Below are 71,139 nucleotides of genomic sequence, written 5' to 3'. Positions count from 1 at the left end.
GAATGTTTTAAGAACTGAAGCTCCTATTTCACCCTTTCTTCTTTAGGAAGGTTCGTACTAGAAGACTTTGGATGATACAAGTAGTTTGCAAGATCCCGATTCAGTTTGGTCTTAAACACTGCCAAACTGAAACTCTTAGTACCTCAAATTGATTAATAGATGGTCTACAAACTACTATACACAAGTAATACAAAATGATACTAACTTAGCACGAAATAATCCTTAAAAGATCAGATACAATTCTTTTAAGGTTGTGCTAAACTGATTCAGTTTTTCTCAGGTATATCTATGACTTTGAATACTAAGTCTTATCAGGGAATGGTTAATTTTTTCTAAAGTCAACTCATCATATATTTATACTCTCAAAAATAGATTCGTTCAATAAAAAGTGTATATTGGCTGTTTAGTCCATGTCAACGCTTTTCTGAAAGTTCGTACATTGTTACGATCAGTCTAGACTTGTACATTATTGTGATCAGTTTGTTCAGACTTCTTGATGTAGACATCAGTTTAGAGTTATGTCGTAGACTGATTATGATATTTGGTAAATTGAAATTCTTTAGACTTATTTATCTAGTTTTAGAGCGATATCAGTTTTGTTAATTGTACCAGCCGTATCAGTTTCTCTTAAGTTAGTTTTGTCATAGTATTATTTGTTAACCACCAAAATGTACCAAATTCTTGATCCAACCATTTTTCCTTTTTTGGTGTTTGACAAAATAATGCAAAAATCTAATGTAGGCAACTGAAATTGAGGAGCAGGTGGTGAAAATTTATTGTCTGAAACCGATATATAAAATTCAATCTTGTTCTAAATTCCTGTTCTCAAATACTGATCCAGACCGGTCAGCAAAATTTTTTGTTTCTTCTTCCCTCTTTTTGTCAACACCAGGAGTAGCTACATGACATCGTAGAATATACACAACTGAACCAATCTGGCTGACATCTTGTCGATTTTGAAGGAAAGTTGGGTGTGAACTTAATCAATTTTGGATGATAGGTTGTTGTGAACCAAATCCATCTTCTGTGAAAGTGTATCATGAGAGATGGATAGTTGAGAAGTGGATGCGTAGTTCTTTTAGAATACAGCTGAGTGGACAACTAATGGACATCTTTGGATAAATTCTTAAGATCTTTGGTCACTTTGTCTTTCAGATTTGAAATGTCAGTATCAGTCAGTGTCTGTCCAGTCTTGATTTGAGAGATAAGAGAAGATATACCAGTGATACTCGTAAGGATGTCATCCAATTTAAATTATTCTCCTATTTCTATCTCTGGTGATTCGGTAGGGATGTTTTCTTTAGGAGCAGAAAATAAGATCAACTGTTTGCTTGGTTCAACATTATCCACTGATTCAACCAATTGAGCAAGTTCAGTTTATGGCTCTGTACAAGTGGAAAGAGCGACTGTAATGGCTGATTCTTTTTCAACTGGAGATATTGGAGCGAGATGAGGAAGCAGAGATTCAGCCACAAAAATTGTCTCGAAAATCATGACACTAGTAGGAGGAATTGATTTTATAATGATTGCTTCTTTGATTGTTCTTGTGTCTTCATCAGTTGACTTAGATAGTGTGATGTTGTCTGTCACAGTTTGAATGATCTGATCAGCATTAAACAGTGGGGTTTCCATGACTGTGTCAGTTAACACTAGCACAACTGATAAGAGTTCAACTGGGACTTCAGATGAGATATGAGCTTTGTCAATGGAGCTGGATGAAGGGGTTGGGAGCCTTGTGCTGCGGATGGTTGGTCCGTCGCAAATTCTGAGGATTTCTTGGAGTACTTGCTGCTCTTGGTGTCAATGTTGCTCTTAGTGTCAACTGGAATGAATAATTGTTGGTCCATTTCCCAGAATTTGACTTGCATTTAAAGAGAGCTCAAATCTGCATCTAACTGAGTGAAAGTAGCTTTGTCATCACGGATGGTTGGGCAAGTAGGATCGTAATTCTTTTTCGATTCCTCACAAATCATGGTAAGTTTCTTAATGCACATAAGGTTGAAGATTTAGTCTCGCCTTTTCATTGCAAGAGAGATTGATACAGCCTTCATAGCTTTCATCACCATTTTTCTCAATACCAGTGAATATTTTGAGCGTTTCTTTATACTTCGGTTTCCTGGTAGGAGTGGCTGTTCGAAACTGATATCATTCATCATAGAATTCGGTTTTGCTCTCAGCATATCATTGATCTCATCCATTAAGAGATCTATCTCAGTTTTAACGGTAGATTGGGGCAGCAACTGCTCAGCTTCTTCCATTTTCCCTTTCTCTTTCCCTTCAAATTGTTTGGATGAGTAAGAAAAAGTTAACCCAAATCTTGTACATTCTATAAGATCTCGAATAACCACTCATCTTGTCTAGCTGCTGGTAGAATGGTGGGTGGAGCAACTGTTTGAAGGGAAGCAACCAATCCAACTAATTTTATTTTTTCTTTGGGTAGACTGGATGCGTCTTTTTCAATTGGTTCAGCAGCAGTTATCTGAGAGTCAGTCAAGCTCTTCATTGGCATTTATTTTTCAAAAATTGCTGATACCAGTTTACCGGGTGAAGAAATCGGTTTGGTCTTTGTGGTTCTGACTTTCTTGACTACTGGAGGAGGTGTGATGTCAGTATCACTATGAGATAAGATCAGTTTCCTTTTGGGCTTAGGGACAACACCTGATTTGAATGATGGTTGCACTTTCTTTTTCACTTTAACCAGCGTTGTCGTGTGATCCTTAAATGATAAGATACAATTCTTTCAAGGTTATGCTGAACCGATTCAGTTTCGCTCAGGTATATCAAGGACTTCGAATACTTAGTCTTATCAGGGAATGATTAATTCTTTCTGAAGTCGACTCCTCCTCTGTTTATACTCTAAAAAATAGATTCGTTCAATTAAAAATGTATGTTGGTTGTTTAGTCCATGTCAATGATTTTCACTGTTATGATCAGTCTTGACTCGTACACTGTTGTGATCAGTTTTTTCATACTGCTTGATGTGGACATCAGTTTAGAGTTCTGTCGTAGATTGATTCTGATGTTTGGTAAACTAAAATTTCTTTAAACTTATTTATCAAGTTTTAGAGCGATATTAGTTTTGTTTAACTGTATAAATTTCTCTTAAGTTAGTTTTGCCACAATATTATTTGTTAAATACCAAAATGTATCAAATTCTTGATCCAACAACGAGTATACTAAATATGTTTTAAGATTGTTAACCAATAATCATATGATTAACAAAATGCAGGGAATAAATGTGATTATTTGCAAACCAAAATTTACAATTTGATTAGAATATAAAATCAGCCTTAAACACAAGAGGTTTAGTATTGAAATAAAACAAAATAAATCGATAAAAAAATTAACCAAGTTTCTCTTGGAATTGATGAATCTTACACTCTAAAGAGAGCTTGCCTGTCAAAACTGCAGCATCAATATATAGAAAAGCAAAAAACTAACAGAAAATATGTTGCAATGTATAATAGAATAACACTAGAAATATCATCCAGCAAAACTAAATTGTGTGAGGAAAATAATTAAACAAACAAACTGAGACTTGCAACAAAGTTCAATTTTACAAAGTTCAATTTTCTCAAAACATATATGTCCTCTCCATGAGGAGCTTGAAGATAAATACAAACATATGATTCTCAAGAAATAACGGTTGAACCAATTACGAATTAAGCATCAATTCACTACTCATGTGAACCCAAACCATACATTTATCACCAAAACTCAATGGAGGTCAAACGAAAAGGAAGCAATATGAAATGCAAGAGAATGCTTTAGTGAGATCTTGAATGTCTGTGTATGTGTGTTGGACACACTTATTTATAGGATAAAAAAAGACACACCAAAAATCATTCAAGAGTGTAGAATATGGAGAACTACAAGAGACTCTCACATGATACAATTTTTATTCAAACTTTAATTTTAATTCTATTTTACAACGATGTGTCCATGAGTTTGTACAGGTTTTAACAAGAGCAATGTCTATCTGAAAGAACAACATGACTCAGGGTAATCACAACTCTGAAATTCTAAATTCACCTTCAGTATGAGACCTACAATACAACATCATTGTCACCTCAAAATTTTTAAAAACGTAATTTTTATAAACTTCTCTACACAATTATGAACCCAAAAATACAACTTTTTTACGGTTTTCACTTGTCATCTCCACGCATTATCCTGCAACTTTTATTTACTAGCTATATTAAAATCTTAATTTATATAATGTGATAAATATATTTATTTTAAATAATTGTTAATTATATAAATTACATTTATTAATCATTTTATTTTGATGTCATCTAGGACTTGGAATAAACTTGAGCTAGTAAAAGGAGGCATTTAAGTCTTGAAATAATAATTAATATAAGGTTCATTTATGGAACTTTTACAAAACATAAAAAGATTTGTTGGGATCGGGAAAGAGTGTAGAGGAGGGGACTTGGTGAATGAACTCTTTCAAATTTTTTCTTTTAAAACTTTGATTTCAACCGTTTTTGAGGCGGTTGAAAACTCTTCTCAAACGGTTGGAAATGTGAGCCGCTATTAAGTGCGAAAAACGGTTCACAATTTCCAATGACAGCATAAAAACGTTGAAAAGCTTTACAACAAAATGAAGCTGGAAAAGTATGTGCTTGCGAAAAATAAACGACACAAGGTTTTTATGGATGTTCGGAGATTGAATACTCCTACGTCACCCCTTCTTCCTCTTCAGGAAGGATTCCACTAAAAGACTTTGACTTTACAAATTTTTGCCACAGCCCACTCCAATCAGGACTTATCACACTGCATGTTTTGGAACTCTTAGTGATCACTTTACACGTCTGGATTTTGAGAACACTTAGTTCACCAGACATCATAACTTAACAAAATAACCAAAAGGTTACTGATATGAATAATCTGTTTTAAGTAGCACGAAAATGATCCTTGAATGATCGAGTATCTTTCTGTTCAATGCGTGCTAATTGAGCGATGAATCAAGTAAGCTTTGAGTGCACTCTGAATCTTCAAAGTATGCAAGCGGATGATAATTTTACAGCTCTGAAATTGAGAGAGTTTCTCTCTTGCTAATTCTCTGTTAATATATCCGGTTGTTCCAACGGTCGGGAAGGACAAGCAACGTTAACCTAAGCCCCATGAACAGATGTGTCGCTGTCATCTTTAATGCATTAATTGTTCATAAATCGATGCATTTAATGTTCTTTTTCCTCAGCATAGTTCTGAATCACATCTCTTGAGGAATTCCCTTTTATGGGAAATGTTTTCAGCATGAGAACTTTGTATTCTATACTTGATCTCCTTTTTCTGGGATTTTGAAATAAATGCAGATCATTCTTGGGACTGGTGTAGAGATAAGTTGATTTTTGAGGCGGTGTAATACTTTGAATGTCTAGAACTTGTCAGCGAATGTCTTTCAATAATTGAGCAATAAATAGCTCTCTTTAATGATCCGGTTTTGAGAAAGATCATTCAAGTCCACACTTCTTTTTATCCAAACGGTTGAATTTGTAGACGGTCTGAAATTCAAGCGGTTAGTGTTCTTGTGCCTCTTGTGCTTTGGTCGATTGAAATATATTCCTATTGCTGAGTTGGACGGTTGAACTGATCCCTGTTATATACGAAAAATAGCTGTTTCCTGAAACAATGAAGTGTTGTCTTGATTTTGTCATACACTAAAATTCTTGGGTAATAATGATTTCTTAACAATTTTTCATTTTTTTGATGACAAAACCCAGCTGCAAAACTATTTAATACAGTGATATTTAAAGAAATAAGTAAGAACAAAACATTGTATTTCATTAAGTAAATGAAATTACAATATAAATCAAAATAACTTACTAAATGGATACAACAATTAATATTTCTTTTGACCTGAAATTCTTTCTGCTTTGGCCAACTTTCCTGGATAAATTTTCTGGGCAACTTTTCCAAATATATCAGGTGTTTCAATGAACTCATATATAATAAACAATTCTGAATGATGTGTATTAGATAGATCATATGAAATTTGATATGTAATAGAATATAGTCTATTACCCTCTTTCATCGGCCTTTTTTCTTTGAAATTTTGATGTAATGTCAAAGCTCGGCTGAAATCTCGATCTGCCAGGTTGTAGGCTATTCTTGGATAAATTACTCCTACAATTTTTCTTGCACATAGATTTCCTGAGATTGTTCCCAGTATTGAATCTTGAAAGTTTCCCATTCGTTTATCACATATAGCAATATCAATGGGTGAATCTATTCCTTCTTTGAAAGTAGCTTTCATAATCTGGATTGCTCCAATATAAATTGAGGACATGGTTCATGCTACTTCTATATTGAATTTTTGTAATTTCTCCTTAATCTCTTCGGAAGGAATTAGTTGCATCTCCATTCTATTCCCTGTAAGTTCCATTAGAATTGTCATTTCCCTTCTGGAAACTTTATAGATTAAACGAAGCTTTCTATTTCTTAGGCCAAGACTTCCTAAGAACTTTTCTACATGTCCTGCAGAGAATCTTTGATATCTCTGTAGACTGATATTTTCTCTCATGATCTTTTGGATCATGTTATGAGATATTGTTGTCTGACTAAAGAAACCAGATAAATCTTCATGCGTTTCTTGTCAAAACACCTCGTCTTCAGTCATATTCCGATTCATTTCCATCAGATTCTCCCTGACTTATGACTTCTTCTTCTTCATATATACTTTCGTCTGAGGCAATATCCTCAAATCGATATACCTGAATGAGATATTGATAATTAACTGCTTCTTCAATATCCGGAGTTGGATCGAAGCGTTTAATACCTCGTTTCTCATTTTTTGGACAGTTGGTTGAGATATGACCTCTTGCTCCATATGTCCAGCAATTACAATCTTTAAAACTCTCATTAGCTCGAGTATGAGTTCTTCTGAAAGTTTTTTTTGTAGGTGTTCGTCATGTGTTTCGAGATTTACTCGACGCTTGGGATGATATCCTACTTCTTAATGGTCCACTTCTTTATCCAGATTTATAAGATCTGGCCTTTTTTCTAGACCAAACTGTTCTTGGTTTCCAAGAACTTCTCCCACTTTTAGCATAAGGATGAGTCCGAAAACTTCTCCTCATATGCCTCTGTGGTTCACTTCCAATAATTGTTGGAAGATCATTTTCTTTATAACACAAAGGTGTACGTTTGTTAATACCCCTTAATCATTTATAATTCTTTTGTAATACTGTCAAATGACACCATTCTGTCAATTTTCCTTTGAGAAAAGAGTCTCTTCGTGCCAATGTATCTGGATTGCCAGGAACATATTCCCTTATGAGCATTTCTCTCCAGGGACTTGGAATTTTGGCAAAGAAAAGTAGCATTGCTATATCTTCTTCGATTCCTGAATTTCATCTATATTCAGTGAATAATATAATATATTCATCTACTAAACATATATCATGTAATTCAAGACTATACAGAGCTTGAGTGTATTTCTTTTTCTTCTCTGTATCTCGATTGTTAAAATAGTCTACCCCTATAAATTGTGCTTTAAAAAGGGTAGACATTCTTTCGGTTATCTCGTTAAAAGATTCTCTGGCTAGGACTTATTCTTTGGTTTCCACCGAAGTCATGTCCCAAGCAATTTTAACTGATCCCATGAGACTCATTTCCAGAAGTTTATTCTCTGTTGAGATCAAGTGTTCCTACTGCGATTCTCATAGCAGATGTCCAATCATCTATGAGATCTCTGTTTTTGAAATCTAATACATCTAGGTTAAGAATAACCCCATAAGGATGTATAGGTTCTAAAACAGATTTTCTATAGGGTGTTTGGTGCAAAAGAATTTGATTTTTCCTTGACCTTGTTCCTGCTGAGTGCGATTCTCCACCAATATAAAAATCTGGTTGGGATTCTCTCATATTTATATTTTGAGATCCCACACTTTTTCTTGGTGGTTCCTGAGAAGATGACCAGGTTATGGTAGGTTGTTCACCCCCAGTTGTGTTCATCTTTAGATCTACAACTTTGAGATTTGCAAAAGATTCTGCAAGCTCTTGTAGATCCTCTAGACCAATCCTTTCTAAATTTGTCGTCAAATTATTTTCTTCTCGGAGACTGTTTTGATTAGATTGATAATATTTTCTTCTTCAGGTAAAAGGTTTTGATAACACTTTGGCCTTCCCTTTTTGATGTAATAAGGGTTCAGTACCAAATAATGGTGGTAACCTTCCTTCTGAAGTCCTTTTACTAGAACATGGTTGTTGTTCTAGGTTTTGAAGTCTTGTTCGAATATCCTTTAATATTTCGAGAATTTCTTCTTGATTTTCAAGGATTTTCTCCACATTTTGTGGTACTTAATACAACATATTGTCATAATTATGTAACGTCTTTTGAATTTCTCTAAGATCTCCGAAGATTTTAGAGGAATCTGGTACTATTTTTAAAAACATGTTATTTTGAATCATAAGTTTACCTTAGGACTCTGATAAGTTCCTTCTTAATATCTAACTTTAGTTAGATCTTCCTGTTGTCGATATTCCAGAGTTCTGGAATAATTCATGTAAATAATTAATCTCGAACCTAGGTTCGGATTCATGTTATTTGAGAAAATTCTCCTCCTCAAACATTTAATTACTTTATAATAATAAGTTTGTATGTTTGAAATAATTTTACCTCGACTATGATACCATTTTTGCTAAGTACCCAACCCAGAGCTCCATGCTAAAGAAGATGGGCGATCATGTGATCATTCGGAGGGTGACACACAAAAAGGTACATATCAGTTTGCTAACCTCGAACTCTTTTTAAGAGCTTAGGTCATCCCCTACGGAGAGTCGCTGTTGGAACTTTTCAAGTTCGCAATCTTGATTTTGATGTTAACAAAACTTGTTATTGTGTTTCTAACATATTTAGTCAAGTGTGAAGTTGCAAACACAAGAAGCAAGCTGAAACTGAATTTTGCACAAATTAAATTTCTGGCGAGTTTCGGTATTTTGATGATATCTCTCAACTGGATTATCCAAATGACAATCTGCCAACTGGACTGATTAGAAAACTCAATTTGGAACAAATCATATTTCACGTCAGTTGGGCAAAATCGGATGTTATCATGGTCTAACTGATCACTCAATTACCGAACTGATCACACGAAAACAGCAATCAGTTGAGTTTGAGCAGCTGCGGTATTTTGGTCATATCTCTCAGCTCGGTTATCGAAATGAAGCGATTCAGTATGCGTTGGAAAGATAAGACGATGATCTACAAATCATATTCAGAAGTCAAAGTCTGAATCAAAGCTTAAGATGCTGATAAATGACGATAAAGTTACTGGTTCTGCACAAACTGAAATCAGCTAGGCTGATTTCAGCACACCAGCTGAAACTGAACCAACTGTTGACCAGTTGACCAACCAACTGAACTGAACCAGCTGCTGACCAACTGAAACTGAACCAGACCAGCTGAAGACCAGTTGAACCAGACCAGCTGAACTGAACCAGACCAGCTGAAGACCAGTTGAACCAGCCCAACTGAACCAGTTAAACTGAACCAGACCAACTGAACCAGTTGAACTGATTGAACAGTTGACCAGAGTTGACCAGTCGAGAAAATGTCCAGCAAGACGAATTTGACCGTTGCAATTCCAGAAACAGTACAGAAACTTTCCAACGGTCATATTCTTGTGTCTAACGTATATATCAGTGTTGGAGCCTATAAATACAACATATTGAAGATCAAACAACAGCTTTTGAAGTGGATTCAAAGCATGGGCAGTTAGCATGAAGATATCAGCTAGTTGAGAGCACAAGCCCTTGTGTGAGGATACATTTGAGATATACACTGTAAATGATAAATTCCTCACACACAATCACTCACACATAAACAAGAGAGTTGAACTTCAAAGATTAGTTGAGTGAGTCTTGCACAAAGACAATAAACTTGTGTATGTAGTCTTTGCATATGAGACATTAAACAATATGCTGATTGTGAGGTGCTGCCTACAATCTTGAGTGCTAGGAGTTCTAGTTGGGTGCTGCCCTTCCGGAATGGGTTTGTACAAATAGTTGTATAAATCAAAGTCTTCTAGTGGATCATTCCCAAGGGGAAGAATGTGTGACGTATGAGTGTTTGAAATCTCCGAACATCCATAAACAAATTCGTGTCTATTTGTTTATTGCATTTGCTTATCATTTTCACTGTTTTTAAAGATACATTGTTGAAGCATTTTATGTGTTCTTCAAATATCAAAATATTGTATACCAAGTGTTTGATAAAATGCTTCAACTGAATATTTTTACTCATTCAACTTGCATATATTTTAAATGGTTTACAAAATATTTAATCGGTTTCTACGAAGGATTATTTCGAGTATCTTCCGCTTGGTTTTTAACCAAACTCAATTTAATTCATCGGTGTTCAATATTTCAAGAACCGAGCTATTGTAGCTCAACGATTACCCCCTAATCGATCCCAACAGTCGCGCTGCGTGTCAGATTACACAATAGACGCTCGGGGCTATTTATAAGCTCTGATATCATTTTCTCCCAAGAAAATCAATCATTTTAAATATAAGAGTATTTTTGTTAATTTTATCTTTTTAGGGAGTTTGGGCAAATTTTTTTAAGTGTAAGGAATTAGGTTAAATAAAAATTTGGGTTTGAGGATTTAAAACCAATTTACCCAAAAATCAATATAAATTTTAAAAAACATAAATGTATACAAGTGACAAAAAATTAAATTTTAATTTTAAAAACATAAACGTTAATTAATTGATAATAAAAATAAATTAATTTATTATCCATGCACAAATTTCAATTCATCTTTCCATGTATTTTTTTTAAAAAAAAATAAATTGCACGTGGGCCTGCTCGTTACACAAATTTTTAATTTTTTTAATATAAAAATAAATTGTATCTAGAGTCCAAAATGCCAGCTGCATGTGTTAATGTTACATTTGCTGGTAGTCCTCTGTATTTATGTGTCCCTGTGTTACCTACACAATGGAGAAAAATTTGTAATTTTCATCTGACTTTTTAAAGTGATACTCACGGAAAATTTAGGGTCCGTTTCCAGCAAGTGTCACTAGTCCAGACGCGGGCTTTGAAATTTCCTGAGCCTGAAATTACAAATAAGATCGTTAGGAGGGGGCCAGGAGGGTGTCCTGGCGTAGCCCCTCCGATGCTCAAGTCAGAGACTGAGGATATATGGGAGGAGCAGCTAAGGGTGCTGCTGAAAATTAATATATTGAATGCATAATCATACGCTCAAACCTGGTATTTATAGGAGAATACCTGGGCTTATCATGGGCCATTCACCTATGGGCCTTAGAGATGGGCCAGGAGTTTGGGCCGGATCTTGATGGTTTCATCCCTGGGGTATCACCAGTCTCCCCCTCCCGAGTCGAACTGAATCGTAGGTTCAAAGTTCGATTAATTGCGTTGTCCTCGGGTTACCGGGTGAAAGTTGTGCATTTTTTTCCTGCCGCTCGTCAGTCTCCAAAAATTCGGAAACAAATAAAATAGCAATCTCGTCCTGAATGGCGAGATTTGGTTTGGACATTGCAAATAAGAGTCGTTTCTTCACTGCATTTCACTTTTCTCCTGCATAATTTCCTCTGCAACTCACATACGCCCCACCATCGCAGCTCACCCGCCCACTCGAGCCCTGGCCCCAGCGTGCACACTTGAGCCCTCACCTGCACGCCAATGTCGAGCCCTCGTCCTGCTCGCCCAGCCGAGCTCTCGCCCAAGCTTACACACTCAAGCCCTCGCACGCCCAGACACCCTCACGCTCGCCCCTCGCCCTGCTACATGCTCGTCCAAGCTCCTGGCCGTCTGCTCGCCCCTCCCAAGCCCCGGAGCCTTCAAGCTCGCCGATTGCCCATCCATCTGCACGCTCGCCCGCGCGAGATTGCCCAACCCCTGCACGCTCGCCCGCGCGAGATTGCCCCTGCCCTTCTCGCCTCGCTCGCCATGCTCGCCCCTCGCCCTTCGTCCGCCAACTCGCCCCTCACCCTTCGCCCAGCGCCCAGAGCTCGCCCAGCCACCCGCAGCTCGCCCCTCGCCCTTCGTCCGCCAACTCGCCCCTTGCCTTTCGCCCAGCGCCCCGAGCTCGCCCAGCCACCTGGGGACGATCCAACTCGCCCCTTCGCCCAACGCCCGAGCTCGCCACGCTCGCCCCTCGCCTTTCGTCCGCCAGCTCGCCCCGACGCCCAAACATGCCTTCGCCCAAGCACGCCCCTTGCGAATGATTGTCTGGTTTCTGAAGAGCTTTTGGGGGCGTTTCCCCCAAACCTTCACGACCTGACCGGGCAGATCGATCCCCGTAATTTTCGCACCGGCAAACATCGTTCGTCAACGACAAACCAAATAAATTTTTCTAACACGGTATGTCCTCCAAGCCTCCATCCTCAAGGTCGTCTACTAAGCTTTTGAAGGAAAATAATTTCCACTTCTCCGCGCCCTTAACTCCTCTGCTAAAATAGTCCTTAGCAAAAAAAGATAAAAACTTCAACCTCCTCACCATCACCCTCTAACTCCTCTGCTAGGCGACGCCTTAGCAGAAAAATAAAGATTCTCCACCCTAATCCTCTAACTTCTCTGCTAGGCGACGACTTAGCAGGAAAATAAAAATTTCACCTCGTCACCCTCTGACTCCTCTGCTAAGGCGACGCCTTAGCAGGAAAATAAAGATTCTCCACCCTCACCCTCTAACTCCTCTGCTAGGCAACGCCTTTGCAGGAAAATAAAGATTCTCCACCCTCACCCTCTGACTCCTCTGCTAAGCGACGCCTTAGCAGGAAAATAAAGATTCTCCACCCTCACCCTATAACTCCTCTGCTAGGCGATGCCTTAGCAGTAAAATAAAAATTTCACCTCGTTACCCTCTGACTCCTCTGCTAGGCGACGCCTTAGCAGGAAAATAAAGATTCTCCAACCTCACCCTCTCACTCCACTGCTAGGCGACGCCTTAGAAGGAAAATAAAAATTTCACCTCGTCACCCTCTGACTCCTCTGCTAAGGCGTCTCCACTCTCACCCTCTAACTCCTCTGCCAGACGATGTCTTAGCAGGAAAATAAAAATTTCACCTCGTCACCCTCTGACTCCTCTGCCAGGCGACACCTTAGCAGGAACATAAAGACTCTCCACCCTCACCCTCTACCTCCTCTGCTAGGCGACGCCTTAGCAGGAAAATAAAGATTATCCACCCTCACCCTCTAACTCCTCTGCTAGGCGACGCCTTAGCAGTAAAATAAAAATTTCACCTCGTTACCCTCTAACTCCTCTGCCAGGCGACGCCTTAGCAGGAAAATAAAAATTCTCCACCCTCACCCTCTACCTCCTCTGCTAGGCGACGCCCTAGCAGGAAAATAAAATTTTCTCCTTCCTCACTATGCTCCTCTGCTAGGCGATGCCATAGCAGGAAGATAAAATTTTTCTCCTCCCTAACTCTGCTCCTCTGCTAGGCGATGCCTTAGCAGGAAAATAAAATTTTTCTCCTCCCTAACTCTGCTCCTCTGCTAGGCGGTGCCTTAGCAGGAAAATAAAATTTTTCTCTTTCCCAACTCTGCTCCTCTGCTAGGCGATGCCTTAGCAAGAAAATTAAGACTCTCCACCCTCACCCTCTAACTCCTCTGCGACGCCATACCAGGAAAATAACATTTTTCTCATCTCAAACTCTGCACCTCTGCTAGGCGATGCCTTAGCAGGAAAATAAAATTTTTCTCCTTCCTCACTCTGCTCCTTTGCTAGGCGATGATGCCTTAGCAGGAAAATAGAATTTCTTCTCCTCCACTCTCCTCCTCTACTAGGCGACGTCTTAGCAGGAAGATTTAATTTTTATCCGGACAAATTCTGCTCTTCTACTAGGTGATGCCTTAGCAGGAAAATTTTATTCATTTCAACCTCACAATACAACAACATCCACGAACTTAATATAAGAACTTGGCATTGTTAAATTTCAACTAATAACATAAGACAAATTCAGAAACGAAATACAGCAAAATTCAAGTCAAGATTAATATTCTTTAAGGTGGTAAATGTTCCCGAGCCTCTTTAGAGCCTTGCCCATCGCATTCTCCAACTTTCATCTCTGCTCCTCTTGTACCTCCACAGGACAAAGTTACCCACTTCTTCCTTTCTTAATCATATTAAGCTCCACACACGCTCTTTTTCCCTCCTCCCTCACTACCCCTTCATAACACCGACTCGCGACTTTTTGGTCTCCACACAAGACTCCAACTACTTTTCCCACAGGAAACTTAAGCTTCTGATCATAAGTTGAAGCTATGGCTCTGAAATCCTTCAGGGCTGGCCGTTCTAGAATTCTATTATACGCTGAAAGGGTATCCACCACAGTGAACGCTATCATTTTTGTTACCCGCCGAGGATCAGTCCCCAAGGATAGGGGAAGCACAATCTGACCCAAAGGTGGGATGGCGTGTCCTGCAAACCCATACAACGGGGTGGAGACCAGTTCAAACTCAAATCCTTCCACCTTCATTTGATCCAACGTGCTCTTGAACAAGACATTCACGGAGCTTCCATTATCAATAAATATCCTTGCCACATCATAATTGGCAATGGTGGCCGTCACCACCAAGGCATCGTTATGTGGAGTCACAACGCCTCGGAGGTCTTCCGGCCCAAAGCTGATGATGGGGTCTTGTGGTAAGTCTGCACCCCTAGATATCTCAAAGTTCTCCAACCTTCTCCCATGTGCTTTCCAAGCTCGCCCAGAGTCTCCATCAGTAGCACCGCCTGAGATCATATGAATCATTCCTCTTGCAGGGTGGTTATCCTCATTCGTTCCCCTCCTCGACTCGACGGGCTCCTGAAGGACAATTTGACCTCGACCTTCCCTTCTCTGCTCCCCAAACCTTTGATTTATCCATGGAGAACCTTGACCACGCCTGGGGGACGGGCGAGACCTCGGTCGACTCCCGGATGTGGATCCTTCTCGTCTGTCCCGCGAAGGCAATCGAGCACCGCTCTCAACCCTTTTGCGACTTCTCCCATCTTCCCTCGGGCTCCCTCACCTCCATCACCTTGTCACGACTCCTATCTAGGGGAACATGGGATGAGAATTGTCCTCTGTCCCTAGCTTTATCCTCCTCCTTCTCACTCGCACCTCTCTTCCTACCTCCTCTTTCCGCTCCCTCAACTCTACTTCCCCCATGCCGCTGCTCCATCTTCTTGCGTCGCTGGGCATCTTCTAGATTTACATATTTTTCCGTCCGAGATAACAGATCATCATAACTCGATGGAGGTGTCTTGACCAATGATTTAAAGAACTCTCCTCCCCTCAGTCCTTGGGTAAAGGCACTTATCATGATGTCAGGGGAAGCATCTGGTATATCCAGCGCTGCATCGTTGAAACGCCGAATAAATTCTCGCAGAGTTTCAGTTTCTTGCTGGTTTATCACAAACAAGCTCAAATAATTTCTTTGGTGCCTCTTGCTGCTAGCAAATCTGTGCAAGAAAGCAACAGAAAAATCCTTGAAAGATCGTAGAGAGTTGGGCTGCAAGGTGTTAAACCATTGCTGGGCTGACCTTACCAACGTGCCCAGAAACACCTTACACTTAACTTCATCTGAATACTGATGCAACAGAGCTGTGTTCTCAAACCTTCCCAAATGTTCTTCTTGGTCAGTACGACCATCGTACTCTCCCACATTTGATTGTCGGAAACTTGGAGGAAGCCCTTCCTCGAAAATGGCGGGGGAAAAAGGACTCTCCTTCTTGAACACTGGAGCTCTGTTTCACTATTGTTGCCTCAACATTATTATCTCCTTCAACATCTCCTCTATCTCGGGATTCTCCCCACCTTGGAGGGGTTGCGTCTTTTCAACCCTGCTCTGATGACCCTCAGCATTCTCCTCTCGCTCCTGGCGTGTAGCTTGTCCTTCAGCAAACATAGACTCTTGATTCCTCTTCATGGCCTTATTCATTGTCCGGGTAATAAATTGACCCAACTACTCCAGGGTCAAGTTCCCCACATTTTCATTAGGACGGGGTTGCTCGACCCTGGTATCTTGGCGAGGTTGTTCGGCTCTTGTCTCTTGACGAGGTTGTTCCTGTCTTGTCTCAACATGAGATTGTTCGGGTCCCCTCTGAGGACGCGATGATGCTGAGGTAGCTCTTCTATTCCCTCTTTTGCCTACCATCTCTACGTCTCAACTCAAACTTTCCCACAGACGACGCCAAGTGATACTCACGGGAAATTTAGGGTCCGATTCCAGCAAGTGTCACTAGTCCAGACGTGGGCTTTGAAATTACCCTGAGCCTGAAATTACAAATAAGATCGTTAGGAGGGGGCCAGGAGGGTGTCCTGGCGTAGCCCCTCCGACGCTCAAGTCAGAGACTGAGGATATATGGGGAGAGCAGCTAAGGGTGCTGCTGAAAAATAATATATTGAATGCATAATTATACGCTCAAACCTGATATTTATATGAGAATATCTGGGCTTGTCATGGACCATTCACCTGTGGACATTAGAGATGGGCCAGGAGTTTGGGCCGGATCTTGATGGGTTCATCCCTGGAGTATCATTAAGGTATATATTTTCTTAAATGAAAGGATTGTAGAAAACATGAAATTATTATATTTGTTTCAAGTTTCAATGTTAAATTCTTTATTTTGATTACCTAGATATGATGTTTATTTTATAAATAAAAATTATAATATTGCTAAATTGTATGATCTATTGGTTTTATGAAATACCATAATTAAACTAGATTTTAAAATAAAAAATAGTATATTGCATAGGTTCAACACATAATGTTTATAAATTATGTTACACATAACGGGTGTATGTGATCGTTACTTAATATATGTATCAATTGAGAAAATGAACGAGGAACATACCAAGAGTGTCAATTCGAGTGGGTTTTGTGGTTTTAGGTCGGGTTAGAGCAAATATATTACAAAAAAATTCGAACTCGAACTTGAACAAACTCGATATGATTTTTTACCATGCAACATTATTCTTTTATTATTTTACAAAATAATTAAATAAAAATTCAAAACACATAATAATAATAATATTTTAATTAAACACATAATCACAAAACCTCGTCTAAATATGATATTTATTTTTCATAAGTTTAAATATTTAAATTTAAGAATCTAATTGTCTAAACTATTAATCAATTCAATTTTTTTTTAAAAAAAGTCAAATGTTTCACAAAATAAATATTACACAATGATAATTTATGATATCAATAAAAATATTTCAGAAGTCGAAAAATAAATTTCAAGTTTCACTTTGCCATCGTTTTAAACATTTTTGTACTATTCAAATTTTGAAACAAGGTATGAAATAAATATAAATAAAATATGAAAACTTTTTAAAAACCTTAATTTACAAAATTAACTAACTTACTTTTCAGTTTTAGGTATCAATAACAACATTATAATCATCAATAGTATGTTGCAACACTATTTGATTCAACATCTTTACTTATGAACAAACTCATAATATTTTCAGTCAAATTATTCAATCTCTCATAAGTTTCTACAAGAATAAAAAATTAGTAAAATAAATAATTTTAAAATAAAATAAGAATACGAATCAGTGACATCTCTATCCAACTAACAAATCTCTACAACAAATCAATGTTTCATCGACATCAGTTTTCATTAGTCCTAAAATAAAAGGTATGAGATTTTTATGTAATGAAAAAAATATAAATGGTTTGGGTTGACGGTTGACCTGATTCTTAATTTAGGTCAAACCGGATCAACCAAATTATTTTTGGGTTAGATTTAGGGTCCAACTCGATCTGATCATAACTCGAAAAAACCCAACATGAACCCGATATTTTTGGTCTCGGGTTTATTTTTCACACCCCTATGACATACCTAAAATATTGGAATGATTTTATGTATTATCCCCTGCCATCTAAACATGGCCACGAGCCGGTCCGAGTCCAATCTGATCCACCGGGTTTAGATCGGTAAAATCCCAACCCTTAACCATAATCGTTTGGTTTGTGAACCCGACGGTTTGCGTCTGGTCTAGGTCTGATTGATTATCAGATCCGGTTAATCGTCTTATCCGATTATGAATCAACCTGTATTTTTTTTAAATAAACATAAACATTATTATTTGTTAATAAAAATTTAAAGAATAAAAATAGTAATTAAAAAAACTTACAATTATATAGTTATAACTATATACTTACCTTTAAGAGTAACGTTGCTCAATCATTCATATTTCCACATGTCGTTATTCCAAATGTTTTATCAGTTTCATCTTGCTCCTCTCCATCGCTTTTAATATCTGACGTTCGGATAGCATTTTTTGACCAATCGTTGAGTAAGTATTGGACTTCCAAATTTTTCGATCTTATGGCAGAACGTCTCTTATCTAATGTGTTTCTTCTCATACTAAAAATTAGCTCCACTTCAACCGTTGAAACGAGGTATTTTGCTTTTATAGACAAAATTATATATATTTGTGTTTTTTGCGACCATCATCGCAATATGTCGAAAGTATCCTTATTTGTATCACTAAAATAAAAAGTAGTGGTAAATAATTTTCAAGTTTCTGACTGGAATTTGAGGATTTTCGTGGACGTTTCGTTCGTTGATTGTAGTCTATATATTTTAAAAAAAATCAGAAAACAACCCATCCATCGGGTTTGGACCAGGCGGTTGACGATTTTTAAAGTCAAAATTCGTAACCGATCCGCTTATGGTCGGTGTAAGGCCATGCCTTTTGAGCCTTTAATCACATCCTTTATTGTAGCTCATAACATCTTATTCACAGAATTCTCCACTTCTGGCATTGGACCTCCCCAGGCTTCGAACCCAAGACTTCATCTAGGCCATAAGTTTTTGATTGATATCAGGTCTCTTAAATCTAAGTACTTATGACCTAGACTAGGTTTTGGGTTCGAGATATCAGAAGACATGTACTCCACTATCATCCACTGTCAGGAGTGAAGAATTTTGTGGGTAAAGTGTCATTGACTACGTTGAGTCATGTGATTGCAGACCCAAAAGTGATAGTGTCATTGGCCTTACACTTACTCAATTGATACGAGGTTATTTTATAGCCCGGGACGATCCCTTGGATTCGAGAGCCGCGTCATGCTCTGGAGGCTAACTTTTACCCAGAAAACTCTTTTTACAATTTTTATTATAATTAAAACTAAGTTACAAAAGGATCTCTTTTGACGGACTTGGTTTGGGGCTTTGAGAGGTTTGGAGAGGGAGAAACGAAGAGAAGATGTGTGGGATAGCGCTGATACTATCTGGAATTCAAATTGATACATCCCCGATAAGTTCCGATTACACTTGCCCACCTCCTCCATCATCTTTCCAGGTAATTTTCTGATTTAGTTTGATTTTTAGTGTTTTTTAATTAAATTTAGTTTTGTGTCTGATTTTGCGAGTAAAAAGTTGCAGCCTTTGTTTTCAGAGGATGACATAAAGGCGGCTCTGCAAAGAAGAGGCCCCGACAGTTTAGGAACTAAATATGTTTATCTTGGTTCAAAAAAAATTTCCGAGGAAAGTGAGAATTGCACGGTTAAATCTTTTTTAGTTGAGGATGATGGGCTGGAGGAAAATGGTGCAGGGCATGGATTTTTTGGGGAATTGAGGTTTATTGGCGCGACTTTGCAGCTTAGAGGAGTGAATCCTGTGGTTCAGCCGTTGACTGATGCATCCGTGAATGTTCTTGTTTATAATGGTATTAGAAGTTGTCCTGCTTTGATTATTTAATGGTATTAGAATTTGCCGTTTGATGTTTATTTTATGATTATTATCTGTATCTTTCGGTTAGTTTATGTTTGTGCACTAATGTATTGAAGATCTCCAATTTCATCGTACTCACTCACTCAGTCTGCCACCACGTTGAAAGTATAGAACAATTTGGGTTCTTGCTCTGTTGTTTTTAAGATCATCTCTATTGCGCTTGGCTTGAGACTTGGAAATTCTTTATGGGCTGTGTGATCTTAACAACTGTGATCAAGTTCAGATGGAATTATGAATATAATTTATTGCTTTTCCAATGTTTTTCTCGTATATCTTGGTGGGTGGGCTATGGTTTTATCTGGATTTCTGTTTCAGTTGATTGTGAACCAGGGTCAAGAATTATTTCTAACTATGAATTTTGTGGTACATGCCTGCTGTAAGTTTTTTTTTTGGTATAAATCATCTTTTGGAATGGTTTGGCTTATGAATGGATGTTATGTGATAATTTCCAGGCGAAATATTTGGAGGAATTTATGTCAGCTCTGATAGCAATGACACCGAGGTTCTTATGCAGTCTCTGGGGAAGTGCTGCTCTTGTATTTCCCATGTGGACGGTAGATCTTCTTGCTGTTCTGGAACGAGCCAAGATTCTGTTCCAGAACTTCTTTCCAGAATCAAGGGGCCTTGGTCTTTGATCTATTGGCAGGTAAATTTGCATGGTAAGTTTTTTCAGTTTTCTTAATTATACTAAAAGTCCAAAATGCAGGATGAGCCCCATCTCTCTTTGACCTGTGGGATTATTTGCTTAATGCATTTAGGACACCTCTAAAACCTTGTGGTTCGGTCGAGATGCATTTGGGAGACGAAGTCTCCTGGTTCACTGGCCAACAGCCCATGATCCTCGGCTTCTGTTATCTTCTGTATCACCATCTTCACTGCGCCTCATTTATGGTAAGTGCTGCTGCTAGATCACTTAATTTTTTTTATCTTGTGGGTCATATTTGGATCTAGTTTATTTGAAAATAAGTAACCTGTCTCTGAGGAATTAAGGGTATGCTCCATTGTGAACACCTGTCACACTTATCGTGGTAAAAAAATCCGTAGATAAAATTTTCCTTGCCTTTTCCAAACCAATTTAAAGCCTAATGAATCTGAATAACTACTGCAAATTTTTTGACAGCTTTTCAATAATTCACCTCATTCTATGTGCTTCTGATTTCACCAAAGGTTTCATTTCCGTTGGAATAATTGTTGTCATTGAATCAATCCTTCTTTATTGTAGTTCTGTTCTTTATTTGAAATACAGCATGCTACACACTGCTAGATTTCTTATTCATAGGTCTCTTACGGCTGTCTCTTTTTGCATCTCCTTTTGTCCTGTTCTTCTGTGTCGGTTCCAAAATCCTGTTCTTCTGTGTCAGTTCCAAAATCCTATTAATTTTTTGCAGAATTTGATGAAAAGCAGACAGTTGAACTGAACTTCTGGGAAGAGCTGCCATGTGGAATATATAGTATCTCAGTGTCTGCCTTAGATTTGGATGGACATTTACTTGGCAAAGGTAAAAAACATGAGTGGAATAACTCTGAGCTAAATGAGTTGATTACATGGGAGAGATCGTGCATCCACCCCAAACCTGAGGAGTTGAGTGTTTCCTGTGGAAATGTTCCTATCATTCAGCATGACATACTTTCAGCCTTTCCATTGGAATTAGGTCGGTGTTGTAACCCGATGAGTTAAAATTCGATGTTTGGATATCTTTATTAATTATCACAAAGTTGCAAAATTTTAATTTCTATGTATAATTGCTGCAGGGCCTAGGAAAGCTTTAGTAGCATCTCACAGAGTGCTGATTGCTTTAAGAGAATCTGTAATGAGACGTACCACTTCAAATAAAATCTACAATGTCTGTTCACAATCTTGCATAGACTACTTTTATATGAAAATGCTTTGTGTGTTATTTTCCTCCTGATTTATGTCCATATAATCTGTTATTTTTAATCAGAGCTTTGGTCCATCATTCGTGTGCTATATAGGTTTCTCCAATAAATCATGAACAAGGGAAATATGTTCCACTAGCAGTGCTGTTTTCTGGTGGTTTAGATTCTATGATTATTGCTGCATTGGCGCATCACTGCATTGACAAAAAATGTGAGTGCTCTTTGCAATAAAGATAATGTTTTCCTTGACTTTCCAATGTTTCCATGTGCTAAAGCAGGACCTTTGCATTGTGGTTTTAATTAATATGGTGCCTCATTTAAATTTGGATTTCCTGATGCATAACTGTTTCTTGTGGCAAAAGTTTATTACAGAGGTTGTTCACTTGTAAAAACTGTTTTTGGCAGACGAAATTGATCTTCTTAATGTCAGCTTTGATGGTGAGTCAGCACCTGACAGAATCTCAGCGAGGGCTGGATTGAAAGAACTACAGAAGAATGCACCGTTCCGAAGGTCTGTAATCAAGTTTTGGTTCAGATTTTAGCAGTTAATTTGCAACTAAATAATCAGAACTCAGAATTCTCATGTTGTAGCTGTTGTAGAGTTAGGTCAATATTCGTAATGCGAGAATCACATTGTAATAAGCAAAAAAATACAATGATGTTGCATATGCCAATTTGTATTCTGATTTTCCCTTTTGCTGGGTTTTGAATCCCTTTCAGAATGATCATTTCCTGTGCCTTCCCTTTGATTTGAGAATTTGATTTTTTACCTTGCATATTTGCAGATGGAACCTTGTTGAAATTGATGCTGATTTGCAGAAGTTACCTTCTGAGATGAAGCATGTCGAGTCACTTATAAACCCTGCAAAAACCTATATGGTAAATTATTTTGTTAGGTAACATGTTTAGCGTTACCTTCTGTTGCTTTATATTTTCTGAGATGCCGAAGACATTCTTGCATTAAACGCTATATTTTGACAATATTGGGTCTGCTCTGGGGTGATGGTGCTTTTGTTTTCTTATATCTGTTTCTTTTTTCTATTGATTAGATTTTTTTTAGCAAATCAACATGTGTCTATTTGGTAGTTAATGTTTGTGAAGAGTGAAAAAGAATGTTTCTTTTTAGGAGTAATGGTCAATACTCGAAAATAGTTTTTGATTATTGAAACGATTTAAACGGACACTAATAAGTATGTTGTTTTCTTACGTATGCTATTTTTCAATTCAGTGAAAATACTCATATTGTATTTAATTATTTAAGTAGTAAAAAATATTATTAAATATATTCAATTAGAAATGTCTTAAAAATTAAAATATTACTAAGTTAAAACCATATCCAAAAACAAGCATTTATAAAATATACGCAGAAAATTATTTGTGGTTAATTATATAAAAGTAATTTTAACGATGCAGGTTACTAAAATATTAAAAACTGAATATGTTTAATTAATTAAAAAAGAAGGGACGTAGAATAAATATTTTTTTGTAAATGATAATGGTAAAAATATATTTTAGATAGGAAAAACATTAACAGAATCAGGTCAACTTTGTTTTTACGTTTGGGTTATTTCTATTTATTGTTTCTCAAGATACACACGGCTCCTCAATTGAGCTGTTTACCTGTTTATTGTTTTTAGAAATATATAATAGGAGCATGGCAAGAAAAAATCTCGTCGCGGCCTTTTCCTGTTATCTAAGACTTCTTTAAATTTTATTCCAAGTCGGGGGAAAAATATGAAATTGAGATTGTAATAGAATTTGTATTTTCTAGTATATACTAATTTGTGCTGTCTGAGGTAGAAGAACCTGTTTATGGAATTAATTATCTTATGAAGGTTTCCAGTATATATGATCACAAGTCTAGTTCGTGTTTTATGGGATTAAATATCTCATGAACCTTGGCACCTTGGAAGTACCTATCATCATAGTTAGATCAAGTTGAAGGGTGAAATCAAAAATAATTTTCTTATTGAAATTTGTCGATGTCACGACTTTAACAACCCAGCGGTATCTGGAAATGAGCCCAAACCCACAGGAAGCAACAAGCACCGAGCCCAGCCCACCAGTCTCAAAGGAATTGTTTATCGAAGGCATACACATGGGAAGTTCGAAGTTGCGGATTAGATAGTTACTGGAAGTGATAGAATTTTCTGATTTTCCTCTCGTTTGTTTTCCTTAAAATAAGATTACATCTCAATTGTTATGGAGGTCATCTTTTGGTTTAGATAGATATTTTTATCTTTTAGTTTTCTTGATTGCTAAGACATTTGTTTATTTATTGGAAGTTTGGAAATAAAATAAGACATCTGAAGTTTTGCTTCTATCAAAGAATTCGGAGATCGTGAGGTTCTCTCTTCAACTAGCATCAATCACCATTTATCAAAATAGCGAGGCGTGTTTGAAAATCCCGTAAGTATGCTCACACCATTGCGAGCGAACAATTCTGCGTGAATCGCTCCATAACCAGATCCCTTGCTCGTGACTAACAACTTGGCATTAGAGACAAGTGTTATGGGTGATTTGCTAGCCATGCACAAGCAGCTGGAAGTCTTTATGGCCATCTACAAAGAGGGGAGAATCGCGAGTGGCCAGCGGCAGTGAGAGAGTGACTAGCGACAGCGAGATCTGGCCACGCGATTGGAGGAGTTATCACTCCAAGTTGCCGCATCTAAAACAAAAAACTTGCACGACCAGATAGGGGACAACAGCCGCAAGGACTCCCATGGCACACACTCTACAGGTCCGCATGTAATGAATGGCGAAAAAACTCACTGTTAGTAATACACTAGGTTGGATTTTCCTTGTTGCAATGGAAAGTCGGATCCCTTGGCTTGGCTGAATCACTGCGAGCATTTCTTTGAACATCAGCACACGCACGACACAGAAAAAGTATGGTTGGCATCCTTCCACCTCGACGGCGCAGTTGTGGTTTCGCAAATTAAAACGGCATCAGCCCGGGATTCAGTGGCACAACTTTGCAGAACAATGGGATCTTAGATTTGGGCCACCCATTCGATGTGATACCTTTGGCGATCTGGCCAAACTACGCCAGACCGGTTTTGGGGATGATTATCAAGAACATTTCGAGGAGTTGCTGCCCGTTCTTGTTCTTTAACAATGCAGGAAGCCCAATTGTTCATTAGTGGATTGCGTTGGAGCATTGCTATAGAAGTTAAAGTCCACCACCAGATCACTCTCACTACCGCTATGAATCTGGCAAGATTATATGAGACACGCACTAACAATCTGAATGAGGAAACGTGTGTACCCTTGCGTCGCGCTGGGCCCCAGCGGCAGCATCATACTCCAATTATCAAACAATTGAGTAGAACAGAGTTGGAAGAACAGCGCTCCAAAGGGTTCTGCTTCAGCTGTGAGTCTGTGACGAGAAATACGCACCAGGACATCGATGCAAACGCTTGTTTCTTTTGGAAGGAATAGAGGACACGTCTTATGATGATGAGCACGCTGACGAAGAAGATTCAGATGAATTTGGGGTCTCTATCCACGCAATTTCCGGCCCGTGGCACAGAAACAAGCAGACTTTTTTTTATTCAGATGAATTTGGGGCCTCTATCCACGCAATTTCCGGCCCCTGTGACACAAAAACAAGCAGACTTTTTTTTCCAGGTGATTCCTGGCTTCCACTTGAGGGTACTCATCGATTCAGCGAGCAAGCATTTCATCGTCGATACTGTCTCAGCCAGCAAGCTGAGCTTATCAGTGGAGGAAAACAGACCCACTCGAAGGGTGTCCGTGGCCAATTACGGACAACTTCAGTGTTCAGGAGTGTGCTGAAATGTATAGATTGTTTTGGGGAGAGCCCTATTCTCCGTGGATCTCTTCTTGATATCATTGGGTGAGTTTGGAGTGGTCCTGGGCGTCGATTGGTTATGCACCCTTGGAGTCATTAACTGGGACTTCACCAATATGACCATGAATTTCCCATATGAGAGAAGATCGATCAGTCTCCAGGTAGAAGATCTTAGTTAGGATTCTGGCCTTTTTGCCTTTACAATAACGGAATCCATCAGAATGGAGCAACCGAGCCTTCAAGAGCTGCTGGACGAATTTGAAGATATTTTTGGGTAACCTAATGGTCTTCCCCCACAAAGGCAACACACCCATATAATTCTATTATCCCAAGGGACAAACACTGATGTAGTTTTGCCCTACCGCTATACATATGCACAAGAGGATGAGATCGGGCGACAGTGCGTTGAGATGTTAAGACAGGGAATTATTTGACCCAGTACATCACCTTTCTCTTCACCCGTGTTGTTAGTCAACAAGGTAGATAAATCATGGCGGTCCTGCGTGGACTATCGAGCTCTGAATTCGTGATCCGTGAAGAACAAATTTCCAATTCTAGTGATTGACGAGTTGTTGGAGGAGCTTAATGGGCCCAGTACTTTACCAAGCTCGATCTCCGAGCAGGTTACCACCAAGTTTTGATGGACCCATCATGCATTCTCATGACGGCATTCAGGACCCATCATGGCCACTTCGAATTTTTAGTCATGCCCTTTGGGCTAAACAATGCATCCTCTACCTTCCAGGCTATCATGAACTCTATCTTTGGGGATTACTTACGCCGTTTTGTTCTTGTCTTTTTCGACGACATTTTGGGTTTACAAAAAATCTTGGGAGTATCACTTGAAACACTTGCGTATGATCTTCTCCACAATAAAGACAACAGTTTTTCCTAAAACGATATAAATGTTCTCTGGCTCAAACCGAGGTGGCATACCTCGGCCATAGAGTGACTCAATCGGGGGTCGAAGTAGATGACCTCCTCCGTCCGTGCCCTTCGCGGGTTTCTTGGCCTTGCCGGTTCTTGCCGCAAGTTTGTGAAGAATTATGGAATTATTGTTGCACCCCTAACATGCCACCTTCGCAAGAGCTCCTTTGTTTGGTCGCAGGATGCTACACCTCCTTCGAAAATTTAAAAAGGCTATGACATTCACACCCGTGCTGGCCTTGTCTAATTTTTCGAAGCCATTTGTGGTGGAATGCGATGCTTCAGAGATAGGATCAGGTGCAGCCTTCTTCACAACGGGTGACCCATTGCCTTATATAGCCATACTTTGGCGTTGCAACACTGTAAATTATCTTGGGGGAATTTCATTCCTGGTATGCATAGACCATTATAGCCTTAAATTTCTGTCAGAGCAACGTATCACAACTTCCCCTCAACAACGATGGATCAGTAAACTGTTGGCGTTTGATTTCCGGGTGGAATATAGGTTGGGAAATCTAATGTGGTCGCCGATGTACTCTCTTGACGAGATGTACTGAAAGTGTATCTATCTGCGCCTTAGCAATCCCAAGTCTGGAATGGCTGGCTGTAATTTGGTCCGAAATCCTCTTTAGGCCACAGTCCTTGATCGAGAAGGTGCAAGTGGGCGAAGCTCTTGGTCCTTGGGACTATTCGGATGACTTCCTTTGTTATTATCAGAAGGTTTTCTTGCCTTCAGATTCTCCATTAGCGGGCACCATCATTTCTTTTTTTTCATAACTCTTGCCATGAGATCTATTAGAAAACTTTGCATTGGATCACGCTTGATTTCTACTGGCCACGCATGCGTGCCCAAATAAAGGCGTTTGTTGCGGAGTGTGTGGTTTTGCAACGCAGTAAGACTGAAAGTTTGAAGCCAACAAGTTTATTACAGCCTCTTCCAGTTCCTCACTATGTGTGGACGTACACTTCAATGGATTTTATCAAAGGGCTGCCCCTATCTAAAGGCAAAAATGTTCTCTTGGTCGTGGTTGACAGATTTTCGGGTTTTCTTCGAGAATATTTCAGGCTCCACGGGCTACCCGAGTCCATCGTATGTGACAGAGGCGTCACATTCACTAGCGGATTTTGGAGGACTTACTTTCTTTTACTTTAGCTTACCATCCTCAGTCGGATGGCTAAACGGAGGTGCTTAGCCCTGTTGTGGAAATGTTTTCTCCATTGCTTTTCCTAAGATATGGATCTCATGGCTTGCCTGGGCAGAATTCTGCTGTAACACCAGCTTCCATTCTTCCTTGCGCTCGTCCCTATTTGAAGTAATTTAAAGCCGCCCATTGCATGCCCAGAATCTCGTGAAGACGCACTATGATTCATCTCACATGGATGTCCAATTTTCGGTGGGGGATATGGTTCTGCTACGCTTGCAACCATACCGCCAGACTAGTGTGGCTGCCTGCATGAATAAGAAGCTCTCTCCACGCTACAATGGTCCCTATGAAGTTATTTCACGCATTAGCCAGGTCGCATACAAGCTCAAGCTCCCTGACTCCTCATTGATCCACCCGGTGTTCCATATCTCCTCTCTGAAGCCATTTAAGGGAACTATTCCCCACAGTTCGGACCTGCCCGTGCTTGCCCCAGAAGAACCGCCACCCCAGCCATTGGCCATTCTAGATTCTCGAATTCAGCAGGGACGCTGCAAGCTGTTGATCCATTGGACCGGCTTCTCGCTTACCGAGGCTTCTTGGCAGGATGCTTCCACCTTGGCTGAGGAGTTTCCTTCGTTTGTGATTGAGGATGATCACACGTCTCCAGAGGGGTGTAATGTCCCAACCGTAACAACCTAGCAGTATCCAGAAATGAACTCAAACCCACAGGAAGCAACAAGCACCGAGCCCAGCCCACCAGCGTCAAAGGATATCGTTTATCGAAGGCATACACATGGGAAGTTCAAAGTTGCAGTTTAGATGATCACTGGAAGTGATAGGATTTCCGGATTTTCCTCTCGTTTGTTTTCTTTAAATAAGAGTTTATCTCAATTGTTAGGGAGTTTATGTTTTGGTTTAGATAGGGATTTTTATCTTTCAGTTTTCTTGATTGCTAAGATGTTTGTTTATTTATTGAATGTTTGGAAATAAAATAAGACATCTGAATTTTTGCTTCTATCAAAAAGTTTGGAGATCATGAGCTTCTTTCTTCAACGAGCCTCAACCACCATTTATCAAAATACCGAGGCGTGAGCAAAATTCTATAAGCACACTCATACCATTGCGCGAATGAACAATTCTCCGTGAATCTCCCCATAACCAGATCCCTTGCTCGTGAACATAACAGCCAAAGTTACTAATTCTTACTTTTTTCAGGACCTGAATATAGGCGTAGCGTTATGGATAGCTTCTGGCGGAGATGGCCTGCTTTATGAGGTGAGCACGGCAGGTGATGCAGTGGGCCGACATGTGAGGTACAAGTCAGATGCCAGGATTCTCTTGGTGGGTGCTGGTGCTGATGAACAGTGTGCTGGATATGGTCGGCATAGGACAAAGTATAGAAATGGGAGGTATATCTGTTATTTGTGCATAAACATCTTTGATCAGATACAAAAGGTCATTCTTTTTACTTGTTTCGGTACTCTCAAATAATACATTTCAAAATTTTCCCTACATTGAATGCAAATTCAAGCTTTTCTTGTGATTTATGTCAATGTTTTACTCTAAGTAGGCGGTGAAGGTTTTTTCTGTCCAATCAATTTGTGTGCTCTAGCATAGCAGGCTTACATTCCTCCCTTTTTTTCTCTTGCACGGCACTTCAACTCGCTCGTGATTAGTTGGCTTGGGCTCCATCAGGAAATGAAATTAGACATGCAAAGAATTTGGAAAAGAAACTTGGGGAGAGACGATAGGTGTATAGCTGACAATGCCAAGGAGGTCTTGTTTTATCCTTTCATATAAGATCTTGATTTTAATGTTCTAGCAGTAGTGATTTGTGGAAACTATATTGTATCAGGCGAGATTCCCATTTTTGGACGAAGATGTCATAAAGACATTGCTTGATATTCCTTTATGGGAGATCACAGACCTTGATCAACCGAGTGGAGTTGGCGACAAGAAAATTCTGCGGGAGGTTAGCTTCTTTTACTTTTCACACTTGGTGCTCCAAAGTTTAGCAAACAACAGTGAGATGCTAAAAGTTTTTTGGAGACTGATTTATTTAGAACAATTGGAAAAGTGTTTGGATCCTCAATTTTGAACACAGTTTCAGGAACATGCTTTACTTCAAATTAATAAGATAACGTTTAGAATATTAATTAATTGTGTGAATACCTACTTTCGTCAAATTGGTTGTGCAATAGCGTGCTTGAGGGTGACGATGTCGCATTACTATTACAGGTTGCCCAGTTGCTTGGTCTGAACGAAGCCGCTGCTCTGCCAAAAAGAGCAATCCAGGTTTGTATTATGACCTCTGCTCTTCTTTTTTCTGCACCTGTTACTTCTTGCACTAAAGCTCTAGCGACGACACATATCCTTTTTCTTCTCGATTGGGTTATTGTCAGCGTCGCGTATCAGTGCCCTTCTATCATAGATAGCTTGATTGTCTTACTAAAAGGTCTCTTTTTATTTCCACCCACCTTATATTTTTTTTTCCTCTTTAACGATTCAGTTTGGATCAAGAATCGCGAGGGAATCGAACAAGAAAAACTTTGGAAGTAATCGAGCCGCGAACCAAGCATCTGCAGGGAGTGTGGCGATATATTGATATTTGGACTCTTTGAATTGCCAGAAGCAGAATGCCTCACAATTTTGATATTCATAGACCTAGTATCAGTCAATCTATTCATTGCTCTTTACTATATTTTGAAAAATATTTTAATTATAAGATATATATATATATATATATATATATATTAAAAATGTCAAAAAATGTCAAAGATATAAAATCCTTTGAAGGAATTATTATGAAAAAATTTAAAATTGTAATTGGTTAAGAAAGTTTTATAAAGATTCCATTAAACAATCTCAAAACCTCGTTCTAAGGGTATTTGTATCAAATACCAAAAATGTAAACGTAGACAATTGTAGCATTCTCTTTTTTTTTAAAAAAAAAAATAATTAGATTTGCACAATTTTGATTAAAAGGTATGTATCTTAATAATTAAACAAATATATACCTCGTCTCTGCGTTCCAAATACCTCCCATGCTTATGTCATATATGTATAATCCATAAATGTATTTATTTTCAAAAAAACATAAAATTTAAAGTACATAATCGTGTGGTTAGCAATAAAAATCACTCAGAAATCAATTAAAACAAATAAGAAAATAATTGGTGGACAAACATACGAGATTCATGCTAGATTTTACGTTAAAAAAAAATATTGAAACAATGACAAGGCCTCAGGGTATGTTGAACTAAACCGACCTGTAGTCGCTGCACCCTCCTAGCGTACTAGGCGACCAACACGATATGGTCATGTATAGTCTTTCCGTCCACGGTTTAGGCTTGGTTCACCCCAAGGATGTCTTCAACTAGATTCCTTGCCTATTTAGCTTCGCCTGGAGTAGATGCAGTGAAGTTGATGTGCAGAACATCATCGAGACAGACACTCTATGCTGGTCATGGTGGCCTCGAGGCGACGAGGTATCCATCTGAAGAAACTTTCCTGATGATGGATGCATCATGCATCGCAACACGGATTGAGGTGGAGACAATAGTCAATGCACACAAATCAGGGGGAATTATTTGTTCGTCAAAAGACGCATCACAGTGACACTCAAAGTTTTTGAATACGAACTCTCTGTCCCATAAAGGGGAGAGCTTCTCTAGCACATTATGACAACCTTATAATCAGCTGCATCCCACTACTAATTATCTCTTTTCATGACACATATTATAGCAACAATTATTTCGCTCCATATGTTTAACTCTAGTGGTGTCGTGGAGCAGTTCCGTTTCCAGAAAACACCTGAATGTGATATGCCATCAGCAGCAACTGTCACACTTAAGGTCCGGGGAAATGGACTGTTTGGAGTTTACTGTTCTCAACGGCACGGGAAATGCATCATGGACGGAATGGATGCCAAGTTTAACCAAAAAGCTGAAACAGGATTGGTGATTCTGATCATACCAGTTCCAGAAGAGGATATGTATAGACGAACTATTGAAGTCCAAGTCTATGTAGTATTCTAAATTTATGGGAATTGAAAGAATATGGGGTTGGGACTTTAGGGGAGACCCGTGGGAAAAATAAATGGTGCTTGTTTAGTTTTCATGTTCTCTAATAAAATTAGCTCTATTTTCTGAGTTTGCCCTGAAAATATTTAAAGATTACTCCAACAGTACAAATTGAGGGCATAACCTTGAAAACTTCAAATAACATCATGCACATGAAACTGCAATTGCACAAGAATTACATTTGACACATACACACCTCTGAAAAGAAACATACATTGGATCAATACGATACAGACCTGTAAAATTTATTCAAATCCCGCTAATGAAACTCAAGTTTATTCCAGTATGTTGAACTCATGGAGGCTGAACTGAGGTGTGGCATCTTACGATCAAGCAATAGGATATGAAGAATTCATAGCAATCCCACAGATCCTTTGTTTAGCACTAATATCCTTCTCCATCATCATGTAGCCTTCCATTAATACCCCAACTAGTCCCCCAAGAATTCTTAACTAGCGTCTTCCCATATCCGACGGCTGTCACACCATGATCTAGGTCTGTCCCACACTCTCCCCACTCCGAAAATGCCCAGCAACTTCCTGCACTTGGTGATCCAACTTTACATATGTATTTCTTTTAAAACAAAACCTGTGCAACTTCAAACTCTGTTTCCTATCAATCATACCAATCCATGAATTTCATTGTCCATAAAGTAATGTAATGTTTAGTTTTAATGTTTGGTGATCTGATACGTTCTAAGTGTTATGAAGCGTCACAATTCAGATTTAAGCTTTACAAGCTTAAGCATGTTTATTTATGATGCGCTTAAGCTTTGTTTAGTGTTAATAACTTTAAGTATTATCTAGAACGCTTAAGCTTTTCAGCCTTTTTTTCGCGCTTAATAAATATGATTAACCTATGGTGATCGATTTTTCCTCATTTTCGCCTGAATCAAATATTTTGTTACACGGGTTGTACCTAATCACATTTAATCCGTGATTTTTCGCATTTTTTAGAACAATGATCACAAACAACACAAAATATTTTCAAAGTATGAAACGTGGTGCTTGAAAACCATATTAAGGATTGAAAATGACTTACTACATTGCCCTTGATCCTTGACCGGTGTAACTGCCCCTTTCTTTCTTCGACCCATACCAGGTGGAACAACACTCGCATTTTCGTATCTAAACAAGGCTGTCTCATAAAATCCCCCTATAACCAAATGTTGCGCCTTGAGTGCATTCCTAGCAGCTTTAACTCTTCGTTAGTTTGAGCAGCAAATGCATTGATTCCAAGCTTGTAAGGCCTATTTTGAGCTTCATTAAACCTTTGACGAACCCGACATTGTCCTTAAAAATGTGAAACGCTACGCCTTTGGTTTTATAAATGCGGCCATAATGAGTAATCCATTGTTCGTGTCGTTCTAGCATGGACAATGCCGGTACGATGCAGGACGTGGTTTGATCGATCAGCATTGTGAAGATGATCAATGATAAGGTAAGGATTTGGTGACTTTTATGTCAAGTAAGATACCTTTTTTCTGGGTGAAATATGTCTCTATATATCAATATTATGATATTTCCTTGTCTTGTGTTCTATAACCTTGGACGATACCATTTACTGATAGAGGATTTCTTCGTTAAAATCAATATTGGAATATATATGATGATATTTGAATGAATAATGTAATTAAATAAATTTAATTTTCCGGGAAGATTGTGGTGAAAACTAAGAATAATCACTGACAACCACGGTACCATATTTTACGTTGGTTCCTTGAAAGAATATTGCTTGCGATATACTACTATTTTGAATTATGTTGTCCCAGCATGACAATAGCCATTACGAGATGACTTTTGGAAGGAGTTTCAAGAACTGGTTTTGTCTCGAAAGTACAAACTTGAAAGTGATTGAAGACCAAAAATCAAGTGTGTTCAAACGATTAACGAGATTCCAAGAAGTATTTAATAGAATCATGTCGAGCAACGAAACATTCGTGCAAAATGACCTCGAAAGATAGCCAGAGAGCACAACCACGTGTCCAGACGCGCTCTATCTCTTAAACAGGAGCGCCCCAGAGGGCGCGCAAGGAAAGCAGATTTTAAGATGGAAACTCCAACTTGAGAGTTTTACATGAATTGCTACTTTTTTTATATATATAAACAAAGTTGTATAGAAGAAGAATTTTGAACATAATTCCAGTTTAATGATATTTTTTATAATATTTTTCTCTCAAAAAATTTTTCTTTGTTTACACTTTTGCGTAGTTCTAAAATCAAATGTTTCATTTTTCGAGGCGTTTGTCGAAAGAGGATTATCAAAGACAAGTTTTTCGAAAATTCCCTTGATATCAATTGTTTTTAGTTGTTAAATTAAATTAATTAATAACTATGAATTGTGAATTTTTTGTGTCTTATTCATGCATTTGTCATCACACTTTATCCTTATTTTCATTGATTATTTTAAAAATAAAAATAGAACTTATGTATTTAAATAAAATTTATTTGTAACCTACAATTTTTTTATGTTTCACATTTATAAATTACTGAAATAGGTTACTATAAAATTTAAATTAGACTTTATATGTAAGAGTAGATCTTTTGTGAGACGATCTCACGAATCTTTATCTGTGAGACGGGTCAACTTTTTCGATATTCACAATAAAAAGTAATATTCTTAGCATAAAAAGTAATATTTTTTCATGGATGACCTAAATAAGAGATATGTCTCACAAATACGACTCATGAGACCATCTCACCTAAATTTTTGCCATTATGTAAACAAGAATTTGAAGATCATTATTTCTCATCCTTTCACATAAAACTGTTGATCATGCGGTTAATAATAAAAGTCATCACAAATAAAAAATAATAATTTGCACGAAAGTTAATACTATGCAATGTGTAAGATAATAGGTCAATAAATTACTTTCAAAAAAAAAAAAGATAATAGGTCAATAAATTTAATGAGAACAATTATTATTTAATTATAGTTGTGAAACGGCCCCATGTGCGGTTTCTTGTGGAAGGAAAATTGTGGAGAAAGAGAAACATGAAGAGCAGCAGCGGCGCCGCGTGGACGGCGGAAAGTGCAATAGCCGGAAACGCCGAAGCCCTGCAAGCTCTCCGTGAGCTCATCACTTATCCTCTGCTCTACTCTCGCGAGTCTCAAATCCTTGGCCTCAAAGTATGCTCCAATTTCACCCCCACGCACTCGCTCGTAGCGTTTGCGAATGATTAGGTCCGTAAAATTACTATGGTTTGTATTTATACTCGTCGTTTGTTTTTCCAGTGGCCTCGGGGTTTGCTGCTCTACGGTCCTCCTGGCACGGGGAAGGTATTAAACTTTGCTCGCTTTGAACGTACTCTCTGTACAAGTATTTGATATGCGTGTTCTAAGTTCATTGATTGTTTTAATTCGTGAATTTCTGGGTTCTAGACAAGCTTGGTACGAGCAGCAGTTCGCGAATGTGATGCGCATTTGATCGTTATCAGGTGATATTTCTTTTGTCATCTGAGTTTTACTATTTTTTTGAATCATATACGTTTCTGTTGGAAAATTTGTTATTGATTGACTGTTGAAACGATTAACCTCTCCAAGTTCTGTTGAATATTTTTAGTAAAGTTCTATCTTTAGAGAAAAAGCATTTGTGAGTATATTTTATGTTGTGTAAAGTAGATTGAGGAGGGAGACAATAATATGCAGCTGTTGACTGTGATTATGCACTCCTAGTTCATTAGTGATTAGAAGAAGGAAACTAAGCTGTCTACCTTTTTATGGATGCATAGTTGTTAATTTGTTTCCGTTGTTGCTTTGGTGGTTTTAGTTTTACTTGTAGATTTTAAGCGGGTATTATTGCTGGTTATGTCTTGCAGTCCTCATTCTGTTCATAGATCACATGTGGGGGAAAGCGAGAAAATTCTGCGGGAGGCTTTTGCTGAAGCAAACTCTCATTTGACATCTGGCAAGCCTTCTGTTATATTTATTGATGAAATAGATGCACTTTGTCCTCGTCGTGACTCTAGGTACATGTCAGTTGAACATTTTTTTTGATATTTTAGATATGGTTTTATAGTGATATCAATCTGTTGTATGCTAATTTTGTCTTTAACTTAGTTTCTTCTCATTAAACCTGGATTCTGGAAATTGCAAGACAAGATCTTTCACAGTGGTTTTCTGGGAATCAGTTTAACAATGTGAAGAGCGAAATTTTCCAATGGCATTTTTCCTTGTTAATCACAGGAAGGAGCAGGATATTCGCATAGCTTCTCAGCTCTTCATTCTAATGGACTCCAACAAATCTTCATCAACATCTGGATCACATGTTGTGGTGGTTGCTTCAACTAATAGGTATTTGGATCCAAAGGCTAGCGCTTCTGTTGAATTTAGGGGACATTGGCTTTACTTATGCTGTCTAATTGACTTGATAGTAGTTAATTTATTCTTTTAAATTTGACAAACTTTCCATTTGAACTGTTATTACATTAAAAGAAATAAAAAACATGAATTTTTTCTTTGTTTCCTTTTTCCGGTATGCATCTCTTTTGTTTATTTGTCGTGTGTGAATTATTAAATATAATTTTGCACTTATACTCATGCAAAAACCTGTTATTCTCTATGTCCAGAGTGGATGCAATTGATCCTGCACTAAGACGTTCTGGACGTTTTGATGTTGAGGTCGAAATTTCCACGCCCAATGAAGAAGAACGTTTTCAAATTCTTAAGGTTCTAATACTTTCAAAACATTTCTATTCAAGTTGCTCTTTTGTAGTCATACAATCTCACACATTATCTAGTTCTAGCAAATATGTTTCAGGTAGTTTTATTCCTTTTCAAATTTTCAGCTCTACACGAAGAGGCTTCATTTGGATCCTAATGTTGACCTGCAAGCTATAGCTGCATCTTGTAATGGTTATGTGGGGGCTGATCTAGAAGCTTTATGTCGTGAGGCCGCCATGTCTGCACTGAACAAAGCTTCCGAGGATAGTCAGCATATAATAAGATTGGATGACTGGAAGCACGCTAGGTCTGTGGTTGGTCCAAGTATAACTAGAGGTGTTACCGTGGAAATTCCAAGGGTTTCTTGGGATGATATTGGAGGATTGAAAGACTTGAAGGTCTGGAGAATAATATTTAATTACTGATTGAATTTCAAGACATGAACTTGGTCTAATCACATGTTTAACGCTGGAAACAGAAAAAACTCCAGCAAGCAGTTGAGTGGCCTTTAAAGCATTCTTCTGCATTTTTGAGGATGGGAGTATCACCTATTCGGGGCATTCTTCTTCATGGACCTCCAGGTTGCTCGAAAACAACCCTTGCTAAGGCAGCTGCTTGTGCTGCCAAAGCTTCGTTTTTTTCATTGAGGTATATTCACTTTTACCCCTTGTGACAATACTGTGTAGACTGATTCTTGACATCTTTGGATATGAAAGAAAGGAAAACTTCCACTGCAAACAAAAATATGATTATTTAAACAAGTTACTCTTTTAATAACTTATTACAAGAGCAGGGCTTACAAATTACTCCATAAATATCATTCGATCAGGTTGGAGATTTTTCGAAGTACTCTGCCCAACTTGAAAAGCAAAACCTGGGAGGAAACTTGTTGAATTCCTTCTAAAGCATGTTTCGTAGATAACAAGCAAGATTTTCTTGTTATCCTGAATAGTGTACTTATTTAGATAGATTTTTTAAAAATGGAATTAGCTGAAATACATTCTTGAAGCCTCATCATAGTTGTTTGTTATTACTTATAAATTGCAGAGTATTATTTTTTTATTTTATTCCAAGTTATCGATGATAAATTTTTGTGGTTATCTTTTGTATATGAGAAATGACAATCATATTGACCTTCTGGCACATTTATAGAAAATTTTAAAAAAGCTCACTTGTAATTGTTTTATGCTTGTGAAGCTGATGTTTACTGTAATTGGATTTCCTGACAATATATCCTGCATTAGTGGCGCAGAATTATATTCCATGTATGTTGGTGAGGGTGAAGCTTTATTGCGTAATATGTTTCGAAAGGCTCGTCTTGCAGCACCAAGCATAATATTTTTTGATGAGGCAGATGTGGTTGCTGCCAAAAGGTAAATTTTTATTTATTTCATAAAATTTATGCAATTTTGGTCAGTACCTTATATTCTATGCATTTTCTGAGTTCAGGGGTGTCAGTATCATATGGCTATCCAGTTTTCCTTGATTGATTAAATTAAGAAGTTAACCAAGAAATTTAAGTTATGGTCAGTGGTTCACATCTTGTTGGATATGCGTTTTGAAAATTGTGCTGTTTTCATATGTTGTAATTTCATAGTTTAAAACCATGGACATGTTTTGGATGAGAGAGTGAATATTTAGGTTATGTCGTGCATAAGATTGGTGTATAACTCGTTTTCATGTAAATAGGTTCAAAATTAATCCAAGTTCTTATTTTTTGTTTGATGAATGTGTCTATTAATAATATTAGCTCGTTTTTTTTTTTTGAGGGAGATGGCTAGTTTTATAGCAATAAAATATCTCAAGTCTTTCTTATTTTGTTACACTCATGTTTTTATCATTTTTTATGATGGCTTACGCCTTACTAACATGGACCTAAACTCCATCTCTAAGGATAAGCTGTATATGATTTATGTTGAACCTTTTCATGAGATTGGTTCCTCCTACATTGTGTTTGATTCTTTAATTTTTGTTGCATGGTCTGAGGATTCCGTTTACCGATGGTGACAAGACTTAACTCACTTGTTATTTTGTCGCTTCAATACCGGTTTCTACATTTTTTCTTTATTTTGGGACATCAGTTTTTATTTTACATATTGTTTCCTCATTCCTCCTCTGAAATGGCAGAGGAGGAAGCTCGAGCGGGAGCACTACAGTCGGGGAAAGACTATTATCTACTTTACTAACTGAAATGGATGGCTTAGAGCAGGCTAAAGTAAGCCACGATCATTACTCCCTATGTATATTACTATATTCCATTCAATGTCATGAAAAACTTGAGAGAAATTTATAATAGAATCATCCTTGATGCACGCTCATTTTTGTAGGGAATTCTTGTTTTAGCTGCTACTAACCGTCCTCACGCAATTGATGCTGCACTTTTGCGTCCCGGACGCTTTGATTTAGTAAGTAACATTTACATACCTCCATGTATATATAAATTTCCTGCTTGAACAAAAAGACCAGGTTTCACCCTGATTATAAAATGCAGCAGTTTAACTTCGTTCCTAAGAATCATGCATAACTGTTTTCTGATGTTAACATATCATAGGTCCTTTATGTCCCTCCACCAGATTTAGAAGCTCGACATGAAATTCTTAGCGTGCACACACGTAATATGAAATTAGACGACGATGTGGATCTCAGAGAAATAGCAGAAGAGACTGAGCTCTTCACGGGAGCTGAGGTAGAGGGGCTATGCCGAGAAGCAGGAATCGTTGCTCTGAGAGAAGACATATCTGCCTCTGTCGTATGTAACCGACACTTCCAGACCGTAATGAGGTCACTCAAACCAGCCCTCACCCAAGAAGAAATCAATTTGTATGCATCATTTTCAAAGCATCAGTTTCCGAGGCCCGCCGGAGCATCAGAATCTAGCAGCAAACAGAAAATGAAGGGGAACAGGAGTTTTTTGCTTTCAGTTGCTCCTGTTACATTTGGTATTGCCAGTTTAATCATATTTACTGGCTTAAGTTATATTTCTAGTCGTTATAATGAAACTGGTAAAGAGTTACCCAGGACATGAACTTTATTTATATCGATTATATACATTTTGTTTCTCCTCGCCATTCCCTTCTCCAAAGTGTTTCTTCTTCGTTTATGATATATTCAACATTGAAGTTTCGATATAAATTTCCCTCAAGCATGTCTTCAATTCAATCCTTAAGGTTGTGCGAAGATCAATTGATCATTTCAAATTTCTTGACTTGTTTAGATAAATAAAATTTAATAAATTTCAACTCAACTCGGTAAAACATTTTTTATTGTAATTACGGCGAATTTCGAACACTTGTATCGAGTGTGATTTGAAATTTATTTCTCAAATTCTTTCCAAAAAAAATCTCATCAATTCAAATTCATGAACTGAAGCACAATCAAATATTAAATTGATCAACCTTTTGCAAAATTTATATATTTAATTAGACTAATATAATGATATTATATTTGTTTTTGGCAGCAACGACGATATATTTATATTGCGAACATCTCGTCATGTTTAGTTATCCTATTATTATTTTGATCTCGATTATTTTCAAAAAAATTGTTTGCATATTAGACAATCAACTATTAATACCGAGAAATGAGATGTTCTCAGGACATTGTCCCAAAAGTTTTATGTTTTCTTTAATTATTGGAATCATAAAATTCATGATATATTCTGCTTAAAAAAATTCGTGATACGTTTGTTTTGAAAATATTGAAACGATATTTATATTAGTAACACGTTTGAATTATATTATTATTTCGAGCTTGATTTTAACCTAATTTATTGTTGGAGTCAATGGTTAGACACCACAGTCAAAAACCTAGTTGAACGAAATAGATCAATATTATGGAATGAAAGCTTTTATACTAAGAGATATGAAGCATTAGAACACGATTAAATAAATATATGAATAACCCTAAAAGTATCACAAAAAATGTGATGCATCGATATTTACAACAATTATATCGCGAGATTTTGTTATTATCTCATTATATTTTGTATTGAATTTATCATGAGATTTTGTTAAATTGAATTTTTGCATTGGATTTTTTGTGTTATAAGAATTGTAGTACAAATTAAGTAGTACATGTAGCATTACTCATAGCACATTCATATTGAGTCGGTCTAGTTGGACGTCGACTAACTTTGGATTTAACTACAATGTGAACTAACGAAAATACGGTCTTGTAATTTACTGATGGAAAATTATATTTATGAGTATTGTATGATTGTCTATTTATAATTTTTTTATTTTATGCAACTATTTTGTAAAATTTCAATCTTTATATGTTATTTTGTTTTTTTTCCCTTCAATTTTAGTCTTTTTTTCGACGCGACATTGATGTGATATCGATGCAACACTAATGTGACATTGACACAGCGATGACATGTGTACTTTCAAATTAACGGTCCTAGTGAATATGAACAAATTGAGAAAAACTAAATAAAAAAACATTAAAATTGAAATTTGACAAGATATATAACTAAATAAGATCTGAATTGATTGATGATTTATATGTAACAAATAGAAAAAAAAATCAACGATGATAAATATTTGTTTTGTTTATCTTTTCCATCTTAAAAACATTTTATTTTCAAAAAACCTATATTATTAATAAAGAAAAGATCGTTGTATTAACTATTAGATTCAGTATAACGAAATTTTCGATACAATATCGATATAAATACTTTTGATATGATAATTTTTGATATAATATACAGTATGCATTATTTGATATGATAGGTATAATGTTCCTACGGAACTGCACTACTTTACATAATATAAATTAAATTAAATTTAGTATAATTTATTAAAATATTTTATAGTAAAAAATATATTTTAAACTTTTTATGCGACCGCTGCCCACTCAAGCAGATGATTTTCCCCTATTTCAATTTACCCACGTTATTCACTGTATTCCAAGAGAACCCCAACCCTGCTATCTTACTGTTTATTATTCTTTCTCGCCGCCGTCTCCTCCTCGGTCGCCGTCCAATTGTCTCCTCCTCCGCACAGTGACGGTGTTTAATTGCGGGCAATGCCTTCTATGGCTTCTAATAACTCCACTCCTGCTTCAGATATCAACACGCTAAAGGAACCCAAATCCGACGCTTTAATCAGGTGCTTTGTAACCGATCAGTATGCATAAATAAATTGTGGACACTTTCATTTTATAAATTTTGAATTTCAGCATGTGGGTGTTGTTTTTCAATGGGCCTGGAGTTATATAGCAGGTGGCAACAACATTGAGAAAATCAAAAAATTGTGCGTTTTGTTCCAGTTTTAGATTTAGCGTCGGGTCATTAATTTTTTTAGTTGCCTGGTGTTCTTTTATATTGCAGGAGGCAAAAGATTGAGCAACACAAGAAAGCACTGCCAATTGCTGCAGGTGGACGTTGTTTTTACTTTAATACGTTTCGTAGTTCAGTCATCTTTGCTGATAGAAAGGAAGACTTCCTTTTTCCGATTGAATAAAAATCAGATTTTTTATCTTGACTTGCTGGCGAGCAATTGGCAGCTCAAGTTGACTGCTTGTTATGGATATGGCATTGCTGGAATGCCCTTTAGACTTGCGTTATGCTGAAACGTTTTGCAAGTGATTAGAGATAATGGCTTGGCCATAAATGGTTGGAACAAGTTTTGTGTTTGCGGATTTTGATTTTGGCCTCCTAACTAAAAAGCTGGGCGTGATAGGATGATTTGTGTTAGTATAGTTGTGTTTATTTTAGAGCGAAAAGTGAGAAAGTTTTGGAAAATGATCTATAATCTGAATAACACACATGCAATATCATTTGATGAATTGAAAGTACTGTTTTAATTTGTCAACCCGACCTGCACCACACCTACTGCCTACGTATATTTCTGTAGTTGCAGGATGTGATGTGCTATTTCCATGTGTGCTTTTGTTTATCTGCTTTTTTACTTTTTTCAGTTGAACAGAGACTCCTGGAGGAGGTTCACAAGAATGATGTACTAATTGTTGTTGGTGAAACTGGCAGTGGAAAGACAACTCGTAAGTGTTTATGATTATATTGAATGTTGTTCAAAGGCAGTCATTGTATACTCTTAGTAGTTAAGACAATCTTTCTTTATCTTATTGTCCAGTATCCAGTTAGAGATAGACATGTAGAGTTTTTTTACCTGTTTTTTCTTATCTATGTACAGCTAGACGTGGAGAGGATTGACCACCTGAGTTTTTATAATGTAATCAATTTTATCCATCAAATGAAAAAAGAGAATTTCTTGTCTAGAGCTTCCCATGATCCTACTTAAAATTCAAAATCTCTAAATAAACGATATGTTTGCTTTGTCTTGGGATCTGTCCTTGATAAACATTACATATACTCTATCCATTACCATTTAGACATTCACCCATGCAAAGGCAAAAAGAAAAGAAAAGAGGGAGAGAACCAATTTGACCAAGTAATAAATTCTGTTATCCTGAAGGAAATAATTTTACATTTAATCTAGTTTCTATCTATTTTATTGTTCAGCTGGTCTTCAGTTGATATGAAATTATCAGATTTAACTTGTCTCAGATAGACTTTAATAAGCAATTAAGCATTCATAACATGCTACATCTTCTACCCTTTTTCCTTAATTATATGTAGTATACTGTACGCCGTGAATTTTCCTGCACAAGCTGGATTCTCATCCCAATATCAGTTTATGAATCCATATTCTATAGAGTGTCGGGGAAATTTATTGATACATTCCTCTGCTAGGATCCATACATGAAGGTTTTAGTAATTTGTATCTCTTTCATATAATTTTTCATCTATTTGAAATATATAATGCTTTGGCAGAGTTACCCCAGTATCTTTTTAATGGAGGATTCTGTCGCAGTGGTGGACTCATCGGAATAACTCAACCTAGACGTGTTGCTGCTGTGACTGTTGCAAAACGGGTTGCAGAGGAATGTGCCGTCGCATTGGGACAAAAAGTTGGATATGCTGTCAGATTTGAGGACGTGACTTCTAGTTCAACAAGGATTAAATACATGACAGATGGCTTGTTATTGAGGTAGAGGGACCTTGACTACCCTCTGTTTTCTTTTTTACTCAGGTTATTTTTGGGGCAAATGGCATTACAACACCCCGTGTTACCTGATGTGGCATATATTCCCTTGGACTAAATTAATAGGCATTTTAATCTCAAGCTTTTCCAAACAGAGGCTACTTGCCCTACTCTATTTTAGGAGATTCATAACAAAATTGACTATTGTACCCTTAAATCTATATCAATACATTTACATACCTAAAGAACCAAGCGTGAAACCGTATTCAGAAATCTTCAACCAGATGAAAACATTCCAAATCGCGAAGTCAAAAATTTGAACGAAGAAATCCCAAACTGACAAATAAAAAAATGTTCATCCAACAATGGACTCATCGATGGGTTATGGCTTGAAGTAAGTGTTCGTTGATTAAAGATTAGTTAACAACTTGACATTATCAAAAAAGGGTTTATGAGGGAAATTGCGACTTTATGTTCAGGAATTTTAATGTTTGTAAAATAAGAGTCTGAGGAAAAACTTTATCAGAAAGAATTTTTGGGTTGAGGAAACCATGCCAGTTCCGGATAATGGGTTAGCTTGAGAATTCCATTAATGGGTTAGAAGTAGGTTTTACGGCCAATTTTGCCATAGCCTGAGAAGAAATCAACTAATTGTTTTATTTTTGGGTTTTGGGGCATTTATGTCAATTTTCGCAACAAAAAGGTCAAAAAATGACCAGACGCATTCCAGCGCGTGTACAAATAATTCCAGGCACGGGTTGTTTTGAGCCTCAAATTTAAAAGGTAGAGCGTTTATTAGCCTATTTATTTCATTGAGGGGGTTATACACTACTTTTACCTGTTATAGGGGAGTCAAATGCAAATCTCCTGTCGATTTTTGCACAAAATTCGACAATTATGAAATTATCAATACGTATGTAATATGAGTTGTACGCATAGGATAATCACATATATGATATCTCTGAAATCATCATTGTTTGATGACTAATATTACATTTGCTGCTTGGGACTTGTTATTAACTTATTCTAAAATAGAATCTCCCTAACGAACTGATAATGATTGAATATGCATGCAGGGAAGCATTATTGGATCCACATCTTTCTAAATATTCTGTTATTATTGTTGATGAGGCTCATGAGAGAACAGTTCAGACTGATGTACTGCTTGGTTTGTTGAAGAACGTACAAAAAATAAGGTCTCAAGGTGCCAGTAACATTGTAAATGGTGATCTTACAAAATCTGAGAACGGCATACTAAAAGGGAATGATATCCAGTGTACCGGCTGGCTCAAGCATTGTCGAGACAAAAAGTTATCTCCGTTGAAGTTAATTATCATGTCGGCCAGTCTGGATGCACAAGTTTTTTCTGAGTTCTTTGGGGGTGCAAAAGCCGTCCATGTCGTGGGCCGTCAATATCCTGTTGACATGCTATACACTCATCAACCTGAGACTGATTATGTGGATGCAGCCTTGATTACCATATTCCAGGTTGTTATAAATACTCAAGTTGATAATTACATAATGTATTGATTCATCTGTTCCAAAAAATTTTGGATGACAATATTTATTTCAGAATTATGATATTCCTATAAGAAACCCAATTGGAAAGGCTCAGTTCTTGCCATTTCCTTATGGTAGGTTCTCCCATTACACAAACAACTCATAACTCGGGCAAAATATTTAATGAGAATATTATGTGGTTTTGCAATCCATTTTCATCTGAATTATTGCTGTTTGCTGATGAAATCAGTGAGTATATTGTAAGGCTTCATGCGAAACTATGTTATCTATTCTTTGGTTCTTTTATTTGATTTATGTCTTTTGGTTTTAGTTGGAGGAGTGTCAGTATCAATCGTCTTAGGCGTTGTGGGTATGCAAAATGATGTAGATCCTCACTTTTCAGAGGGAATTTTTTAGCTTTCCTTTAAATAAAGACTAAATAATTAGTTTAGAGTGCCCTTAAAAAAAGTAAGGTTTTAAAGTGAAGCAAAATCAAGTAGATAGCACCACAGGTTACCCGTTTGGGTTTTTATGTTGGTAGGATATATTGTGTTTTCCATCAGGTATCTGCTTGGTGACGTCTTATAGAGCTGTGAAACTTCTGCTTTGCAGTAGATCAACCTGACAAGTTTTTTAATTTGTTTTCCAAATTCTTCATCAATTCAGTATCTTTTTTTCTGGATCCTATCACTTCTTCTAATTGAGGAAAGTTTTATGGATTCCACTGATTTGATTCTTTTGTTATAAACCTTGTTTGGTTGGGCATCACATGTGTATGTTGCTTATATTTTTAATCCGTTCTTTGTCATTCTAGATACATCTTGAGGAAGGTCCAGGCGATATACTTGTGTTCTTGACAGGCCAAGAAGAGATAGAATCCATTCAGAGACTTATTCATGAGCGCCTTCCAAAGTTGCCTGAGGGCAAGCGCAAACTTCTTATCTTTCCAATGTTTGCATCTCTTCCATCAGAGAAACAGATGAAAGTTTTCAGCCCCGCACCCCTTGGGTTTCGCAAGGTAAATTTTCTTTGGTTTTTACTCCAGATATCCTCTATGAAATTTTTAGACTGGCTATTATAGTCATGTGATTTATCGTTAATCGTAGAAATAATTTTGTTTCTCATATTCTGGTATGCTTAATTGTTGGAGAAAGATATTTTATTTTCCTCTTAGATTAACCCTTTTACAGATAGCTAACCTTTTTTCCTTTACTGGAATATGTAGAAGTTTTAAAAATGAAAGTTAAGTACTTAATGGTACATGATACTTATGATTGGTGTTTTTGCGTCTCTTGGACCAATATTGTATTTTGAAGCTGTGTAGTTTTCATTTTTATGAACTTAGTTCTAGTGTAAGTGCAAGGATTGTCCATCCCCGAGGAATTCAATATATATGCTTCTTTTACAAAAGGATCACATATAGGATATTTTTGTACACAGTAGCTCATTCAAAAGAAGCGCTTAATTTTTTTTTATTTTTTTTAAAAAAACTCTTTAAAATGCTTTAATCATTTTTCATTGAGTTCTAAACATAGTTGTCAAAGGCGCACCGATGCGCACAAAGGTCAAGGAGCCTGAGACGCAAGGCGAGGTGTGCGCCTTACCGAAGCAAGACACACATTTTCAAATTTTAAAAAATATATATTTATCTTAGAATAAATATATTAAATATGAAATAATTAGCTCATAATTTCACACAAAACAAAAAAAAAATTAATAAGTTCATAATAATTAGTAACATGATTAAAATTCTTCGATCGTCAAAATCAAGTTCATCTTCTTCCATCGAATCATCAGAGTCCCTAGAACTTTTGGACTTGTGTTCTTCTCGGTCTTCATTATTTTCTTGATCAACATCAATTTTTTCTTCCTCTTCACCCAAAATATGTGAAATTGGTCTTTCTGGTTGTTTTAGAGGTAGACGTTCTCATCTCGTTCTTCTGTTCACAGCTCTCATCTTTTGATTCCGGTGTTGGGGCGATGGGTTGCTAGAGTTTGGGTCTAAGCTTTTTGTTTTAAACAAGTAATTTAAAAAAATTCACTCAGGCGCGCTTACTTCCATTGTATCCATAGGTATCCATGTTGTAGTAATCATCTATATCCAGAAACCCAACCATGGCTGCTGGCATTATGTAATAATGAATTGCTTGCATTTTCTTTGCTGTTTAGGTAATATTAGCAACCAATATTGCCGAGACTTCAGTGACAATACCTGGAATCAAGTATGTCATCGACCCAGGAATGGTGAAAATGCGGTCATATGATGCTTCCACAGGGATTGAGCCATTGATCATTGTCAAAACTTCAAAAGCTCAAGCTCTTCAAAGGAGGTAGGGCATTATATTTGAGCCACCCTTGCATGCTCTTTGTGAAATCAAAAAATCATGCTTGTAACGTGTCCTTCAGATTCGGTGATAATGTCACTCTGATTCCTTCTTGAAATGTGTACCTGATTGTGGGCGAAAATAGTTGATGAATATGATTTAATATATCTTGGGCATCATGCAGTTGCGAGTTACTCTTTTTCATTTTTTTCTTTGTGTTTAGTGAGAGATCAGGTACATGTATTTGATTTTTTTTTACACATGTATGTTATGGATTAGATGTTAATTTTTTTCCCCTTCTTTTAGAAAAAGAAAACAATGCAGAACTTTTGAAATTTTTGAAACTGATATTCACGTGTATCTTAGGATGTTATGTTTATGATGAGATTACTATCCCCCTGGCCTTCGCTCAAGTTTGTTTTTGAGGTCTGAAAGTGAAATATGAAGATTGGGAAAGTGAAAGGGCATTGTTGACTCATCTCTGTTTAGATGAAAGAAATTTCAAATAACAAAATCTTATAAATCCTATTGTAGTGGACGTGCAGGTCGTGAAGGGCCTGGAAAATGCTTCCGCCTTTATCCAGAGAGTGAATTTGAGAAGCTCAAAGATTCCACTACACCGGAAATCAAGAGATCCAACCTCTCAAATGTTATCTTACAACTTAAAGCACTAGGCATTGATGATATTATTGGGTTTAACTTCATTGAAGAACCTTCCAGGTGATTGTGAATACAGATATCATATTTTTAAGTAAATGTTTTTCTGTCTAAATAGTCACTGAGCTGGCGGACACATTTTTTTCCAACTTTTATGAACTCTACATCCCGAATTTCTAGTTTTACCACCAACTGTTGCCTTTATTTGGGCATCGATGTTTGCTGTTATCATTAATCATTTCATACTCGTTTCAGTCTTTTGCTATCGCGGTCAATTTTTCTGGAACAAATCCGTGTTTCCAGCTCTAGTAAAAAAGTGCCAGCTATTTACTATTTCAATTTATATTCATACAGGATTGCCATCATCAAGTCACTGGAGCTGTTATTCTTGTTAGGTGCTCTAACAGAAGCTGGTCAATTATCCGATCCAGTTGGACATCAAATGGCCAGGCTTCCATTGGATCCTATTTATTCCAAGGCACTTGTTGTTGCCAATCAATTTAAATGCTTAGAAGAAATGTTAATAATTGTTGCAATGCTCTCGGTTGAATCTATATTTTATGCTCCGCGTGAGAAGTTGGAAGAGGTTTGTTCCATACTTTCATTTGTTTTTGCATATATTATCGAAGATCAATTAAAAATGGTGGCTTTCTAGACTCTGAAGAAATGGCGAACTTAACACTTGTTATCATCTTATAATGTTGAAATGATATTTTCTGGTATGTAGTCACGAACTGCTTTGAGAAGCTTCTCCAGTCCCGAGGGGGATCATTTGACATTACTGAACGTTTATCGTGTTTCTGATGAGTTCTTGCAAAAGAACAAGCTGATAAGCAGTGAAGAAAAGGCTGAAAAGAAACTCCGAAAATGGTGCAAGGAAAACTTTATTAATGGTCGCTCGCTAAAGCATGCTCGTGATATCCACAGGTTGGTTATGGTTACCTGCGTGTTATCCCAAAGCAAATAAATAGTTCTTTATTAGTATCGGTCGATGCAAACTGCATTATTTTAATCTTTTTTGTAAATGTCTTATGTTACACTAGGAATGAATTTTCTCTAGATATATTTACCTTGTTTGCTTTGTCACTTCATTGTTAGTCAAATACGGAAGAATGCCAAACAGATGGGTCTGAGCATCACTTCATGTGGAGATGACGTGCTTGTGTTCCGCAGATGTCTCGCTGCTTCGTTTTTCCTTAATGCAGCGTTGAAGCAGCCTGACGGTACTTACAGGTAATTTTCAGACAGACAGACAGATTCAATGTTATTAAGATCGTGATATATTCTTTATGATATCACGAACTACTCGTTAAAACGTTCAGAATTTATGTCGTTACGACAATTTCTGAAAGCCTCCTATTTGACATATCAAGATCTGAATTCATCGTTTGACAGGGCTTTGTCAAGTGGTTTGATGGTGCATATTCACCCGTCTTCTGTACTATTCCGTACGAAACCAGAGTGCATAATCTTCGATGAACTCGTTCGAACAAACCAAAATTACGTACGCAACGCTTCTAGAATAGATTACTTGTGGTTAGCTGAGTTAGCTCCTCAATGTTATGCCATGCACTAGTTGGTTTATCCCCATGTATACAAACATCCCGTGAATGGAAAAACTTCTTGGTTTCTGTAATAATACCAAAGGTGTTGTATATGCTTTTCTGGGAATTTATTTATACCTTTTTCTTGCATCAAAATTTAAAGGGTAAAATACATCTTTTTCTAGCCGTTTGTGTTAGGTCACCTATTATTACTGGTTCTCTTTTCTAATAAAATAAATTTTTATTATATTTTTTATAAATTAATTTCATATATTTTTATTATTTTCAATCATTTTTAAAAAATAAATTGTAATGCAAATTTATTTTAAATTAAATTTTTATAAATTTTTAATCTTGTTAATTAATTCTTTTATGAAAATAATATTTATTAAATTCTAATTTATTTTGTTTATTGATTTAAATTGATTTTAATAAATGTAAATTATAATTATAAATATTTAATTATCTATTAAATTATTTTAAAAATATTTATTTATTAACATTTGGGGCATTTTGGTCATTAAAATAAAGTCTACAAAATGAATCTATCATTTTAAAATCATATCAAATACCATGTTATTTATCCCAACATACTATTAATCAATATCTCTCATTTTTTAATCATTCTAATTGCTAATCATTTACTTATCTCATCACACATACCAAACGGAGCCTCAGAGATTTTGAACCTACTTAATCCATTTCCACCCTTTTCCATCATATTCCCTTCTATAAAACACAGTTTTATATAGGCACGAACAAAGAGTTCTGAATTGATATTGAATCTCTAGGATTTGGTGGCTTTGACTGAAATTTATTCCTTAAAAAAAAATTAAAAGTGAATAATAACATTACTATTTATAAGATAATCAAACTAATTTACCACAGTAAACTAACAACCACATCTCCCTATATGGATGGGGCTAAGCCCAGCCTAACGACTTAACAATTTTTCGTTTGTAAGTTTTAAATTTACTCATTCTCAATTTTCAAATTTTTTTTATTTATTTTTTGTATTAGGCTTAATTTTTAAATATATAAAGCTTTCTATATTTTGCATAAAATTATGGAAATCTAAATTAGGTTGAAAACTTTATTTGATTTGTTAGAAATTATATTATTGGAATCTTATGATATAAATGGAATGATATTTAAATTGTTTAAATGAACCATATGCTAAACTAAAGATAATACACCGGTCTTCACTATTTGAATAATAGGTTAATCCTTTTTTTATAATAAGTTTAGACATGAACGTAAATTAATTTTTTAAAATATCATATATTATGAAAATCATATATATAGTTTATTGTTTAATGTACTGGAATATAAAAATAAATATTCAATCACTTATTAAATTTAAAAAATATATACTGAAACGATAAAACTTAAGATCAATTCACAGTTTCGTTTCATATATTAATAATGTTTCAATATCTTATTTTTAATAATATTATCAAAATATAAGTTTCCGATTTTGATGAAACCAAACTATATGTTTCCGGTTTCGGTTTTTGTCCGGTTCCGGTTCACCGTTAAATTAAGATGTCGAGTTTGATCTAATTATGTATCATACCACTTTATTATTATTGTCCAAACTTTCATAGTTTTTGAAAATGTGTGATTGATTTTCACATATTAAGCTGCGAAAGGAGGGAAAAAACACACACACAAATTTTATGTGAAAGCTGCAGTAAACTAATTGTCCCACATCGAGTTTGAGATATTTGGATTGCGGGAGCTGTACTATAAAAATGGACCGGGGGACAAGTTGTTCCATACTTACCTGGACGGGATCAATGGGTGATCAAGAAGGCCCATGGTCTAGGTTGGCGACTTCCATTGCACTTAGGAGGGGCGCCCGCCTAAGGTCGGCCCAAGTGGTCGAGCCTACGTCATAATTTGTGGTAGAGGGGGCCTGCGTCCGCGCGGCCCCTGCCTAATTTAGTGCAAAATTTAAGTTGGCCCGATATCGGGGCTGGCTAGTTTGTGGCCCAAATAGCTGAACTTGTTATTTACTTGGAAGTTAGCATTTTGAGCTGTGTTATTTTGACCGTGAAAATTATACCGTTTAAAAGATGTAAATTTTGGTATGATTTTGCGTTGTTAGTAAGTAATTTTATAATTCAACCAAAATAGTAGTAACTCAAGTGAGATTATTAATATAATGAAACTATTTCAAATTGTTGGTAGAATAAATTTTATATTTATATTATAAATGCAATAAAAATATATTTTTTGTTAAATGAATATATTTTCAAGTTCTAAATTGTTTCTAATAATCTATTATTATTAGTGTGTCATTATATATATTTTCCTTGTGATTAAGATATTGAAATACTGGAATGAAATAAGTTTTGAATGAAATCAATTTTTTCAATTTTATGAAAAAAGTTAGGAATAAAATCAACTTTAGAATGAGAATATGAATGAAATGGTAGGATTATTTATTGGTACCTAAAATAATGAAACATGAATTTAATGAAATTATTATTTTTAATTGTCAAATAATTTTTTAATTAAATTTCAAAATATTGTTAATTATTAAAAATAATAAAATTATTAATACTCTATTAATTATTATAAAATTAATAAAACTATTGAACTTAATTTTGTTTTTATAACTAATATTTCATTTATTAAATTATTGTCCTTACATAAAATATTAAATAACAATTATTTTATTGTATTATATATTTTTATGTGATCATTAAGTTATTATTTTATTTATTAATATTAGCATAATTACTATATATAAAAATAAATGATAATAATTTGTTTGATAAAATTATTATTTTCATGATTATATGATTATAATTGTTAATAACAAGGATTGAGATGAGATTCTCTTATACCAAATATGTCCTATATGATTTAAACTCGCTTATACCAAATAAAAGAAAAGGGGTAGCTCCCAGAATTCAGCCCTCTCCTCCCTGTCGTTCTGTAACTTCCCTCTATGAATCTCTCTTTTTGATGCTAACTTGCAGGTGGATCTGACCTCCGAAGCGGTGCCCTAACATAATTGGTCCCTCCGGAAATTCCAACAGAGCACACACCTCCTTAGGTGCTTGTCCATGATCGCATCGATCATGCCGCTTCAATACCTAAGAAATATTTAAGCGGTCCCAAGTCCTCGACTTTGATCTTGGTCTGGAAATATGGCCTAAGCATGAATCTTCACAGTTGCATGTTATTCATTATGTCATTCATATAGTCTAGCAAAATAGTGGTAACAATGTCAACTCTCTTGACGAACAAGGAGTGATCATTCTTTTATTGCAGAATTTCCGCATATATCACAAGATGCGAAATATTTTTTAGTTCCACTGTCGTGACACTTGTTTGAGGCCGAATAAGGATTTAAGTAGTCTAAACACCTTCGATTCCCCCCCGACCGCTAAATCCTTGGGGAACAACCATGTAAATCTTGTCATCTAGATGCCCTTGAAGAAAAGCATTGGTCACAATCATTTGGTTTAATGGCCAATGCAATCTGAGAGCAACTGATAAAGTCAATATTAAAGTAACAATCAAACATGTAAACCAAAAGATAGACCACAGGTCTTCTTGTTTCCACCATTTTGTAGCAAGATCTGTAACCTGATCAACTACTGAAAATGAACTGCTTTTACGCACATAAATAATATCATCGTCAAGTTGAATTATCGAGTGATACAAGATCGTATGTACGTACATAAATCCTTAGGATATAATCGAGCAAACTGATGAGATTTTCCTATTTGAAAGGAGAAGATTAGTCCATAGGATTAAGGCATCCCACACAATGAATTAATTCAATATTTATCTCATCGAAACGACTCTTAAGCTCCGAAAGTTCTTTATCTAAAACAACACAAAGCAAGTCATAAAGAAAATGAACCAAGTTGGTCTTTTCCTCATTTCTTCGTTTTCGACGCCCGGGAACTATGAACTTTACATTCATATTTAGGTCCATAACTTCATGTGCAGAACAAAATGAAAAACTTTTTTCAATAGAGAATCCAAAGACGGAGCTAAAGGGGATGCAAAAAATGTAAAACATAATTATGCTAATAGTTTTTTTTTTTTTTTTAGGACAGCTGCATCCCTCGAATGTAAGTAGATTTGCCCATGAGCTAGAGTGTGTAGGCAGCCCTCGACCGTCTATCTCATTGCCTTCCATCGCCTCAAATTGTATCGTACCATATCGGAGCTGATAAAACTCTAACATATTTTTTTATATTGATCGAGTTCTCATTCATTTGTAGATTCCCGTCACTCTGAGTGCCACCCATTCTACTGGAAAAAAGGGATACAACCTTGAAAATGGAAGAAATGATGGAAAGGAAGAAAGAAAGAAAAATAGTAAAAAAAATTGATACACAAGATAAACAGAGGAAAAGAAAGGGAATCATGCGATCTGAAATATTTGGGTTGCACTATTTTCATCAACTATACGATTATACACATATATATTAACTAATTTTAATATCTAAAACATGCCAAATTTTATTTTATCAGATATGCCCCCTCCCACGAAACTGTTTTTTAATAAATAATAAAGTGAAAAGTTTTACATTACACCTTCTTAACGAAAACTAAAATGCAATATAAAATTAAATTCAAATATGCATATAATTGATGAGAAATTTATTATAAAATGATTATACATTTATAAAAATATAATATATTTAAAATTTCACTTTTATTTAAATATAATATAATTTGTTTACACACACATGTCACGTATAAATATTCCTCTTCTAAAGTGAAACTTTAACTAGCGCACACAACAGATATTCCTCTTCTAAAGTGAAACTTTAAATAAAAATTAATGTTAGAATAATTGAAAGTATGCGTACCGTAGTGGGTCCAAGTGTCCGTTGTATTTTTATATAATTTTATATTTAATGACTCTGCATTGTATATATTCGATGCAATAATTGTCTTTGTTGGATAGAACAATCGAAACGTAGTATTTGAGCTGCTGTATGGTTTAAAAGATTTGAGTTACACTATTGCCACAAACTATAACTTTTACTAAAACAAGAAGCACTAGGTTCTACAAGATATTAATGCAAGCTTAATTATTTGCATTGTCCCGAAGTATCATTTTATTGATTTTTCATTCACATGTCTCACTCGTTTCCATTAATTTGACTGGAAATGAACATTTTATCATACTTTTTTTTAAAAAAATATTTCATTAATATTAATGTGACAGACATATTTTTGTGTATTATTATAAGATAATTATTTTACATTTTCCAGTTTTTCTAAGTTTAAGCATTTGGACAACGTGAAGTGTATGGTAAACAAACATTTATTATCTGATTTAGAAATTATGCATAATTGATATATCAAATTTTACTGTTATATGATGAATTTCGAAAAAAAAAATTATTATAGAATCATATTGAGTATTATATCGACTGCAGGAGCAAGCATTGTCAATTTAATAAAATTTGTAGTATATCACATGCATGGCATAAAATTAAAGAATTTGGAGTATCAGATAATAATAATAATAAAAATAATTAAATGAGAGTCAGCGTCAAGTGTATATAGGTTATAACTACATCTAGATTTACTTCCGGTGAAACACAAATCTTTTGATCATAAAATGATCAAACATCATATTTTGATCTTTTAAATAGTAGAATGCTCGTTGTAACGAACCTTTGATTTTGCCTGTATCTTTATCGTTAATTAACTTTAATTTCTTCCACTATTTGCACTCGTTCAATTTTGGATATCGAATCCTTGATTTTGGCTGTATTTTTGTCCAAACGTATAACTGGTAATAGTTAAGCCCAAATCTCATAAACTATACAGTAGTTCAAATATTATATTTCGATTATTTTTTAACAATTAACGATTGATAGTTACTAATAAAAATATTCCATTTTTAACTCTTTGTCGAGAAAAAGGATATTCACTCAAATCCATTAAATCCCATAATGACTTTCTATGGCAACATATATTCAAGCAAATAAAAAAAAAAACAAAGAAAATGTCTAATCAAATTAAAATAATTCTTTTAATAAATTTCATCTCTTCTAAACAAATAAAAGTATATATATAAAAATAAAGTTGCTGTTATATATTAAGTTTCCGTCAAAAATTTCATGCTAAAAATAAAATAAATGTGAATTAGTGAATAGTGATATATTTACAATATTTCAATTTCCAATATTATTAATTTATTTATTTTTAAATATTATTTTTCTCGTTCTTTCTCATATAATTATTTAAATGTATTGATTTTGAAATAGATTAAATAAAAATATATTTATTTTTTTATATATGCAATTAAAATAATAATTTACATTAAAGTAAAAAAGTACAAATATTTATTATTTCATTAAAGATAAATTTATTCGATAAACTCAAATCTATAATGATACACATGATAATTACGAATTATACACATGTACTAATTTTTTTCAATTCGTTAAATTAAATGAATAAATATTATAAATAAAAATTAAAATTATTATTCGAAAAGAAATAAATTATCTTAAAATTAGATAAAAAAATATATTTTTTAAGAAAAAAATAATAACAACGTGATTATTTTACAATAATATGTTATGATATTTAAAAAAATTAGAAATCAATAGTCTAATTAAACTATTTGTCAATATATTTACAACAAATAACTCAAAGTAGAAAAAAATAAATTTACCTAAATTAGTTTGAGTAAGTCTAATATAAGACGGTCTCACAGATTTATATTCATGAGACGAGTCGATTCGATTCATATCTTGAGTGAAAAATAATAATTTTGACATAAAACAATATTTTTTTCATGAGCCTTGTTAGATGACCCGTCTCACAAATTGACTCATGAGACAATCTCATAAGAGTTTGTATGAATTAATTTTAATATTTTCTTATAATAAAAAAATTATATCAAAAAATTATATGTTTATATCAATATTTAAAAAATCATTTGAGAAACTATTAGGAATTTTAGAGTAAAAAATAAATATGAATTGTATCTAAAAAAGTGGAGTGTAGATAATATCCTCTTAAAAGTTTGTATTAATGATATTATTTCATTTAATTTCGGTTACGATTTTGGGTTCTTTTTATATATATTTAGTTTTTCATGGTCTCTAAAATATTAAATAACATGGTTTCCAAGAAGAAGTATATTTATACCATTGATGATGATTGCTTTCTAAGTATCCTGTGTTTTGGATCTTTGTTTTATTCGTTGGTTCTGGTGTTGGAAGTTTGATCTTGGCTTGTTGGTTTCTTTTATTTTGAAAAATTGCTTGTTGAGTTTAGATTTTCTGTCTCAGTTGAAGAGAAAGACTGGATCTTTATGTTGGTGTGGGGTTTTGGAGTCTGGAAATATTGGATTTTGGAGGATTTTTTAGAATTGGGTATTTGGATTTAAGTAGTTTTCATGTTTCAATTTGAGGTGGTGTTATTTTTTTGGCGGTCTTTTTGTTTAAATTTAAATTTGATTTGACGTAGGAATGATTAAATTTGAATTTTGGTGAAGTCATTTAGATATTTATTTCCGATTAAAGATTGTGGGTGATCCTAGTGGATTGGAGGGGTCAATTATATAATAATTACGTTTTGAAATATTTTTTCGATTTGAGGGAATAGAGTGGATGTTGGTGGTGCCCCTGATCTGCTATATGTCAACCTGATCTGCTTGCTATATGTCACCTTTTGTTTCCTTGTGCTAGTGCATCATTAGTTAGCATATGTTTCCCTTCCGGATTTTTGATGTTGTCTTATTGTTCGAATGTATATAGATCTTGATTAGTGTATATGCCTAGCGTAAGTATGTTTTTATGAAATAAGTTGTTGTAGACATGCCGTATATTTGTGCTGATCGCAAGGCTGATATCTGAACGTGCATAAATGAGCGACAGTCAAGTAGTATCCACTTGTTGCTCGATGTCTGAGAATTGTGAATCTGAAGTTGCATAAACTTCTAACTCTGAATTCTTAGATCGCATCCTTCAATGAGTGTCTTAAATTTGTATCCTGGCTTTTGTCACATCTGAAGCTTGTTACGTGCTTGTGTCTTTAACTGCATCAATAAGGTCCTAAACAGTTGAACAGTTCATAGTCCTGTCTTTTTTATGGATTCAAATTATGTCAGTTTTAAGAGGAGGAAAATTCCCCTTTTTTTACATTCATCCCTAATTTAGCTAACTTTTTACCTATAGGAGCAGACATCTTGTATTATGGAATCTTGTATTCTGATCTGCAATTACTGTGTCTTTTCCTCATCGATGTGCAGGTTGCCAAAGACCCATCTGGGAAAGATATCAATGCCCTCGAGCAGCACATCAAGAATCTCTTAACTCCATCAACCCCAAACTTCTTTAACACTCTTTACGACCCATACAGGGAGGGTGCAGACTTTGTTCGCGGGTATCCTTTCAGTCTCCGTGAGGGTGTCCCCACTGCTGTTTCTCACGGTCTTTGGCTCAATATCCCTGATTACGATGCACCTACGCAGCTTGTTAAGCCCCGTGAGAGGAACACCAGGTATGATGAAACTTGCTAAAACCGTGAAAAGTTTCTTAAAAATGAATTCTCTGGTTTTAACCTTAGTTTTGCTCATTTTGCAATCGTCCCAGATATGTAGATGCTGTTATGACCATTCCAAAGGGTACCATTTTCCCTATGTGTGGTATGAACTTGGGATTCAACCGTGACCTGATTGGACCAGCAATGTACTTTGGACTCATGGGGGATGGTCAGCCAATTGGGCGATACGATGACATGTGGGCTGGCTGGTGCACCAAGGTTGCTTTACATTACTTTTACATTTTTAATGATCTTATGATATCAATCGATTCTTGGAATAGTAGTTGTCTTTATGGTTGTGGAGCGGAAGTTGATTAGTCATGTAACTTTCAGGTGATTTGCGATCACTTGGGTTACGGTGTCAAGACCGGCCTGCCTTATATCTGGCATAGCAAAGCCAGCAACCCGTTTGTCAATCTGAAGAAAGAGTACAAAGGAATTTATTGGCAAGAGGACATTATCCCGTTCTTCCAGAACTTATCGCTCCCTAAAGAATGCACGACCGTGCAACACTGTTACATCGAAATGGCTAAACAAGTGAAGGACAAACTTTCAGCTGTCGATCCCTACTTCACTAAGTTAGCGGATGCTATGGTTACGTGGATAGAAGCTTGGGATGAGCTTAACCCTTCCGGCGACTCTGCTAATCTTCCAAATGACGTTGCCAAATAGATTTTATACATCTTGAGCAAGTATTTACTTATTATTTAAAACTTCAAGTTGAGAGAGTATTTTTATGATTCAGGATTGTTATTTTTTTCTCCTTTCCATGTTGACATACCATTTTTGTTTTCAATGCATATTAGACAATTTTATTTCACTCATGTCTTGCAATTATTGTCATTGAATCCAGTTGAGTATTTCTTTTCTACAATTTCGAATTGATCCATTATGGAGGAAAAAATTGCACTTCTGTTGATTCAACTGATTGATGCAAGATTGGGTTTTACATTTTACTAAAGGGGGTTTTTGCTCCTCACCGAATCGAGTTTTGTCTCTGCCGTTTGGAGTCTACTCTACCGGGAGTGTAAACAACATACCCTCGCCGAGCCTTGTTAGCTCCTACTACTCCGAGTACATCAAGTCTCAACCAATGTTCTTGCAAGACGTCCTTATTAAAAGCCTTGCCTGGAATCTGTCTATACGACTGTGAGTGCGTATCTAAAGTATAAGATCGAGCCAAAAGTTATAGTTAGTAATAATACATTTTAAACTGTACAATAATTTAAGATACAATAGTTTAAGATATTTCAATTGTTATCTTAATAGGATAATTATTATTTCCCAACAATTTATCCGGTGAATAATTGCATTACCTTGCAAGTTGTGATAATCGAAACCGCTCACCAAAAATATAGTTTGTGGTATAATAGTCAGAGTACCACATTTAACAGCTCTCCTGACATGAAATTGGTGTGTCGTGTTGGTATCAAACAACTCGCTATGCTGGCTTTTCTATATTTCGCTGTGCTTGCTCTGTCACTTCCGTCGGTATGACTCATTTTCTTTGCTGCGAAAAATTCTAATTCGTTGTTTTAGTTTAAATCCAATTTATTGTTTTAGCTTACATGGAATTTCATTGTAGAAAGGCAATCAAACATATTCCGAACTATATATTAAGATCAGAAATTTGTGAACAACCATTTTAAGGCAAAAATATATCTCAGAATCTTGATTTGGCCCGATCTTTACAAAAGTAACAGATATTCCCACAATAATACAAAGCATGATCTCAAGAAATCACACTATATACTATCAGAATCCTCAACCAGGTAACTTCTTTTTTTTTTTTTTAACATGAACACATTCCAATGTACATCTGATGTAACCGGAATCTGAATAATATCGCGGATTAGTTCGTCGACCAAATAGTTACGGAACCGTGGCAGCATTGGCAATGAGTGAACTTCTCTTAATGCGATCCAATTTGGTTGTTTCATAAACAGGCAGACCAGTTCTCGAGCAGAAATTTGAGCCATAATTCGGTAGATCGAACAGATCAGAACTTGAATCGCTTTCTGCGCCATGATCATCAGCATCACTGAATTTGCTGATTTCTCTTCCTTCTGATGAAGAATCATGGAATCCCCAAGTTGTGGCAAATCTTATACCATGCCCTGAAAACTCGAAGCTTGATCCACTTCTTGAAGTTTTCTCCGAAATCCCATTTCTGAAGCTGAATCTCTCATCGATCCAGTTGTAGTTTGTGCTTCTTTTCTCATTGTGTAGCTCATTAATCTTGACAGTACCAGGCCTGAAGTGATCACTCTCGACAAGTTCTTTGCATGATTTTGTGGGAGTTTTAGCATGAGGTGTGGTAAAACCAGAATTCGAGGCTGAAAAAATGGACCTCCAATCAGGACCAGAACTTGCAGCATTTGTGACAGGAAAATGTCCCAAACTGTTTCTTCTTTTTCTCCTTAATCCACCGGGGTTTTCGTCTTCGATATCATTAATCTTGCCGCTGGATTTTTGTTTCTTCTTCTTCTTCAGATACTTCTGATTGAACAAAGAATTCAAGAAACTTGCCAATCTTGCTCCCGGAGAGCTTGGCTGCTTGTATTTCTTGTTTTCCTTCATTATTTGCTTTTCCAGGGAATGATCATGTGTGATCGATGAACCTCTTTTTGGCATGTCGGGGCTCACTCGTGTACCGTTTCTGATGAAATATTGATCATACTTTGCAGCGTAAACATAAGCTGGATTCTCATTGGCACCGGAGAAATACCGAGCTGCCTCGAAAATTTCGAGTTCGCCGGAATCATTCCTCCTTTGGAATGGATTCCTGCAAGAATCTGATGAAGAAAGGCCTTTGACAACGGACATGGTGTAAGTGGAAATGTACGATGATGTTTGGAGAGCATTCAAGATAACACGAGGTGTAAATAAATAATAAAGCATATAAAATGGAGAATCATTTAGGTGCTTGAAATGATTGAGAATAATGGTGTAAAGGGTCTTTTTTTTTTTATAGCAAATTTATTTCAAATCAATAATTATACATGAAAATTATAATTTTAGTAATGAATATTTGTAGCTTTGCGATTTTGATAATCTATATATCAAATTTCATTCTTGATCATTATCTTTGTGTTATTCGCAATTTTGGTCATGATCTACCTGCATAACTCTCACGTACGTAATGTCATATTAGCGAAAAAGAAGAAAAATTGCTAAAAATTGAAAGTCGTATAACTAAAATTTAATTATGATAACTTAAATGACAAAAACTGCAACAAGAAAGACACATAAAATACGAATAGTAGGTATCTTGTGAGACGGTCTCACGGATCTTTATTTGTGATATTCACAATAAAAAATAATAGTCTTAGCATAAAAAATAATACTTTTTCATGGATGACCCAAATAAGAGACTCTGTATCACAAATACGACCCGTGAGACTGTCTCACACAAGTTTTTGTCAAATACGAAAATCGCAATTTTCCCAATTATACATGGTTTATTAGTTACATGAAGGCATAAATGCTTTAATTTCTCTAGTTTTTTTTTTTTTTTTAATTCGCAGGGGATATATTTCACATTAACATTAAATAAGTACAACCATACAATGCAAAATTAAACCTATTTTTTGTTGTTGAACATGTACTATGTATAATTGTTTATTTTCCTCATGGTTGGTGAGAACCCACTTGAACTTTAATTAAATAAAGTCCTTTCCTTTTCCATACCCATTTTCTTGTTTTGTGTTGTTTTCCTTTTAATGCTTCTATTATATGCAATATACATTTTAAGTAAACATGTAGAATTGCCAATTTATTAGTTTTAATATGATCTAACAAATATCACAATATCCAGCCATGAACTGTCTACTGGCCAAATTGTCGTAGTCTTGTCTAGGGATACGCTTCTATTTGTGAGAGGTAAGTTATATTTGTTCTGTCTCGCAGTTGAAGCATTCATTAAGCATATTTACGTCCGTTGTTCAGCTACTAGGAATCTTTGGGATGAAATTTGTTATTCTATGTTTTAAGGATGAGTAAGTCTCTTATAAGACGGTCTCATGAATCTTTATTTGTGAGACGGGTCAATCCTGTCGATATTTACAATAAAAAGTAATATTATTAGCATAAAAAGTAATACTTTTTCATGGATGACTCAAATAAGAGATTTGTCTCACAAAATACGATCCGTTGCACCGTTTCACATAAGTTTTTGCCTTTAAGAATATATTTAAATCGTTCAAGAAGGCCTTTGTTGGCATGAAGATCCCCAAAATGAGAGTTATGGCTATGTTATGCACTATCTATTGTCTTTGAACAGGGCAGAACCGTTCACTTTTTAATGGTCTTAATCTTGTTGAAGTTATTATTTTCGTAAAGTTCGAAATGAATGTTTCTAGACTCTTATATGTCATATTTCTGTATGAAATACATATTTTTTTATAATATTAAGGGGAGGGTGATTCGAACCTTAGTCTAGGGACAAAGAGCAACATATTTTTTATACGTATAAAATTTTGATTGAATGGATTAAAAATGATGAAAGTAGGGAAGACAATAAAGTGTGTGGTGTTTGATGGGGAGCAAAGAAGTATGTGTTTTCTTAGATGCTTTTATCCTTTGTAGTACGTGTTTTCATTTGGTAGGGCTTAATTTTCTAAGTGGTGTGGGCAATGAGATTTTATTTAACTTGTCCATCCCTTTAATTTTGGCTTGTGGTTGTGCACTTGTTTTGATGTCACTTTACAAAGTGTAATTTTTATTTTTAAATTGTTGGAATTTTTTTCAAATTGATTATTGATGAGAATCTTTAAAAAGGAGATAAATCTTTTAAATGGTCCACATCCTAACATTTATTAGTAATCCTACCTACACAATGTGTGCATGCATACAAAATGTTTCAATATTTTTTTTTGTTTTTTTGTGTTAAATAATTTCCATGCAAAAAAAATTAAAATTAATAATTTAGAGAATCTTTTTATAAGATTTTTCATACTTGATGAAAAATATTTAAGTAGAACAATTTTGTGTTAATTTTTTAAATTTATTAAGTTCATAATATATATATATATATATATATATATTTTAATGATAGCTGATATATTTACTTAGTAAACGCAAGTTATGTTATGTTGCTAATCTATTATGATATAATAAATAGCGCCCATTAGCACATGAGCGTGTATGAATGTTAAAAAAATTGTATCAAATAATTTATGTGTAAAAAATATATTGAAATTAAAATTTTTAAAAATTACTTTTTATAAATATTTTTTATTTTATGGGTGATATAATTATTTAAAATTTCAAAATTATAGATACATAAAGAAAAATATTTTATTGAGATCAAGTAATTGTAGATGAGATACAAATTTATCAAAATATGTTTTTAAGATATTTATTTTATTGAATGAAGTTGAAGTATTTTTGTAACTTGAGAGGAGTTTTTGTGTGTGTTAAAACTTACACCATGACTCAAAAAATCATTACTACATCCTCTCATTCTTTATATATAGATATAGATAGGCAATAGTTACTATAAACATATAAATAATTCAACATCTCACAGATAATGTAGGATATTGATTTGTTTCTTCGAACAATCATTCAACGACTTTTATTCAATCATTTGACGGTGATATGTGTTAGAATAGGTGTTCAGCAAGTCAATTTATTGCTTGAACTTTTATTAACTCTAACTCTAATATAAAACGATTTTTATTTTAATAATATTTTACGATTTTATTCAATTATGACATTATATTTTATCTGTATATTCATGCAAGCTGCATAGATAAAGTCTCAAATATACAATAGGTACCATGAGGTCTGTCTCGCAACATAAGATCATGAAACTCATTAGGAAGTGCATCATATATTCTAAACTAGTTCATAGTCGAATCACATGTCTAAAATAAGGATAAAGATCGCTTGAGCTTGAGACTAGCATCTGTGATGTAAACGCCATGTTTCGTTGGCAAGGGCATGAAGATGTTCATTTATACAGATGAGTGATCATAGGATGATGCATTCAACAACCCTCCCTCGGACTGTCCAAATGATCTTCACTTGTCGAGTGGAATAGTATACGGTTATGGTTGTACATCATTAGTCATTTGACCCGGGACAATGTAGTGGCTATATGTCACGCCCCGGGACGGGGGTTGGTTGACACCGGCGTTGCTCTCAAATTTACATTCGAAAACAACAAGCCTCAGAAGTACAAAATTCAGAAACCAGTCTTTTATTCATAATACTGAATATTCAATGTCTGATACAACTCAATTAATAATGTTTTACAGCGGAAATGTAAAACCAGAATTACAATATCTAAACAGATGCAGCGGAATTTAAAATATAAATCAGAACTGAGAACAACAATCTTCATCACCAGCCCCAAAATTGAATCTGCTCTTCTTCTTCTAACTTTTCTTTCTCGTTCTTATCTGAGATGAGTTTGGTGGGTGAGTGATATGATTGTCACTCAGTAAGCAGGGGCGTGAATAACTCCCAGTTTTCGAAATCATTTTCAAAAGAAACAGTAATACAATAATATACAGAAACTCATCTTTTCAGAACAGAAACTAGAATTCAGAAATCACAGGTTTCAGAACAGAAATCAGAATTAGTAAGCACTGAGCACGTTAGTGAATTTCATGGCTAAACTGATATCAGTCCCCTATATGTTCTCTCCTCTAAGGGGTGAGGCCAGAATCAGAATCAGAATCAGAATTCAGAAATGCTCAGAATATATATTCCTACCATTAATTCACTAGGGAGTTTCAGTGCTTCAAAATCATATATCAGAAATACACATACAGAAACTATACTTTAAAACAGAATTATCAAACTGATTTCAAGATATTTATATATAAGCCCACTTACAGTGATTTTCTATAAAGTTTCGGTTGAAGTCTACTGGAATTTGGCTGCTCTCGCTACTGGATTTTACTGTTTGACAAAGGCACTCTCTCTTAACTCGAAATTTAAGTGATAATCTCAAAGCTTGTGTAACCCATTTCAGAGACTTGAGGGTGTTATTTATAGGCCAAAATCTGACTGTTAGCCTCCCTATTAATGATCATAATCTGCCATTAACAGCCTTTATTCCATGTTAATGCTTCAGTTACAAGTCTAAGCTGAATCAATACCTGTCTGCTGGAATTCGCTCTTCTGCTGCTGGATTCTGTCTGCTGGATTCTAATCTGCTGGAAAGATATCAGCTTCTGAAATAATAGCTTCTGCTGAAAATCCGTCTGCTAGAAAATATCATCTTCTGAATTATTGACTGTTGCTGGAATTGTTAGCTGCTGGGAATTCGGTTCTCACATCCCTCCCTCCTTATGAGAAGTTCCGTCCTCGAAACTTGGCTATACATGATCTTCAAAGAGATAAGGGTATTGTTCTCGCATCTTTTCTTCCAACTCCCAAGTAGCTTCTTTTTCGGTGTGGTTGGACCATTGTACTTTGACATATGGAATAGTTCGCCGCCTCAGTACATGGTCTTTGAAATCCACAATTCGAATCGGAATTTCTTCATACTTCAGCTCTTCATTCAGATTGCTCTCAACCAGAAGTGGTCCAGCTTCCAGAATGTGACTCGGATCAGAAATATATCTCCTCAGCTGCGAGACGTGGAATACATTATGAATTCTTGACATGTCGGGTGGGAGTGCTAATCTATAAGCAAGTGTTCCCACTTTCTCAAGAATTTGAAATGGTCCGACGTATCTGGGATTCAGTTTCCCAGCCTTATTGAATCGGATTACACCCTTCATGGGTGACACTTTCACATATACCTTCTCTCCAATTTCGAATTCCACGGGTCTTCTTTTCAACTCAGCCCAACTTTTCTGTCGATCTTGTACAGCTTTTAATCTTTCTTTGATCAAAGCAACTTTATCCACTGTTTCTTGGATCAGTTCGGGTCCCACGATGGCTTTTTCCCCGACTTCATCCCAATATAGTGGTGATCGAACATTTTCGTCCATACAAAGCTTCGTATGGTGCCATTCCAATGCTGCTGTGATAACTATTATTGTATGCGAACTCGATTAAGGGCAGATGTTCGCTCCAATTACCACTGAAGTCCAAGGCACATGCTCTCAGCATATCTTCTAGAGTTTGTATTGTCCTCTCAGTTTGGCCATCAGTCTGCGGATGGTAGGCCGTACTAAGCGTAACTTTAGTCCCCATAGCTTGTTGAAAGCTCTTCCAAACACGGGACGTAAATCTAGGATCTCTGTCGGATAGTATGCTGGCTGGAACTCCATGCAATCGTACGATCTTCTTCATGTACAATATGGCTAGCTTGTCCAAATTATAGTTCATGCGGACATGTAAGAAATGCGCAGATTTTGTTAGTCTATCTACGATTACCCATATTCCGTCATGACCTTGTCTCGTCTTTGGTAAACCCACAACGAAATCCATAGAAATGTGTTCCCATTTCCATTCTGGAATTTCTAGAGGTTGCAGAAGTCCTCCAGGTCTTTAGTGCTCTGCCTTGACTTGCTGGCACACGTGACACTTGGAAACAAATATTGCCACGTCTTTCTTCATTCCACTCCACCAAAAATTTTTCTTCAAATCTCTGAACATCTTGGTACTGCCAGGATGGACTGAAAATTTCGACATTACTTCTTTTCGAAGGTTATCGATGTCTAGTACGCACAATCGTCCTTTCATTCACAAGATTCCTTTATTATCCGTCTCGAAATCTGGTGATTTTCCTTCTTTAACTTGCTCTTTTAGTTTCACCAAAGCGGAATCTCTATCTTGACTTATCTTGATTGTCCCTCGAAGACATGGTTTTGCTGAAAGTGATGTCAGGATCACCTTACTCATATTTTTTCGACTTAAAGCATCTGCTACTTTGTTGGCTTTGCCTGGATGGTAGCTTATTGTCAAGTCGTAATCCTTCATGAGTTCGATCCATCGTCTTTGTCTCATATTTAGTTCCTTTTGTGTGAACAAATATTTGAGACTTTGGTGATCGGTGAAAATCTCACACTTGGCTCCATAAAGATAATGTCTCCAAATCTTTAGTGCGAATACCACTGCAGCTAGTTCGAGATCATGCGTTGGGTAATTTTGTTCATACGGCTTCAACTGCCTTGATGCGTATGCAATCACCTCTTCCCTCTTGCATGAGTACACATCCTAAACCTTCTTTAGATGCATCACTGTAGATGGTGAAGTCTTTGCCTTCAGTTGGCAATACCAACACTGGCGTGGATGTAAGCTTCTTCTTCAAAGTCTCGAAGCTTTGCTCACATTTTTCACTCCATTGAAACTTAGAATTCTTCTGTGTGAGCTTGGTGAGGGGTATGGCTATTGAAGAGAATCCTTCAACAAATTTTCGATAATAGCGTGCTAATCCCAAGAAGCTTCGAATTTCTGTCACATTCTTTGGTCTAGGCCAATCTGAGATTGCCTCTACTTTCTTAAGGTCCACAGATACTCCTGCTGCTGATATTATGTGTCCCAAGAATGTGACGCTTTCTAGCCAAAATTCGCATTTCTTGAACTTGGCGTATAGTTACTTTTCTCTCAGCTTCTGGAGGGTGAGACGAAGATGTTCTTTATGGTCTTCTTCACTTGACGAATATACTAGAATGTCGTCGATGAATACCACAACAAACTTGTCAAGAAATGGTTTAAACACTCTGTTCATGAGATCCACGAATACTGCCGGAGCGTTTGTTAATCCAAACGGAATCACTGTGAACTCATAGTGTCCGTACCTTGTTCTGAAGGCTGTCTTCGGAATATCGTCTGATTTGACCTTCAATTGGTGGTAGCCTGACCTTAAGTCGAGCTTGGAAAAGACTGAAGCTCCTTTGAGTTGGTCAAACAAGTCATCTATCCTTGGAAGCGGATACTTGTTTTTTATTGTAATCTTATTCAGCTCTCTGTAATCAATAGACATCCTCATGCTTCCGTCCTTCTTCTTTACAAATAGGACAGGAGCTCCCCATGGTCGGATTTGCTTCTTGTCCAACAATTCTTGAAGTTGCTCTTTGAGTTCTTTCAACTCTGCCGGAGCCATTGGGTATGGTGCTTTTGAGATTGGTGCAGCATTGGGCACTAAATTAATCTCAAATTCCACCTCGCAGTCGGGAAGTTCGCCAGGGAGTTCTTCAGGAAAGACATCCGGGAATTCTTGTACTACCGGAATCTCTTCTAGTGTAAGTGTGGTTTCTCTCTTTACCTCGCTTAACATAGCTAGGTAAACTTCTTCTCCACTTTTCATGGCTTTCCAAGTTTGAGAAGCAAAAAGAAGAGTCTTTCGTTCTTTGGTCTTGCCATGAAATAAAAGTTTCTCTTGGTGTGGAGCTTGGATGGTTACCGTCTTTCCATGACAGTTTACTAAAGCATGATTCTTGGCTAACCAATCCATTCCAAGAATTACGTCGAATTCCACCATGTTTAGTTGAATCAGGTTTGCCTTGATATTATGATATTATATGAGAACACCAAAATTTCGATATAGAGTGCGAGTTTCTAAAATTCGATTAGCAGGAGTTGCTACTCTATATGGTTCTTCTAAGTTATCAGGCTTAGCTCCTAACTTCTTGACAAATCTTTTAGACATGAATGAATGCGTAGCACCACAATCAAATAACACATAAGCAGGTATATTATTGATTAGAATGGTACCAGCTACGACATCATTTGAGTTGTTGGCCTCCTCTTGAGTGATAGTATAAACTCGAGCATTTGGCTTGTTCTCCTTAGACTTGTTTGGAGTTGTTCCTCCTGCTGGTCTGTTCCTTGGATCTGGAAGAGGACATTGAGCAATGTGATGGTCCATCTTTCCACAACGGAAATAAGCTCCAGAATTCCTACGACATTCACCAGTGTGTGTGAATCCGCAAGTTTGGCACTTGACTCCTTCTTTGTTTGATTGAGAAGAAGTGGTTCCTTTGGATGGAGCACTGGTAAATTGGTTGCTTGAAAACATATGCCTCTTGAATTGCTGGCCCGATTGGTACTGGCTTGGCTGAGGACGTTTGAGTTTGTTCTCGCCTTCACGCCTCTTGATGTCATTCTCAGCCCTGATGGCGGCTCCCATCAATTCATCAAAACTATTGGGCTCGATAACGGCAAGGACAGATTGAATACAGCTGTCCAATCCCTTCTTGAAGCGATGCATCTTCAAGGCCTCGTCTCCCATGATGGTTGGGGAGTAAGTTCCCAATGAGTGGAACTTAGATGAATACTCTACCACTGTCATGTTTGGTTCTTGAACCAAGCTTTCAAATTCTGACAGCTTCTGCACTCGGACTGCTGTCGGGAAGTACTGCTTCAAAAATGCCTCTCGGAACCTTTGCCAAGTGATAGGTCCCGCCCTTACCATAGCTGGTGAGACTCCTTCCCACCATTTGGCTGCTTTGTCCACAAGAAAAGGTGTAATCACATCTACTTTGATCCCTTGTGGAACCTCAAGTAGCCGAAGATGATTCTCCACCTCCTTCATCCAATTTTGTCCGACCTCAGGATCGGAGCTTCCATCGAAGTTTGGAACTCTTGCTCTTCGGAGAGCCTCATAGTGCTGTTTCGTCCCATTCTGAGCTGGAGGTGGTGGCGGTGGCTGGTTAGCATTAGGGTTGACAAACTCTTGTAGCGTGGTTGCCACAATCGTGGCTATAGCCATCAAATCCACTTGACTGAGGCCAACTGCTGGTGGTTGCTGTTGGGGTTGTTGTGCCTCTTCGTCATTACGGTGGTTGTTACGATTGTTGTAACGAGGGTTGCGGTTGTTTCTCACTGGTCTTCCGTCCATTTCCTACAATTATGAAAGTTCTAAGGTTGATGACAGAATAGATACTAAACAAAGGAATCACAATGATTGAGTAATTGCTCCAAAAATTAAATATGAAACCAATGGATAAAAATAACTTTTATTGATTTCCCAAGAAAGTGCAATTACAACTGAACTTCGAAATGAAAACAGAAATGCAAATGGGACAAGTGTTATTACAAAGAACTACTACTGATGTTCTAATCTATCACTTCTCCCAAATCTAAATCCATATGATCCTCTTCAACTTCTTCTTCTTCTTCGGGATCCTCCTCGGGTTCATCTTCATGGTTGGCTATTACTGCTTCTAGATGTTCAACAGTGTCTTGCAACTCATGAATCTGAGCATCCGTCTGCCCACAATACTGATTATGCTGATGCACAAGTTGCTGATTTTGATCCTTAAGCACTTGGATCTTCTCAACTAGTGTATCACGTAACTCGATGAATTCTGCGACAGTCTCTTGGGAGGTTTCAAACTCTTCTTGAGCCTTCCTATTCCTCTCTTCTGCTTCATGCAGATAGTGAGCATATCTTTGAACATCACTTCTTAAGTGTTCTGCTCGACGCTCTAATTCATCCTTGTTCAGCTCTAGGCAGTAGTTATGTGTTTCTATAGCTTCCTCTCTAAGGTTTTAATGTAGCTATTCTGGTCAGCCATATCCTACATCCAAAACATGAGGGTAAAGGTTCAGAAATGATCTTCAAAATACAGGTTAAGTTATAGACGAATACTGGAATGAACAAAATCAATACTGCCTATACAATTAACAGAAGAACTATCTCAAAAATTTTCGATCTCAGAATTACGTGAAAAATTTACTAAAAATTCTTGACATCAAGAACATGAATGGTGCCAAGTTTGGTGCAAAAATACTAAGCCATTTGGAAATGAAAATTCCTCAAAGTTTCGAAAATTTGGAAAATTTCACGGAAATGACGATATCACTATCTAAACGATGGATTTTGGGGTTCGTCGGCGGTGCTGTTCAACGCCTACTTTTAATAGTAAAAATTCCTCCTGGATCAAAATTTATGGCCGTTTGAAGTTTGCGCGAAAAACACCTCAACTTCCATGCCATTTGCAAGGTCTACTGCATTCGCTTGCTGGAATCCACTGTTTACTGCAATTCTGATGCTACTGCAATCAGTCTGCTACTTTTCCAGCATTGTCTGCTGCTTTCCAGCACTATTAGAACCAGTCTGCTGCATTCCGAGTCTACTGACCCAATCTTCTGCATTCAGATCTACTGGTTTCCTTCTGCTGGTTCTGGTTTTCGGCTACTGGTTTGATACTACTGGTTTCCATCTACTGGTTCTGGTTTCCATCTACTGGTTCTGGTTTCAGATCTACTGGTCTACTGCTTTGTTTCCCTACTGATTTTTCTGACTGTACGTATTCAGTCTATCATTTCAGTAGTCTATTACAGTAGCTTATTTTCAGTAGTCTATTCCCGAAATTTTCAGAACGTATTTTCAGAAGTCTATTAGAACTTATTACTTCTAGTTCATCCTCCCCAGATTATGAAACCCGGTTTCGCTCTGATACCACTTCAATGTCACGCCCCGGGACGGGG

At 36.3% G+C, this 71,139-nt stretch overlaps 5 protein-coding genes and 1 non-coding gene across 10 annotated transcripts; 5 read left to right on the top strand and 1 right to left on the bottom strand.

The window, feature by feature from the left end:
* The first annotated feature begins 19,043 nt into the window (after positions 1–19,043).
* LOC142522249 (uncharacterized) lies at positions 19,044–30,174 on the top strand. Its single transcript, XM_075625482.1, has 14 exons — positions 19,044–19,280; positions 19,364–19,646; positions 20,164–20,357; positions 20,470–20,602; positions 21,100–21,363; positions 21,464–21,555; positions 21,686–21,800; positions 21,995–22,100; positions 22,375–22,468; positions 28,691–28,884; positions 29,152–29,251; positions 29,331–29,447; positions 29,714–29,770; positions 29,985–30,174. Exons 1-14 carry the CDS (start codon positions 19,185–19,187, stop codon positions 30,078–30,080), a joined length of 1,941 nt encoding a protein of 646 aa, XP_075481597.1. The 5' UTR covers positions 19,044–19,184; the 3' UTR covers positions 30,081–30,174.
* Positions 30,175–34,502: 4,328 nt separating this feature from the next.
* Positions 34,503–39,287, top strand: LOC142522933 (cell division control protein 48 homolog B). Its single transcript, XM_075626528.1, has 12 exons — positions 34,503–34,686; positions 34,792–34,836; positions 34,939–34,994; positions 35,376–35,525; positions 35,743–35,850; positions 36,126–36,225; positions 36,345–36,617; positions 36,698–36,867; positions 37,464–37,592; positions 38,347–38,434; positions 38,547–38,624; positions 38,771–39,287. Exons 1-12 carry the CDS (start codon positions 34,552–34,554, stop codon positions 39,242–39,244), a joined length of 1,806 nt encoding a protein of 601 aa, XP_075482643.1. The 5' UTR covers positions 34,503–34,551; the 3' UTR covers positions 39,245–39,287.
* Positions 39,288–41,072: 1,785 nt separating this feature from the next.
* Positions 41,073–49,432, top strand: LOC142522461 (pre-mRNA-splicing factor ATP-dependent RNA helicase DEAH10). Of its 4 annotated transcripts, none has more exons than XM_075625879.1 (12): positions 41,073–41,327; positions 41,549–41,595; positions 42,139–42,219; positions 43,013–43,229; positions 44,300–44,711; positions 45,538–45,741; positions 46,893–47,053; positions 47,582–47,767; positions 48,059–48,290; positions 48,432–48,631; positions 48,803–48,937; positions 49,100–49,432. In XM_075625879.1, exons 1-12 carry the CDS (start codon positions 41,245–41,247, stop codon positions 49,278–49,280), a joined length of 2,139 nt encoding a protein of 712 aa, XP_075481994.1. In that variant the 5' UTR covers positions 41,073–41,244; the 3' UTR covers positions 49,281–49,432. The 4 variants fall into 4 exon arrangements, with proteins under 4 accessions (XP_075481994.1, XP_075481997.1, XP_075481996.1 ...); XM_075625882.1 differs by having other exon boundaries at positions 41,261–41,327; positions 42,147–42,219; positions 43,053–43,229; XM_075625881.1 differs by having other exon boundaries at positions 41,261–41,327; positions 42,147–42,219.
* Positions 49,433–51,026: 1,594 nt separating this feature from the next.
* On the top strand, positions 51,027–51,187 carry LOC142523487 (U1 spliceosomal RNA). The gene has a single exon (XR_012814678.1). It is a non-coding gene; the product is annotated as a U1 spliceosomal RNA (small nuclear RNA).
* Positions 51,188–56,368: 5,181 nt separating this feature from the next.
* Positions 56,369–58,615, top strand: LOC142522986 (putative UDP-arabinopyranose mutase 2). Of its 2 annotated transcripts, none has more exons than XM_075626613.1 (4): positions 56,369–56,416; positions 57,503–57,753; positions 57,846–58,014; positions 58,129–58,615. In XM_075626613.1, exons 1-4 carry the CDS (start codon positions 56,369–56,371, stop codon positions 58,465–58,467), a joined length of 807 nt encoding a protein of 268 aa, XP_075482728.1. In that variant the 3' UTR covers positions 58,468–58,615. The 2 variants fall into 2 exon arrangements, with proteins under 2 accessions (XP_075482728.1, XP_075482729.1); XM_075626614.1 differs by lacking the exon at positions 56,369–56,416 and adding an exon at positions 57,010–57,033.
* Positions 58,616–59,423: 808 nt separating this feature from the next.
* LOC142522466 (protein BIG GRAIN 1-like E) lies at positions 59,424–60,733 on the bottom strand. The gene has a single exon (XM_075625886.1). It carries the CDS (start codon positions 60,694–60,696, stop codon positions 59,668–59,670), a length of 1,029 nt encoding a protein of 342 aa, XP_075482001.1. The 5' UTR covers positions 60,697–60,733; the 3' UTR covers positions 59,424–59,667.
* Between the last annotated feature and the right edge of the window lie 10,406 nt (positions 60,734–71,139).

The sequence above is a fragment of the Primulina tabacum genome, chromosome 13 (assembly GCF_025594145.1).
Source record: "Primulina tabacum isolate GXHZ01 chromosome 13, ASM2559414v2, whole genome shotgun sequence".
NCBI classification, from domain to species: domain Eukaryota; kingdom Viridiplantae; phylum Streptophyta; class Magnoliopsida; order Lamiales; family Gesneriaceae; genus Primulina; species Primulina tabacum.
This window is presented reverse-complemented; position numbering and strand designations above follow the sequence as displayed.

What these genes read in the sequence shown, in the direction of transcription:
- LOC142522466 (XM_075625886.1), bottom strand. Translation starts at nt 60,696, where the DNA reads ATGCTTTATTATTTATTTACACCTCGTGTTATCTTGAATGCTCTCCAA.
- LOC142522249 (XM_075625482.1), top strand. Translation starts at nt 19,185, where the DNA reads ATGTGTGGGATAGCGCTGATACTATCTGGAATTCAAATTGATACATCC. An exon ending in AGCCTTTCCATTGGAATTAG is followed by an intron (nt 21,364 to 21,463) that starts GTCGGTGTTGTA and finishes TAATTGCTGCAG; the next exon opens with GGCCTAGGAAAGCTTTAGTA. An exon ending in ACAAGAAAATTCTGCGGGAG is followed by an intron (nt 29,448 to 29,713) that starts GTTAGCTTCTTT and finishes TTACTATTACAG; the next exon opens with GTTGCCCAGTTGCTTGGTCT.
- LOC142522461 (XM_075625879.1), top strand. Translation starts at nt 41,245, where the DNA reads ATGCCTTCTATGGCTTCTAATAACTCCACTCCTGCTTCAGATATCAAC. An exon ending in AAATCCGACGCTTTAATCAG is followed by an intron (nt 41,328 to 41,548) that starts GTGCTTTGTAAC and finishes TTTATATTGCAG; the next exon opens with GAGGCAAAAGATTGAGCAAC. An exon ending in CACCCCTTGGGTTTCGCAAG is followed by an intron (nt 45,742 to 46,892) that starts GTAAATTTTCTT and finishes TTTGCTGTTTAG; the next exon opens with GTAATATTAGCAACCAATAT.
- LOC142522933 (XM_075626528.1), top strand. Translation starts at nt 34,552, where the DNA reads ATGAAGAGCAGCAGCGGCGCCGCGTGGACGGCGGAAAGTGCAATAGCC. An exon ending in CTCAAATCCTTGGCCTCAAA is followed by an intron (nt 34,687 to 34,791) that starts GTATGCTCCAAT and finishes TTGTTTTTCCAG; the next exon opens with TGGCCTCGGGGTTTGCTGCT. An exon ending in GTCCTCCTGGCACGGGGAAG is followed by an intron (nt 34,837 to 34,938) that starts GTATTAAACTTT and finishes TCTGGGTTCTAG; the next exon opens with ACAAGCTTGGTACGAGCAGC.
- LOC142522986 (XM_075626613.1), top strand. Translation starts at nt 56,369, where the DNA reads ATGGTTTCCAAGAAGAAGTATATTTATACCATTGATGATGATTGCTTT. An exon ending in CCCCGTGAGAGGAACACCAG is followed by an intron (nt 57,754 to 57,845) that starts GTATGATGAAAC and finishes CAATCGTCCCAG; the next exon opens with ATATGTAGATGCTGTTATGA. An exon ending in GGGCTGGCTGGTGCACCAAG is followed by an intron (nt 58,015 to 58,128) that starts GTTGCTTTACAT and finishes TGTAACTTTCAG; the next exon opens with GTGATTTGCGATCACTTGGG.